The sequence below is a fragment of the Budorcas taxicolor genome, chromosome 5 (genome assembly GCF_023091745.1).
Source record: "Budorcas taxicolor isolate Tak-1 chromosome 5, Takin1.1, whole genome shotgun sequence".
NCBI classification, from domain to species: domain Eukaryota; kingdom Metazoa; phylum Chordata; class Mammalia; order Artiodactyla; family Bovidae; genus Budorcas; species Budorcas taxicolor.
This window is the reverse complement of record NC_068914.1, coordinates 90,034,820-90,106,908: the sequence shown is the minus strand read 5'-3', so window position 1 is coordinate 90,106,908 and position 72,089 is coordinate 90,034,820. Positions and strand designations below refer to the sequence as shown.

The 72,089-nt window shown below is 41.4% G+C and overlaps 2 protein-coding genes and 1 pseudogene across 2 annotated transcripts; 1 reads left to right on the top strand and 2 right to left on the bottom strand.

Moving 5' to 3' along the window:
• Positions 1 to 15,766: 15,766 nt before the first annotated feature.
• Positions 15,767 to 33,095, bottom strand: IL26 (interleukin 26). The gene is made up of 5 exons (XM_052641410.1): positions 32,925 to 33,095; positions 32,782 to 32,838; positions 32,474 to 32,608; positions 15,938 to 16,003; positions 15,767 to 15,853 (listed from the first exon to the last, which is right to left on the bottom strand). Exons 1-5 carry the CDS (start codon positions 33,093 to 33,095, stop codon positions 15,767 to 15,769), a joined length of 516 nt encoding a protein of 171 aa, XP_052497370.1.
• A 17,902-nt stretch (positions 33,096 to 50,997) lies between these two features.
• LOC128048708 (40S ribosomal protein S2-like) lies at positions 50,998 to 51,872 on the top strand (annotated as a pseudogene).
• Positions 51,873 to 53,690: 1,818 nt separating this feature from the next.
• On the bottom strand, positions 53,691 to 58,577 carry IL22 (interleukin 22). Its single transcript, XM_052641339.1, has 5 exons — positions 58,392 to 58,577; positions 57,360 to 57,425; positions 57,105 to 57,251; positions 56,120 to 56,185; positions 53,691 to 53,798 (listed from the first exon to the last, which is right to left on the bottom strand). The coding sequence occupies exons 1-5, from the start codon at positions 58,575 to 58,577 to the stop codon at positions 53,691 to 53,693; spliced, it is 573 nt and encodes a 190-aa protein (XP_052497299.1).
• Positions 58,578 to 72,089: the final 13,512 nt, after the last annotated feature.

Here is a 72,089-nt window from a genome sequence, read left to right as displayed (position 1 = left end):
TTTAGTCACATATTTGCTTTTTCCTTAGGAGTGAGTTACACCCCAGTTTATGTTTAATACTTTCTGTCAGGTCCAGAGGATCTGTATCATTATGGTGGCCATATATTCTTGATTTGATGTCAACTTCAATTACTTGGTTCATTGTTCCTCTAGGCACTTCAGAAATTTTTCAGAATTTCTTGCCCAATTTTTGATTCAGAAAATATGTTCACTACACATATTAAAAATTGTTTGGCCACTCGAGACAACATGGTTTTCCACAATTAAGAAATTGTGCTGTTTATTAAAAGTCATCTGATAGCTGGATGAGAGAAGGTAAGGCACAAGAGACAGCTCTGAGTGGTGTAAAGTTTTGTACGTCATGGTTTTAGTCTGTTTCATAATAACTATGTGGTATTACTGAAAATACTTAACTTCCCCAAACCCCAGTTTTTGTAGCCATAAAATAAGTAATACCTTTGCTCACCTGAAACTTCAGTTCAGTTCAGTTCAGTCTCTCAGTTGTGTCCGACTCTTTGCGACGCCATGAATTGCAGCACGCCAGGCCTCCCTGTCCATCACCAATTCCCAGAGTTCACTCAAACTCACGTCCATCAAGTCGGTGATGCCATCCAGCCATCTCATCCTCTGTCATCCCCTTCTCCTCCTGCCCCCAATCCCTCCCAGCATCAAAGTCTTTTCCAATGAGTCAACTCTTCACATGAGGTGGCCAAAGTACTGGAGTTTCAGCTTTAGCATCATTCCTTCCAAAGAACACTCAGGACTGATCTCCTTCAGAATGGACTGGTTGGATCTCCTTGCAGTCCAAGGGACTCTCAAGAGTCTTCTCCAACACCACAGTTCAAAAGCATCAATTCTTCAGCACTCAGCCTTCTTCACAGTCCAACTCTCAGATCCATACATGACCACAGGAAAAACCATAGCCTTGACTAGACGGACCTTTGTCGGCAAAGTAATGTCTCTGCTTTTGAATATGCTATCTAGCTTGGTCATAACTCTCCTTTCAAGTAAATCAATTATATTTCAATTAAAAAATTAAATTAAAAAATTGTTAAATAATAAACAACAAGAAATTGATGACAAAAATAATAATTTTGCTACCTCTCAGTCATTGTGAAGATTCTTCAGGTCTTGGCAATAACACTACCTCATAAGGGACCTTTTTCTTACCATACCCTTAAAAGATTGAACCATTTCCTGCTCACCCCCAACTCTGTTCCTGATCCCCTTCCCAGCTTTATTGCTCGTTTTTAACACTTGTCATAATCTGACATGCGCTATAGTTCTTTCTGGTCAGAATATTTAACATGAGATCCGCCCTCAATAAATTTCTAGTGCACAGTATAGTGCTGTTAACCTTAGGCATACAACTCTAGGCTGTTGTATGGTAGACCCCTAGAGTTAATTCACCTTGTGTAACTGAAATTTATGCCCATGGAACAGCAATTCCCTACCCCCGCCTCAGCCACTGGAAACCACCACTCTGCTCGTAAGAGTTTGGCTATTGTGGATAGCTCAGATAAGTGAAATCATGCACCATGTGTCCTTCTGTGACTGGCTTATTCCATTTAGCATAAAGTCCTCCAGATCATCCATGTGGTTGCATATGGTGGGATTTCCTTCTATCTCATGGATAAATAATGTTCCATTGTGTGAATATACCACATTTCCTTTACACATTCATCTATCAATGGACACGTTTACATTGTTCCTGTATCTTGGCTATGATGAGTAATGCTTCAAAAAACATCAGAGTGCCCCCTCTTTGCGATCCTGTTTTAAGTTCTTTTGGATATATTCCCAGAAATGGAATTACTGCATCATATGGTAGTTCTATTTTTAATTTTTTGAGGAATTTTCATGCTGGTTTTCAAAGTGGCTGTACCATTTTGCACTCCTATCAAATGGGACAAACCTTCCAATTTACCACATCCTAACCAGCACTTGTTATCTCTTCTTTGTTTTGTTTTGTTGACCATAGCCATCCTAGCAGGTATGAGATGATACTGATCTGCATTTTGATTTGTATTTCCTAATGGTTGGTAATGTTGAGCACCTTTCAGGTACCTATTGCCCATTTGTGTGTCTTCTTCAGAGAAATATCTAATCAAGTTATTTGCCTATTTTATAATCAAATCATTTGCTTTTTGTTTTTGTTTTTGCTATTGGGTTATATGAGTTCTTTACATATTTTGGAAATTAACCTCTTATCAGATATGTGCCTTGCAAATGTTTTCTCCTATTCCATAGATTGCCTTTATATTTACTTCTTTATTTGTTTATTTTTCATACACCCCCAACTAGAATGATATTTTCATCTATTTAACCTTCAAAACAGACTCTGACACATGAGTAAAACAAATCAATTTTTGTTGGCTTAATACAATTTTTAAGTGATCAAATTTATGGAAACATTTGGAAAGTGATATTGGACTAAACCAACAGAATTGGAAATAAAGTTGGCCCTTGAACAGCACAGGTTTGAACTGCCTGGGTCTGCTTAGATGTGGATTTTTTTCAACAGTACATACTGCTGTATTTACTGCAGTACAACAGAATCTCACAGCTGGTTGAATCTGCAGATATGAAACCTCATGTACTGAAGAACTGTGGTTAAGGAGATACTGCGAGGTTGGAGGGCCAACTATAATATAATAGGGGGATTTTCCACTTCACAGGAGGGTCAGTGCCCCTACATCCCCCTCCTCCCCCCACCTCTGTATTGTTCAAGGGTCAACTCCAGTATCAATGAAATTAGGTGCATATGAAAGCTTAATATATATTTACAGCTGATTGTTGATAATACTGGGAAATTAAGTGATAGGGAATAGTCATTATGGGCAACTGTAACCACAGAAAAATCTGTAGACCCAAAGGGAATATGAGGAAAATATAGAATTGGGTGGGAAATGGAAGAATGAAGAGGGCATTGCAGATGGACAAAACAACATATACAAGATCATGAAAGAAGAATAAGTTTGTCTTTTAAAAGTGGTTTCTTTAAAAAATGGACCAGTTTTCAAGGGAAGAATACATGTCAAAGACTAGTGGGAAATGCATCTGTAAACTCACTGAGTCACTCATTCAGCAGAGGCATGTTGTGTACCTGTGACATGCTAGACTTTGGGTGAAGACTAGTGATAGTTAATGATGGACTCTTTGGATATCAGGCAAAGAACTTGGAAGATGCTTGTGCTGTCCCATGGGGTTATTTTCAAGATTAACAAAATAGGGTGCTCATAGTGCTCTGTAAGCCATTATGTTCTATCATGATGTATACCTATATCATTACCCAGCTGGAGATTGATCTGGTGAAAACTCTGTGTTAAACCATGCATTTAACCAGGTAGTAACAGACAATATATTTCTGAAGATCACACAGTATATTAGAATTTAGGAAGGAAGGTTGTGGGGAAAGTAAAAAAGCTATAAAATAGATTAAGCACCATGAAGAAACAGACCTGTTTCACACTTTAAGAACAGAAGCTGCTAGATTAAATGATAAACTCAATCTTTCCCAAACTGGAGCCAGACCTTTAAAAAGCTAATCAGAAACTAATAAAACATTCTTCTGTTACCTCACTTAGAAGTTGTTAGGTGGAAAATTACAAGTGACTAGAGGAAACTGATTGCTGTCTGTAAGATCCAACATCTACTAGAAAATATAGAAAAAGCAAATCTATGTCACATGCCTCAGTACACTCTTCTGCCACAAATTAACCAGCTTAACGGCATGAATAATTTTTCTCAAATCATCCTTACTGCTTTTATCCTCAAAGAACTGATCATGCCTTTTTTAATTCTGACAAACTTGTCAAAACTTTGCTACCTGAAATGGAAAATTCCTCATGGATTCATCCCTATGATTTTTAAGCCTCTACTATGTTCCAGGCTTTCATTAAAGGTTGGCAATCAAAGATCAATGAGGCATAAGTCCTCCTCTTAATGAGTCTTAATTTGGTGAGAGAATAGACGTGGGAGTCAAAGGTTACAGTATGCGGTCATAAATGGCATATTGTAAATATTTTGCAGGTATTCTGGCAGCAAGAAGAATCCAGGGGAAATATCTGACAAGACCAGAGATGGGAGTAAGAATATAAAATAGACAGATAAGGTCACAAACTATTTGGACAAGACCTCTGTTCTCATGAAGATGGTCAGTCATGTCTTCTGGGAGAAAGGGACACTTGAGCTAAGATCCGACTGAGAGGAGTCAGTTTTGCAAAGAACTGGAGGAGAACCAGGTAAAGTCGCAAGTGCAAAATCCCCAGACAGTGAACTTGAATGTTTCAGAAACAGAAAGATCAGCAAAGAGATGAAGTCAGAGTGTTCACATAGAACCTTCTAGATAAGACAATGGGGTTTATTCTAGGTGCAAGGGAAGCCGCTAAATAGTATCAAAAGGGATACTTTGATACTGCTACTGCTACTGCTAAGTCACTTCAGTCCTGTCCAACTCTGTGCGACCCCATAGACGGCAGCCCACCAGGCTCCCCTGTCCCTGGGATTCTCCAGGCAAGAACACTGGAGTGGGTTGCCATTTCCTTCTCCAATGCATGAAAGTGGAAAGTCAAAGTGAAGTCGCTCAGTCGTGTCTGACCCTCAGCAACCCCATGGACTACAGCCTACCAGGCTCCTCCGTCCATGGGATTTTCCAGGCAGGAGTACTGGAGTGGGGTGCCATTGCCTTCTCCTACTTTGATACTAGGAAGGGATATACTTTGGCTTGCACTTTCTAAGTTCTCTCTGTAATATATGTTGAGGCTGGTTTCGGGGACAGGAGGTGAGTGGGTACAGTGGGACCCATAAGATATGAGGCTTTTATAGAGATGTCAGTGTATACCAATAGGGGAAGGAGATGTAGAAGGATTTGGGATGTATTTGGGAGACAGAACTGAAATGACAGGATGGTGAATTTGGTCTGGATATGGGGGAGAAGAAGAAGCCAAAGATAACCCTAGACTGTTGGCCTTAGCAGTTGAGTATGTGCTAATTTATCATATCATAATAATAACTCATGCTTTGTTATTTTTATTATGCACCACTCAGAGCTCTAACCACTGTATTACCTCATGTTATCCTCACAAAAAAAGCCACAAAATAGGTACTATTACCATCAATCCTATTGTACAGATAAAGGAAGGTAGGAATGGAGAGATTAAGCTTACTTGACTTTTAAATTTCAGCCTATGTTTGAATCTAGGCTCTACTCACTCCAGAGTTTGTGTGCTTAACCAAGGCCTTATTCTGTCTTATATTCCACAGTTGCTCAAGGCTAGAGGATGGGCTGATTTTAGGAGGTGATATATTATGTTTGAGATGCCTTATATGGAAATGTCAGATACACCGTTGGATAAGTATGGAAGTCAGGGGACAGGTCAGCCTGGAGACAACAGTGGAATCACGGCACACTGAAAGAATTTAAAGCTGTGAGGTTCAACTTGATATATCTAACAGAAATCTCTAATACAGCTTAGAAGATGCTCCAGACCAAGCCCTGGAGTCCTGCAATTTGCATTTCTCAGACAGAAACTCACTTGAGAAACTGAGAAGCAACATTCAAGTGAGGCAGAAAGAACCTCAGAGGAGCAAAGATTCCCAGAAACCGAGCAGTTACAGTACTGACTTGTTTTCAGCCAGGCTCTGTCCTCATAGTGGCAACAGGGATACAGCGGCTCAGCCTGTATCCTTTCAACCTTAAGGTTTATTGAAAAGATAGACTGCCCGGGGAGCAAATCTTGGGATTCTATCTGACTGGATCTTCTTAAATCATGGGCCCATTTCTGAATTCTGCACCAATCACTGCAACTAGGGAGCTCTAAGGTAGGGTCCCAACCATGATATACAGATGAAAAGTGGGAATGCCATCACCCACTGTAGCTTGCATTTTGTATGAAACTATCACCAGAATTTTGAAAATTACTATGGATGAAAAATATTAGAACAATCTGATTTCCGTGAAGACAATTCTTTCTCATCAGTTCCAAAGAATCTCAAAAGGTTGTCTTACCATCCAAAGCCTGCTGACACTCATGGTTGCCCATATCTTAACCCCCAAATATGACTTCTCATTCTAACCCATTCTAAGCCTGATCTCAAGTGGGCAGGACTCAACCATGAATGATATGGGTAAATGGAAAATAGAAAATCACCAGAGCCTCATTTCATATCAACTGCTTTGCAAATAGTTCTATTTAGAGGAAATGTAACCACATGGTTGGGAAGCCATTTCACCCACTCTCTTGCAAGAGTTTCTATCATAGAAGAGTTTCTGTCATAGAAAGTAAGGTTAAGAACCAGCCATGGTTAGAATTTTCAACATCCTTGGCAACAGGGGTTTTTTGGTTCCTTCTCTTTCTCTCTGAACACATCATCCACCCACTCATTTATTTATTCAACAACAGTTTTATTGAGCACTTATTTAGAGAAGGCACCATTTAAGTACTAGAGGTACAACAGTAAGTAAATCATGCAAAAATCCCTATCAAGAAATTTAAATTCTAGTAGCAGGAGACAGGTAACACTAAATAAAAATAATATGTAAGTAATTTATATAGTAGTTTACTATAGAAAGGGGGAAAAGGGATGTGCAGGGCCATGGTAGGAGTTGTACAATTTTAAAGAGGCTGTCTACCTCTCTTAGACACTTTTTTCTGTGTCAACTACCTTTATTTATGAAGAATTTTTTCCTAATCAGTTAAAAACATAAAATCAGTGATGCAGGAAGACACTTCACAGAGGGGAGAGGTGGGGCCTTAGAGGACTCCAGTTTACCAGCCCTGGTTTTCAAAGCCTTCTGGGAGTGCAGGGATCAGAGTTCATTCTTGGGAAAGTGGAACAATCATGATTTATTCCAAATCAGCTGGGAAGATCAGTGTTTCAGATGGTAATGAATCTGCCCGCAATGCAGAAGACCCGTGTTGGATCCCTGGGTGAGAAAGATCCTCTGCAGCCGGAGTGGCTTCCCACTCTAGTATGCTTTCCTGGAGAATTGCAGGACAGAGGAGCCTGGCGGGCTACAGTCCATGGGGTCGCAAAGAATCTGATATGACTGAGCAACTAACGCTTTCGTTTTCGCTTTCATTCCAAATCAGCTGGGATGATGGGTTGTCTTGTTTTAGGGGGTGGGGAGCAGAAGGAGTCGGTAAAACTTTGGACTGGAGCTAAAAAGGCAAGTTGCGGTGGGGTGGGGTGGGTGGTTCTTTACTCCCTTGAGGATTCTGAGGCCCCTATCTGTGCCTCCCGCAGCAGATGCATACACCTCCATTTACAGCTGAGCTTTTCTGTTTCCCTTGCACACCCAGAGCAACAGAGGGATGGGGTGATACACTCCGCACCTGGGGGACACAGGCAGAAACCATCCACATTGCTGTCGCTTGCTGACACTATGGACTTGGTCGGGGTACAGAGGAAGCACAATATACTGTCCAAGGCCTGTGGCTCTCTACTAAATTATTTGAAATGTTGAAACCAATTTAAATGTATTGTTTTTAGTTAGGTTTGGGGAAGTTTTCAAACTTATTTATTAAATAAATGGTCTGACATTTGGGGGTACGTACCTCAGAAAAAGAAAATGTAAATGGAGTATACATAGGAAAAGATGATCAATTTAACAAGTTGTCAGGGGCATGTAAACTGAAACAATGTGATGCCTTTTACTACCACCAGGCTGGCAAAAATGGGAAAATGTCAGTGATATCTGGTGCTAGCAAGAACTTGAAGAAATCAACAAAGGAAGAGTTGTGGGGGGAAATTGCCAGTATTTAGCATATCTTCTGACCCTCTAATATTACTTCTAGAAAGTATTCCTGTAAAATCAAAGCACAGATCAGGAGATACATACAAAGATGTTCATTACAGCCTGTTTCATGTGGACAGAAAAATGAAACAACAAGCAAATTGGAACGGTTAAACCAATTTTGCTATACTCGTTCCATGGAATATTTTGCAGTTAATTAAAATGAACATATATATATATACAGGAAAGATATCCCTGATGTGTTTTTATCTCTAAAAAAGGGAAAGATATGTATACATATATATTATTGTTGTCGATGAAACTAGAAACATTATGGGAAGAGCTCTAGCCAACAATCACCATTGGATCACTTGGGAAGTTGAAGACAGAGAAGTAGAGAGAGATTTTTTTTTTTCCTGTTTATGCCTTGATAGCATTTCAGACTTAAAACAAGCATATATTAGGCTTGGCTAATGAACCAAGATACCAGCCACCAGCAGCAACAGTGTTCACAGGACTGAATGTTCCCTAGTATGTCTGTCACCAGTGTCTGTGCCCCCAGAGTGAGCAGCAGCCACCCTCAAACCCAAACCCACACCCATTTTCTACCACCGTCCCCCCCAACTCTCCCAGAGACTCTCCAAGACTCACAGGAAGGTCTGGCCCAGGCACCTGTCAAATTACTGCTTTTGCCCTGGATCCTAGTGCGTGTGAGATTTTGTGTGCACCCTTTAAGAGCGAAGTCTCTCATTTCCCCCAGTCCTGTAGGTCTCCTGTGATTAAGCTCCACTGGTGTTCAAAGCTAAATGCCCGGGGGGCTTGTCTTCCTAGGTGCTGGACCCCCAGGCTGGGGAGCCTGATCTGTGGCTCAGAACTCTCACGCCTGTGGGAGAACCTCCGTGATATAATAATTCTCCAGTCGCCCACCCCAGGAGGTATGGGATTTGTTTACATAGTCAGTCCACTCCTCCTGCCCATCTCCTGGTTCTTTCCTTATGTCTTTAGTTGCAGAAGATCTTCCCTGGTCGGTTCCAGTCTTTCTCATCAATGGTTGTTCTGCAGATAGATGTGATTTTAGTGTGCTCATGACAGGTAAGCTCAGGCTCTTTCCACTCTGCCATCTTGGCCTCTCTCTACTCTTCATCTTGAGTTTAATTTTTCCTGCAAATTGATCTTATATATTGTTTCCAGGAAGTGAGATACTCCCATGTCTTGGTTGTGTGACTTTTTAAAATGAATGATCCAAGGCTTTCCTCTTCAGTAAAAATGAGGCTATTACCACTGTTTTTAAAAAATTCTCCAGGAATTTCTTCTGTGTGAAATTCATCTTAACATGAACTCAGACCAAGGTTTTTGTTTTATGAGATAAAATATCCAATATGTACTTAAAGCTGGTATATCTAAATCCAGGTCTCCTGCTGCAGCAATTTCTTTCAGCCCCTATTTTTATAATTTTTAAAAACACTAATAAAGTATAAAAGAGAAAAGCAAGGGGATGACCATGATAAAACATGGCCCCAAGAACCCAACAAGTATTCATTAAGAACAGTTTGGAATTTAATTGGAAGAGAATACGCTTTCGCTATTGAAAGCACACCAAACCATGCCGTTTGAGAACAGGTGGGAAATTTGAAGCTGCATATTAGAGAAGAGCTTAGTGGGGAGGGGATGATGAAGCTGAGATGGAAACAAAAGGACGTGGTGAATGCCTGCAAGTAGTTAATGTATGGCTGCATCACCCAACATCCATTCTCCCACCCCTCATGGCATGGGACCCTCAATTTTTAGCTGGATGCTTTCTACCCCAAATAAAGGCTGTATTTCCCACCTTCCTTGCAGCTAGGTATGACTCTGTAAGTTCCGGTCCTGGTCTGTGCACACAAAAGGTATGCTTCCAACTTGAAACTTTGAGCTTCTTCTCCCCCAACATACCTCTTAACTAACACACTTGTCCTGTGGAAGATGGGTCACAACTACTCTAAACCCCAAATTTTGAAACTGGGAAAAATAGATAAGTAGATAAAATTCAAGAGGATAGATTTTAGATCAATGTAAATGACTGTCTAATGCTAATAGGTGAGATTATTTAGAGAAAGAGAGGGATGTTCCAGGAGGCAGTCTTTCTTAATTGTAAGCAAATGCTACAGTGTTATAAAGAAGGTTCTAGTATAACATGCAAAGTTGAACAGCATGCCCTTATTGTTCCTTTCAAATTATGAGACTCTGTGCACCTCTGAGGGCTTCCCAGGTGGCTCAAGTGCTAAAGAATCCACCTGCCAATGCAGGAGACACAGGAGATACGGGTTCGATCCCTGGGCAGGGAAGATCCCCTGGAGGAGGAAATGGCAACCTGCTCCAGTATTCTTGCCTGGAAAATCACATGGAGAGAGGGACCTGGTGGCCTACAGTCCATGGGGTTGCAAAGAGTCAGATACAACTTAGCAACTAAGTACACACACTCACACACACACACAGACATGCTCCTAGGAAGTCCAGATTTCAACACATTTCTGTCTTGGTGAAAAGGAGATGCTAGAATCTCAGTACCATTTATTTTTCTGAATCCTTATTTACACTGCATGCCTGCTTGCAGTGCAATGCACCACTTCAGGGGTGTCTGACTCTTTGTGACCCCATGGACTGTAGCCCACCCGGCTCCTCTGTCCATGGGATTCTTCAGGCAAGAATACTGGAGAGGGTTGCCATTTCCTCCTCCAGGGCGTGTTTACCTTATCAGTAGAAAATGTAAAATCCTAGAATCATCCTAGGCTATTTCCTCAGCACTGATTCCCCGTAAACCAGTTGGTCACTGAGTTATATCAATTTTACCTCCTAAATACCTCCAAAATCCATTTCCCTTCTCCAGCCTCACTGGCGTTGTTGTTGTTGTTGTTGTTGTTGTTGTTTGCATTGTTCCATTCCCAAAATACTTCCTGAATGTCTGCTTTAGGACAATGCCATACTCAGCACTAAGGACACGATGTTGAATAAGACTCAGTCTTCAAGAAAGATATGTGAGCAAATAGAAAATTACAATATGATGTGGTAAAAGCTATGCTTTGCAAGAGACCTATAATCCAGCCTGAGAGTCTCCTGAGAGGAGAGAACATAGAAGGCTTCCTGGAAGAGGCAACACCTGAGGTGAGTCTTTAAGGCTTAATTATCGAAACCTTCATCCGTTAGTGCCGTGTGTCCTGACCTCCACTCCACTGTACCTTCTCCACGGCTCCATTATTGCTTATATTTCACCATATGATTGTTTATCTATCTCCATTCCTAAGTCCCAAATTGCTAAAAAGCAATTATGAGTTTCATTGATAATTATGACCCCACTCATGACCATGAGGCCAGCAGACACTAAGCATTTGATGAATATTTACAGAATTGATTGGTTTTCATTTTAGTGAGCAACTCTCAGCCCTAACGAAGGATACGATTCTCCTGACTTCTTAGGATGGGTAGTAACTCATAGCACAGTTCTGCAAGTACTTTTTAGAGTTTCTGCAGCTCCTTCTACTCAGCCTGACAGAGCTTTCACTTTTTGTTCCTGGCACTGTGTGCACATCTGACCTCTCCAGAACCTCCCTAACAGGGAGTCCCATAGCTTCCCTCTCTGGGAAGCCGTGTGGACCACGGCTACCTGGACAGAGACTGTTCTTCCTGAGGGTTGACAGGGGCAGGACCAGGGCTGTACCACCTTCTAGCATCCCTCGTGGCGAGCCACAGTCATCAGCCCAGTGGAATGACTGACTGGGTGAGTGTGCTTTCGTACCTCCGTCTCTGGAAACAATGACAGGAGCTCTGAAACCAGCTTGAAACCTGAACATCGCGGCTTGACTTTTTCTAAACTGGTCTCTGTGGGTAGGTTAAAATGATCATGTTCGAATTTCCAACTATTTTTCTAAGTTGGACCAGAATGAGGCAGTGGAAATTCATTAAAATGCAGTGTTTCCCAGTGTCTGAGACACGCTCCGCCTGGGGTTAGGAAGATGATTCTACAAGGTACACAAGGGAGCATGTTTTAGTTGAGACTATCTTTGTTTAAGTTTAATGACCTGTGTTAAAAGTCATATATTTATTTACAGCCACCTCTGAGTTGGGGCAAGTAAAAGAGTATGTTGATTTCAGTTCCTTGTTGATGTAAATAATGACACAGATGCACTTAGAGGACATGGGTAGAGAAGCATTGTTCTATCACAAGCTTCAAATTTCACACCAACCAGTGATGATCCTGGCAGCTGATATGCCAGAGCTGAAAGAAACCTTGGAAGTTATCTGCTCCAATTTACTACTTTATTCACTTATTCACTCAACAAATATATATCCAGCACTTACCGTTTAAAAGGATCTGGGTAGAACTGCAGTGAATCAGAGAGGGACAGTCTAGTGGGAGAAACAAATACTAAATCTCAAAGGAAAATTATAAAGACAGGTTCTGTGAAGAAGTAAAAAGTGTATGAAACCATTAATGGCAGGATGATATCTGAATGAAACCTTAAAGGATTAGGAGAAATGAAGCAGGCAGGGTAGGGCTTGAGGGTGGTATTGGGGACAGGTGGGGGAAGAGAACAGAGTGTGTGAGGTCCTTTGAGGGCGTGTATCTGGCGTAAAGGAAGACCTCAGGACCTCAGTCCCTCACTGGGCGGATATCTGTACTGATCACCCATGGTAGCTAATTTCAGTCAGGATTCTTCCAGAAACACAGGCCCAGGAAGTGAATTGACCTGACATTACACCTCCTGAGAGAAGCAGGGCGCAGGCCTCGGTCCACTCTCTCAAGAGTTCACGCATTCACCTTGTGCTGATGTCGTGCCCTGCATTTAGACCCCCTTCTGGGTGCTGGAGACCCTCCAGGGAACAGAACAGATAAAGGTCCTGCCCCCACAGAGCCTATATCCTGACAAGGTGGAGAGTCAGTAAGTAAACAAGTCAAGCCAAGCACATTAGTGAGAGAGAAGTGGTTTAGAGAAAAGTGAGGAAGGACGTGGCTGATGTTTTGGATGGATGGCCCTCTGAGGATGCACGCAGAGACTTGAAGGCAGTTGGCACAAATCAGGTCTCTTGGTCTCACCGAGGCCTTGATTTTACCACTCCAGTCTATGTGGTAGTACTCAGGCTCTTTCTGCTCTCCCCGTGCTAAGAGCAGAGTCAAACCCTTAGCTCTGATTATATGCTGCCAGACAAAACATTTTAATAGGAAATGTAGTCTCCTAGGTGTGATCCAGGAGGGATCTGCCAGAAGGAATCTTCTCCTAGGAATGCTAAATTGCTTGGGGATTCTAGAGCATCCGGTGGGCATTTGGGGTATGCAGCTACTTCCCAGTATGCAACCATCACTGGTTCTGGTAAAGTCTAGAGTGGGACCTGTAATCAGAGGTAAACTCTTACCCTGAGCCCACAGTGACGCACCCGATATAGTTTCCTCCCTGTGCACCAGGACACCAGCTCCTCTCTTAACTGCCTTTTCAAAATACTAGTCTTTACTCAAACACACTAAAAACCATGCTTTTTCCTTTGGTATTCGAAAAAAAGTTTGTGATTAGACACCAGCACAAAGATATTGCTTTCTTGTTCAGTGATGATGTTTAAAATCCTACAGTGCTTCTGAGTTTAGCAGCTTTTTAACTGTTCTAGGCAAGCTAAAGAATTTAAGAAACAAAAACATCTAATTCATGAACAGGGAAGGGACATACGTCTACTTGTGGCTGATTCACGTAGTTGTACAGCAGAAACTGATACGACATTGTAAAGCAATTATCCTCCAATTAAAAATAATTTAAAAACAACTTTGAATTCAATTACTCCAAAGTGTTAGAACAGAGGTGAAATTTTATCCCGAAGGACCTAAAGTTGTCTGATTGGTACATGTGAATATTTCACATCCCCTCTAATACCTGGAGTTCCAAAGTAATGAAACAGCCTAAGAATGGTAACCAAGATGGGAGACTCTCAGCTCTGTGGAAAGGGAAAGTGAAAGTGAAATTGAAGTCGCTCAGTCTTGTCCGACTCTTTGTGACCCCCTGGACTGTAGCCCATCAGGATCCTCTGTCCATGGGATTCTCCAGGCAAGTATACTGGAGTGGGTTGCTATTTCCTTCTCCAGGGGATCTTCCCGACCCAGGGATCGAACCCAGGTCTCCCGCATTGCAGGCAGACACTTTAACCTCTGAGCCACCAGGGAAGCTGGGTTCTGTGGAAGCACAGCACAAATTCAGCTGTGAGGGTGCCTGTTCCTGGAAAACACTGAGGGCCCTGAAAGTGAGGCAATGAGAGGCCATGGATGGTTCACCACTTCCTCTTGGGTCTGAGGGAAAGCTGGGGGGCTGATTCCTGACCCCCAAGATGCCAGCTATTCCAAATATTTCTCAACAGGGAAGGCTGCCCATTACTGATGGCTTCAAAGCCTGCCCTGGGAAGCCCTAAGTCAACAGCATGAAATGAAAGCAGAGTCCTCCAGGCTCCCTACCCCCAAACCCCTCCACTCACCACACCTTTCCCTGCCTGTGGACCTGTCTGATAATGAGGTCCCCAGTGGGATTCAATTGAATTCAATTACTCCAAAGTATGAGAACAGAGGTGAAATTTTATCCCGAAGGACCTAAAGTTGTCTGATTGGTACATGTGAATATTTCACATCCCCTCTAATACCTGGAGTTCCAAAGTAATAAAACAGCTTAAGAATGGTAACCAAGATGGGAGACTTGTGCACCCAAGGGGCACAGGGTGTTGATGGGGAAGGCAGGAAGGAGAAGGGACAAGGAACCAAAGGGATAATTTTGGAATATGAAAGAGAAGGTAGTCCCCAGTGCATAGATACATGACTGCTGCTGCTGCTGCTGCTGCTGCTAAGTCGCTTCAGTCGTGTCTGACTCTGTGCGACCCCATAGATGGCAGCCCACCAGGCTCCCCCGTCACTGGGATTCTCCAGGCAAGAACACTGGAGTGGGTTGCCATTGCCTTCTTGTGACTGAAAAGACTGGATGGTGGGAAAACAAGAGAAGAGATGCCAAGGATGAAAACCACAAAGGCCTTCAGGACACCCTGTCTATTCCTATCACAAAACACCAAGTCCCGGAGTCATCTGTGTGCAGCAGAGGCAGAATGGATGCTTTGTGGAAATGGATTTGCCATCGCACAAACTGCTCTCTGAAACTGCCCGTGATTACTATGCTGAAGCAGGGCCTGTTTGGTGTAAAACAATACTCGGGCTGTATGACTCATTCAGCTGAAGGGCTGGCTGTATGGGTAAGGTTTTCAGATAGTGTGGCAAGTTTCCTGTGGTAGAATCTGAACTGCATTCAGACTTCTATTTGGCCTCTTATAACATTCTAAACTGCATGGCACCTGGAAGGAACATAATCAAGCTTTAGCATCATTTCCACTTAGTTCCTTGTAGTCTATGTAGCTTGAGTTATCTGTCAAAAGTGTGTCTAGTAAACCATTCCAAGCAGTTAGTTTACATGTGCAACCATTTGATCTGATCTGATACTTACCCATTGTACTGAATGAAATTCTAGCATACTGTCTTGGAAAGGACATCCAGGACAAAGAAACACAACTTCTTTCGTTAAAATCAAAGTCTGCTAGGGGCTAAGATCACACTGGGCATAATTAATCATCATCAAGCCCTACGCTATGCTACGCTTACTCCTTAAGTAGACAATAATTATATACATGGCATCTATGTAAGTCTCACTATATTGTATCCCAGAAATCTGTCATTTTCTTTGAGCAAATACTACATGATTTAATTATGGTTATACACTTTTAGATTAAACTCATACAAATGCACTTGGGAATGACAAAACATGTTCAAGATGAAAGCATTCTTTGAAAATACAGAAAATGTGCCTATTAATGACAACTTATCTCCAAAATGTTATTGCATTAAATTCCTCTAGTCATCTAACTTGCTGTTAGTACTATGCACAAAATATTTAAAAGGAAATACACTGCTGTAAATTGATTTCTGGCTGTGCTCATTATATTTCAAAATAATAATCAAATCAATCCACTTGGCTCCTTGAATTACTTAATACTTTCCAAGAATTGTTTAATCCAGGAAAGAAGAATATCCAGTTCACTGATGGCTTTGTAGATTCCTTTCTTTCCCATCTGCAGATAAAGTAGAAATATTAGAAGCAGAAATAGTTCATATCTTAGAAAAAGTACTCAAAGACAAGAATTTGGTATACTAACCTCATAAAATGTTCTTTTCATCCGGGTAATGGGTTTCATCTCTCTAGCTGATGAAACACAGGAAATCTAAGAAATTAGCAGTAAATACAGAGATGTTGCTGAAGAAGGACCAGTATTCACTCTTCCATCCACTCAACCAGCAATTTTTGAGCCTGTTGTGGGCATGAAATATGCTGGCAAATAGATAATACCTGGCCTCTGTCCTAACAGAGTTTATAGTTTCATGAGAGAGAATAATGATAAATTTTAAAAAAACAAATGCAAAATTAAAATTTACAAACTGAAACTAAAGCTGTGTTTGTAATGCACGACTCTATGATAGGGATCTACAGAAATGACCCTCTTTCAACTGGATGGTCAGAGAAGGTTCTTTTGAGGAATGACACTTAAATTAAGGTCTGAAAAGGGGGTGTGTGGCAGGTATATGAGGAAGTGAAGAAAGAAAAGAGGGATTTGGAAAGGATACCCAGGTGGAATAATTAAGGGAACCTGAGCGAAAGGTGTGCAAATGTCCTGAGGCAAGAAAGACTACGCCTTCCAGAAACTTAAAGAAACCATGGCTGGAGCAAGAGAGATGCTAGAAAACACAAGAGATGTGGGAGTGATGAGGAAAAAATTTTACTTTTTGAAAAATTGCCCTAGCTATTTTAAATATTGATGTTGATTCCCAGGAGAAAGCACCAGGAAATGAATACTAGTTTCTAAATTAGGAAGAAGAGTAAGCTAGTGTCTTGAGAAGACAGCTTGTAGCCTGACTTGGGGTGGAGAGATTGGGAAATGCTGGTCTCCTTTGAGGAGGTGAGTTTTCAAATATGAGCACGAGAATCACTTAGGAGTCATGGAGGAAGAAATTCTCCATCCTCCTTTCCTCATCTTTTTTCTCCCACAGATTCCCATAGGGAACACCTTGCATAGGAAGGTAGAAATTCTTCCTGTGAAAGAGGCTTTTGTGATGAGGCATGGAAGAGCTGCACACAGAATGTGAAGGTTCCGTCTGCAGGACTCACAAGCACAAGGGCTGAACCTCCCTGTGATAAGAGCAATCAATTTAGATTAGATCCTGTGAGGCCAAAACAATGTGGAACCGATCCAGGACAGTGGGAGCCAGAATCAGAGCATACAGTCAGAAAGAATTCATTCCTTTTTTAAACAAGCATTCATGAAGTGCCTACTAAGTGTCAGATCATGTGCCAGGCACTAAAGACATAATAATGAGCAAAACAGCTAGCAAATAGATAGTGGTAGACGGGAAAATCAACAAAATACAAGATCAATAATAGAAGATAAAAATCCAGCAGTTCTTTATCCCAATTTCCCTCCATGTGAAGATTGTCAGATAAAAATAATAGTAGTCAATGTGCATTTTGTTAGCATTCTGTGTCAGGCACTAATATGAAGGCTTTGGTTATATTAACTCATTCAGTCCTCAAAACAACCTTATGAGGTAGGTACTATTATCACCCTCATTTTACAGGTTAGAAAACCCAAGCATTGAAGTTAATATTCTGTCAATGTTCACATAGTATTAATAAGTGGAAGAGCTGAGATCCAAACCCAGGTATTTTGACTCCAGAGTATGTATTTAAAAGCCACTATATTACCCTATTTATACACCATTATACTGTTTTTTTATATTAAAAATCCTGTATAACTTGGAAAAGATATTCCAGCCAAGCCATTCTCCTGTTGAAAATTTTAAATATCCAGTTCCAAAGAAAGATTAGTTCAAAGATCTCTACTCTGTATTATCCCAGGGGAAATACTGGGAATGCCTCTAAAAGCCTAAGCTAATTGACAGAGAAAGACACACAGAGACAGAGACTTCAATCTGAAAATGCACAGTGTGATAATAAACAAAAGACAAAAACCTCTGTGTGTGTGTGTGTGTTTGCTCCCTTTGTTCATTTGTTTTCCAGATTGGAACTGCAAAAGTAAATTCTAGAAATACCGAGTCTAGTTCCAGCCAGGAGAGTAGTTCTGGAAATAATTATTATAGAGAAGACTGCCTATCACTTTTTAAATGGAGAATTTGGCTAGATGCTAAATCTGTCCAGTCATAAATTATCTAGTATAAATGTAGTTGGCCCAAACATTGCAACTGGAAGAGAGGACTTCATGAGGATAATCAATACTTGCCGATTCCAATATATCCAAAGTTCTTAGATGCAAAGAGCAGTCACAAGGAACTGAATAAGCAAGTCATAGGGCACAACACCAAATATGGGCTGTGTCAGGATTTAAATTTTTAACACTAGAATCCACCTGCCAATGCAGGAAACAGGGGTTTGACCTCTCATCCAGGAAGATCAGCAACTAAGCCCATGAGCCGTAACTACTGAGCCCTGCGCTCTGAAGCCCAGGAACTGCAACCACCGGAGCTTGCGCACCCTGCAGCCCTTGCTCTGCAACAACAGAAGCCACTGCAATGAAAACCCTGTGCTCTGCAGCTAGAGAGTAGCCCCCACTTGCCACAACTAGAGAAAAGCCCGTGCAGTAACGAAGACTCAGCATAGCCAAAAAGAAATAAATATTAAAAAAAAAAAGATTTAACACTGAAAATGTGAAACCAAAGAAGCCAACCAAATTCTGGACATTACAGAAATTAAATGTCATTAAGGCATTCCTTAATGACGAGGCCCTCTCCCCAGACAGCTTGGGCCTACAGGGCCTCCCATAAATAGGGTAGGAATTACAAGAAAGATTTCTGACTTCACTCCATCTAAGGCACACGCTACCCTAAGAAGAACAAAGAGAGTAGAAGAGGAGAAAAACAAGGTTTGGCAAAAAAATAAGAACCCATCACTTAATAGCGGCAGTGTTTCCTCTAGAGCTCTGTAGGTTTATGGGATCCTTTCTGGTGCCTGAGATCGTTTATTATAAATGACCCCTAGTAAATGCAAGAGGTTTTCATTTTCCTCACTGTTATAAACATGTCTATAGACCCAGTAGGATAGCCTGATTTTACTGCTAATTCACATTTCTTTGCTTGGAAGGAGGAATTTACAAAACAGTGATTCCCTTTACCTTATATTTCAAGGTATAGTTCCATTTGCAGAAAACAGCATGGAAAACCAAAGGGCAGCAGTTTTGTTCTAAGAATGGCTGCAGGATTTGACAGACACAGGCAAAGCAGTTATGATCTGGACAAGAGGCAATGTATTAGTAGGGCTGGAATAACCACGGCCTGGCTCAAAAACAAAAAAATAATGTGTGTGTGATAGCCACAGAATAGCAAACACAAGGCAACAGCCTAATCATTCACCATTAAGTCAATGGATATTTATTGCATACTTACTATACGCTAGGCATGTAATCGTGTCTCTGACCACATAGCATTGATTTTACTTAATTTATAAAAGTGCCCTAAATGCTGAAAACTGCCTTGGGGCACAAGCAATGGCTCATAACTGTCAGAGACAGTGAAGGAAAATCACAATACTACGTGATGAATACTGTGATTTAAAAAAACAAAAACCCGTTCTGGGGACACAGCAGAGGGCATCCAACTGTGAGATCCCAGAAGGCTTCCAGAAGGAAAAAGCAAGAGAGTTGCATCTTGAAGCATGACTAAAATGGAGTGGAAGAAACAGAAAGAAGGGAAGAGTAGGCAGAGGAAGCCTGATGCTCGAAGGGTGGAGAGAACAGAGATTATTTATTATTTAATTTGTGATTATTGTTATCATCTGGGGGGGCCACACCTGGCAGCATGTGGGATCATAGTTCCCTAACCAGAGATCGAACCTGGGCTGCCCGCATTGGGACCGTGTAGTCTTAAGCACTGGACAACCAGGGAAGGCCAGCAATGATAATTCAAACACCCTTCTGGTCTCAGCTTCAGTTACCTGTGATGTGGCCCCCGACCTCCAGCCCTCAGCTTCCTCTGGTTTGCCCCCTTCATGGCACCTATCAAAATCCGAGAGTTGCTGAAACTGACTGAGAGCATTCTCAAAAGAGTTCTGTACAGAAAGAGATATTATCTATCAATTTTTGAGGAATTTCCAGCATCTGGAATAGTGTTCAGCAACACTAGATACTCAGTGCTTGTTTAATGACTGAATCAATGAATGAAATGCAAGCATCAGCTTAGAGCTTGGGGGTTCACAAAGCCCACTGGTTTAATATTAATAGTAGTCTGAAGTATATACTGGGCATTAGGGAGCTCTGTTTAAAACAGTTTGATGAAAAAATGAATGTAATCCTTAAATTTGAATGCCTAATACCCAAAACATGTTTGAAAAATCATGAAAATATGTATTGTGTACTATATGCCACTGCTAAGTCGTTTCAGTCCTGTCCAACTCTGTGCGACCTCATAGACGGCAGCCCACTAGGGTTACCCCCGTCTCTGGGATTCTCCAGGCAAGAACACTGGAGTGGGTTGCCATTTCCTTCCCCAGTGCATGAAAGTGAAGAGTGAAAGTGAAGTCGCTTAGTTGTGTCCGACTCTTAGCGACCCCATGGACTGCAGCCCACCAGGCTCCTCCATCCATGGGATTTTCCAGGCAAGAGTACTGGAGTGGGGTGCCATTGCCTTCTCCGAAAGCAAAAATGAATAATCCCTCTCCACTGATAATTCTGAGGAAATGAAGTAGCTTGGCCAGGGAGTGGACAGCTGTACATGTCATAGTCTCTCACCCTGTATTGTCACAAATAATGACCTCAAATTCTTCTTACAAAAAGACTTTTACTATACTATAGTCTTTTATGAGCATGTACTATAGTCTTTTATGAGGCTTCCCAGGTGGCACCAGTGTTAAAGAACCTGCCTGCCAACACAGGAGAACGTAAGAGATGCGGGTTCAATCCCTGGGTTGGGAAGATCCCCTGGAGGAGGGCATGACAACCTGCTCCAGTCTTCTTGCCTGGAGAATCCCATGGACAGAGGAGCCTGGCGGGCTACAGTCCGTAGGGTCGCACAGAGTCGGACACGACTTAATTGACTTAGTTCAGCACAGCACAACTAAGGAATAACTTCGACAGAAAAGAAATTCTATAATGTAATTAGAAAATATATTTACCAAAGTTAAAACTGATGACTTATAAATGATCTCTTTATCTTTCACTTAAAGTAGCAGCACTAATATTAGGCACTAAGTAAAACACTAACATTAGGCACCAAGTAAAACACTAACATTAGGCACTAAAAAGATATTTGACTGTTTAAGAGAATCTCTCCTTTGGAAATTGTTGAGAAAATGTAATTGGAAGAAAATTAGTGTTCTGAGTATGGTAAACAGTAAGGAAAGATACGAACAGTTTTACAGAATTACTACGTATTAGGCACTTTGACATAGTATCTTATTTAATTCTTCCAAAAACCACATGATGATATTACTAGTATTGTTAAACACAAGTTTAGGACTTCATAGTCAATGAAAGAATAAACCAGGATTAGTCTTACTTCCTGCTTCAGTTTTTTATCAGTTCAGCCAAATATGATTTTTAAAATATTCAAAATTGCAAACATAAATAATTGGCAATACTTCACAACTTGATAAGCTAGTTGCAACTGATGATACAAATTAGTTATCAAACATTCTACAAGAATTAGAGACACAAATATTCTATTTGACAAGACTTACCAAACTTAAAAATTAATCACATACAATTAATGTAAAGAAACAGAGCTCTCTAATTACCAATTACTATTTAGACTCTCAAAATATTAATTAAAGTAGATGATGAATCTTGAAAACTAATGTACTCTTTTTCCAGTTTCAATTTGGAGTACTAGCAATTAGGCGAATTATCCTATGAATTCAACTAAGCAACTATTAAATTCCCTTTCAAGTCTGAGAGTTTTTCTATAAGAATCTTTAAAACATCTTTTTACAAAGAGGCACTTTCTAAATATCATTTAGACAAATGCCATGGAATCACAAAGAGTCAGACACAACTGAGAGACTTCAACTTTCACTTTCACTTTTCAGGGCTAACAAAGATTAAAAATAAAAATATGTATGTTATCCATTGCTTTTTTTTCTTTAAACAATTATGCCACCTGAATTATCCAAATCAGACTTATTAAAATGTATAATATTTTACTAGGTGCTGCAGTACCTAGAATGTTCTCAGAAAAAATAAGATGACACTCAAATATAGTGGTGCTGGGATTCCTGACATTGGAGTCTATCGTGAAAATTGTTGTAGTGCCATGTCTTAAGAATGGCTCAAGAAGATGCCAGTTTCAGTGGATTTATAGAGAAACCCTAAACTTTAAAGACCATCCCCATGGAAAAGATATGCAAAAAAGCAAAATAGTTGTCTGGGGAGGCCTTACAAATAGCTGTGAAAAAAAGACAAGTGAAAAGCAAAGGAGAAAAGGAAAGATATAAGCATCTAAATGCAGAGTTCCAAAGAATAGCAAGAAGAGATAAGAGAGCCTTCCTTAGCGATCAATGCAAAGAAATAGAGGAAAACAAGAGAATGGGAAAGACTAGAGATCTCTTCAAGAAAATTAGAGATACCAAGGGAACATTTCATGCAAAGATGGGCACAATAAAGGACAGAAATGGTATGGACCTCACAGAAGCAGAAGATATTAAGACGAGGTGGCAAGAATACACAGAAGAACTGTACAAAAAAGATCTTCACAACCCAGACAATCACAATGGTGTGATCACTCACCTAGAGCCGGGCATCCTGGAATGTGAAGTCAAGTGGGCCTTAGAAAGCATCACTACGAACAAAGCTCATGGAGGTGATGGAATTCCAGTTGAGCTATTTCAAATCCTGAAAAATGATACTGTGAAAGTGCTGCACTCAATATGCCAGCAAATTTGGAAAACTCAGCATTGGCCACAGGACTGGAAGAGGTCAGTTTTCATTCCAATCCCAAAGAAAGGCAATGCCAAAGAATGCTCAAACTACCGCACAATTGCACTCATCTCACACACTAGTAAAGTAATGCTCAAAATTCTTTAAGCCAGGTGTCAGCAATAGGTGAACCGTGAAATTCCAGATGTTCAAGCTGGTTTTAGAAAAGGCAGAGGAACCAGAGATCAAATTCCCAACATCCGCTGGATCATTGAAAAAGCAAGAGAGTTCCAGAAAAATATCTCTTTCTGCTTTATTGACTATGCCAAAGCCTTTGGATCACAAAAAACTGTGAAAAATTCGGAAAGAGATGGGAATACCAGACCACCTGACCTGCCTCTTGAGAAACCTATATGCAGGTCAGGAAGCAACAGTTAGAACTGAACAGGGAACAACAGACTGGTTCCAAATAGGAAAAGGAGTACATCAGGGCTGTATATTGTCACTCTGCTTATTTAACTTACATGCAGAGTACATCATGAGAAATGCTGGACTGAAAGAAACACAAGCTGGAGTCAAGATTGCCGGGAGAAATATCAATAACCTCAGATATGCAGATGACACCACCCTTATGGCAGTAAGTGAAGAGGAACTAAAAAGCCTCTTGATGAAAGTGAAAGAGGAGAGTGAAAAGGTTGGCTTAAAGCTCAACATTCAGAAAACGAAGATCATGGCATCTGGTACCATCACTTCATGGGAAATAGATGGGGAAACAGTGGAAACAGTTTCAGACTTTATTTTTGGGGGGCCTCCAAAATCACCGCGGATGATGACTGCAGCCATGAAATTAAAAGACGCTTACTCCTTGGAAGAAAAGTTATGACCAACCTAGATAGCATATTGAAAAGCAGAGACATTACTTTGCCAAAAAGGTCCATCTAGTCAAGGCTATGGTTTTTCCTGTGGTCATGTATAAATGTGAGAGTTGGACTGTGAAGAAAGCTGAGCACTGAAGAATTGATGCTTTTGAATTGTGATGTTGGAGAAGACTTTTGAGAGTCCCCTGGACTGCAAGGAGATCCCACCAGTCCATTCTGAAGGAGATCAACCCTGGGATTTCTTTGGAAGGAATGATGCTGAAGCTGAAACTCCAGTACTTTGGCCACCTCATGCGAACAGTTGAGTCACTGGAAAAGACTTTGATGCTGGGAGGGATTAGGGGCAGGAGGAGAAGGGGACGACAGAGGATGAGATGGCTGGATGGCATCACTGACTCGATGGACGTGAGTTTGAGTGAATTCCGGGAGCTGGTGATGGACAGGGAGGCCTGGTGTGCTGCGATTCATGGGGTCACAAAGAGTTGGACACAACTGAGCAACTGAACTGAACTTAAACTTTAAAGAACCAGAAATACTTCTCAAAAATGAAAAAGAATTTATGTCCATTAGTTAATAATGAAGCTAAGAGAAAATAACAACTCATTGATCACCTTGAAAGAATATTAGAAAAATCAATCCTTATATTGAAAACTGATAAATAAAGAAAAAGAATTACGTTTCATGTTTTAACAGTACAGATGGAATTATTGGAACAAATAAAATGACAAGTTTTAATTAAAAATATAATGTCATCATTTGGTAACTTTTAAAAATATCTCATATATTTGCATAAACAGTTGACCAAAAATAAAATTGCACACTATCTAGAAAATCACAATATTTAAAAAAGGTAAGAACCAGAATTACATGTTTATTCTGACTTTCTTATATGATAAGATCCTCAGGACAGCCAATTAGTTAGGGGGAGATTCTCTTTACATAATTATCCCTCAATTCAGTTCAGTTCAGTTCAGTTCAGTCTCTCAGTCGTGTCCGACTCTTTGCGACCCCATGAATTGCAGCACGCCAGGCCTCCCTGTCCATCACCATCTCCCAGAGTTCACTCAGACTGACGACCATCGAGTCCAGGATGCCATCCAGCCATCTCATCCTGGGTCGTCCCCTTCTCCTCCTGCCCTCAATCCCTCCCAGCATCAGAGTCTTTTCCAATGACTCAACTCTTCGCATGAGGTGGCCAAAGTACTGGAGTTTCAGCTTTAGCATCCCAAAGAACACCCAGGACTGATCTCCTTTAGAATGGACTGGTGGGATCTCCTTGCAGTCCAAGGGACTCTCAAGAGTCTTCTCCAACACCACAGTTCAAACGCATCAATTCTTCGGCGCTCAGCCTGCTTCACAGTCCAACTCTCACATCCATACATGACCACAGGAAAAACCATAGCCTTGACTAGACAGACCTTAGTCGGCAAAGTAATGTCTCTGCTTTTGAATATACTATCTAGGTTGGTCATAACTTTTCTTCCAAGGAGTAAGCGTCTTTTAATTTCATGGCTGCAATCACCATCTGCAGTGATTTTGGAGCCCAAAAAAATAAAGTCTGACACTGTTTCTACTGTTTCCCCATCTATTTCCCATTAAGTGATGGGACCAGATGCCATGATCTTCGTTTTCTGAATGTTGAGCTTTAAGCCAACTTTTTCGCTCTCTTCTTTCACTTTCATCAAGAGGCTTTTTTAGCTCCTCTTCACTTTCTGCCATAAGGGTGGTGTCATCTGCGTATATGAGGTTATTGATATTTCTCCCGGCAATCTTGATTCCAGCTTGTGTTTCTTCCAGCCCAGCATTTCTCATGATGTACTCTGCATAAAAGTTAAATAAGCAGGGTGACAATATACAGCCTTGATGTACTCCTTTTCCTATTTGGAACCAGTCTGTTGTTCCATGTCCAGTTCTAACTGTTGCTTCCTGAACTGCATAAAGATTTCTCAAAAGAAATAGAATTTTAAAAGCATTATTTTGCAATGCTTTATGAATTAATAGATCTAAACAGTAATTATCAGAGACTGATAACAGAAATAGAGGTCATATAGTACATTCTAGAAGCTAAAGGATGGAGAAGGAAATGGCAACCCACTCCAGTACTCCTGCCTGGAGAAGCCCAGTGACGGGGGAGCCTGGTGGGCCTCCGTCTATGGGGTCGCGTAGAGTCGGATACAACTGAAGTGATTTAGAAGCAGCAGCAGGAGCTAAGTGAAAAGTGGATCATGTGAGGCAGGAAAAGGGAAAATATTAAAAAGAACAAATTCAGACTTCTAGTAACAAAGGCCATAATGTCTAAAACAAAAAATATACTGAATGAGACTAATGTAGGTTTGATATTACAGACTAAAAGATGTGTAAATTTTGTAAACTTGAAGATATAGCAATAGGAACTATCCACAATAAAACACAGAAGAACATTGCCATTGACCATAAAAACGAGAACAAGGATGCTGAACAGTTTTAACTCCATACACTACTGGTAGAAATGTAAGCTGATTCAGCCACTCTAGGAAACAGCTTGGCTATTTATTGCATAGTTAAACACACACCTAACCTATGATCCAGCCTAGGTGTTTACCACTGCTACCTCTCAAGTGTTTACTCAACAGAAGTGCGAATCTCTCTCCAAACAAAGACCTGCATGGCATTTCTCCAGGCAAGATTACTGGAATGAATTGCCATTTCCTTCTCCAGGGGATCTTTCCCACCCAGGGATTGAACCTCGGGTCTCCTACACTGCAGGCGGATTCTTTACTGACTGAGCCACTGGGGAAGTATATAAATATTAATAGCAGCTTTATTTGTGATAATGAAAAACTGGAAAAAATAAATAGCCATCAATAGATGAATAGATAAAGTGTGGTATATCATTACTGTGGAATGCTAATTGGCAATGAAAAAGGGAGAAGTAATCGATACACTCAATAAATGAATGAATCTCAAAATAATTATACTGGGTAGAAGTCAGACTTTAAAGAATATGACACATATATAGATTTTTCATCTTATATTTGTCTCAAGTCCTAATAAACCTATTGTTAGTTGAAAATATCTTAAGTCAAAAATGCATTTAAGGGACTCCCCTGGATGTGAGAGTTGGACTGTGAAGAAGGCTGACCGCCGAAGAATTGATGCATTTGAACTGTGATGTTGGAGAAGACTCTTGAGAGTCCCTTGGACTGCAAGGAGATCCCACCAGTCCATTCTGAAGATCAGCCCTGGGATTTCTTTGGAAGGAATGACGCTAAAGCTGAAACTCCAGTACTTTGGCCACCTCATGCGAAGCATTGACTCATTGGAAAAGACTCTGATGCTGGGAGGAATTGGGGGCAGGAGGAGAGGGGATGACAGAGGATGAGATGGCTGGATGGCATCGCCAACTCGATGGACATGAGTCTGAGTGAACTCCAGGAGTTGGTGATGGACAGGGAGGCCTGGCGTGCTGCGATTCATGGGGTCGCAAAGAGTCGGACAAGACTGAGCGGCCGAACTGAACTGAACTGGCAGTCCAGTGGTTAAGACCTCTTCTTTCAACGCAGGGAGTATGGATTCAATCTCTGGTCAGGGAGCTAATATCACACATGCCTCAAGGTCAAAAAACTGAGACATAAAACAGAAACAAGGTTGTAACAAATTCAATAAAGACTTAAAAATACGCATAGTATACCTAACTTTCCAAGCATCATAGCTTAGTCTAGCCTAGCTTAAACGTGTTCAGAACACTTACATTGGCCTACAATGGAGAAAAATCACTGAACACAAGCCTATTTCATGATGAAATGTTGAATATCTCATAGACTTTATTCAATACCGTAATGTAAGTGAAAAACAGCATCGTTGTCTGGGTACAGAGCAGCGGTGAGGGAGTTGGTTGTTTACCCTCATGACCTCATGGCTGACCAGGAGCTGGGGCTGCCTCTGCTGTCCAACATCAAGAGAGAGTACAGTGCCAGGAATCACTAGCCCAGGAAAACTGGAGACACATACCTTTTGTGCCTCTATAAAGTCAAAAATCACACCATTGTAAGTTAGGGATCATCTGTAAAACCATTTACATTAAATCCTAGGAAATGCAAATAAATCTACAGTGACAGAAAGCTGATCAGTGGTCCTCTGGAACCCATGTTGGGGAGGGAGAAGGAAGGAGATCACCAAGCTAAACAAAGAAACTTTGAGGGGTGATGGATGCGTTCATCATCTAAATTGTGGTGATTTCACAAATATACACATATGTCAAGACTACCAAATAACACACTCTAAATCCATACAGTTAACTGCATGCTAATTATATATCAATAAATCTGTTAACAAATACATCATAAATATAAACATACAACATAAATATAAACATCATAAATAGAAACAAAATTTTCACTCCTATGATTGTATTTATGCATGGGATTTGTCAAACTTTTAACAGACCTAAAGCAATTTATTAACCTTTCTCTAAGCTTTTTCCTTCTGATCTCATAGTGAATGACACCACCAACCAGCCAGCTTTCCAAGTAGAAACCTTGGGCTCATCTCAGTCTACTGCTGCTGCTGCTAAATCGCTTCAGTTGTTTCCGACTCTGTGCGACTGCATAGACAGCAGCCCACCAGGCTCTTCTGTCCCTGGGATTCTCCAGGCAAGAACACTGGAGGAGGTTGCCATTTCCTTCTCCAAAGCAGGAAAGTGAAAAGTGAAAGTGAAGTTGCTCAGTCGTGTCTGATTCTGTGCGACCCCATGGAGTGTAGCCCACCAGGCTCCATGGGATTTTCCAGGCAACAGTACTGGAGTGGGGTGCCGTTGTCTTCTCGGCATCCCAGTCTGGGCTTCCCTAATGGCTCAGATGATAAAGAGTCTGCCTGCAATGCAGGAGACCTGGGTCTGATCCCTGCAGAAGGGAATGGCTACCTACTCCAATATTTTGCCTGGAGAATTCCGTGGACAGAGATGCTTGGTGGACTACAGTCCATGGGGTCAAAGAGCCAGACACTTCCACTTTCATCCCAGTCTGCTCTCTTCCTCAGACTCCGCTTGTCCTTCCTTATGGCACTAGTGTGCACACTTTAGTCCAAGCACATTATTTCAGTGCTCTTTTCATTGTTTCTTTTGCCTGGAGTCTCACCCCTGCAGACATACAGATGGCCAACAGGCGCGTGCAAAGATGCTCAGTATCACTAACCATTAGTGACATGCCAATCAAAACTATAATGAGGTATCACCTCACACTGGTCAGATGGCCATCATCGAAAAGTCCATGAATAATAAATGCTGGAGAGGATGTGGGGAAAAAGGAATCCTTCTACAATGTTGGTGAGAAGGTAAATTGCTGCAGCCTTTTTGGTTTTCCATTTTAAATATAGCAGTGTGTACATGTCGACCCCAAACTCCCTAACTATCCCTCCCTTCCCTCGACTCTTTCCCCCTCTGTTAGTCTGTTTCTGTTTTGTAAAATAAGCTCATTTGTATAATTTCTTTTTAGATTCCTATAAGGGATATTATACAGATATTTCCGGGGATTCATTCTTCAGTCAGAATCACCACACCTAGGAAAGTCTGCATCCAATAAAAAAAGAATGACTGGAGTGGATAATAGATGCTATTTCTGGTTTTCTTTTTCTAACTCCAGATTCTATAGACCAAGACATGGATTTAGTCTCAGAATCAATTCCTCGAAAGTATGCCCAAGATTCAGTAAGAGAGTGAGGAGAGCTTTAAAGCAACCAGCAGAGCCACATGGAAGGGGGAGAAGAGTTTCTGCAACTTGCAAAGCTTTGATTCATTGGCATATTGGAGAATTAATGATAGCCTGAGGTCCCTGGGTGGAAGGGGGAAAAAAGAAACAAAGTGACAGTCACACATCAGGTGGAGGGCGCAGCTGCTCGGCCTAGGAAAGCGGCCCCCACGCCTATCTCCCCAAATTAAAGCAAATGTTCAAAAAAGAAGAAAGGGAAATATCACATGTAAATAAATGTCACCTACTTCGCATTTTATAACTTCTCGCTCCTAACCTCTGCCCCATCCACTGATTCAGAATTCCCCGTAGAGCGGCAAATGCCGAGTTAATTTATATTACACATGCTTGCTTCTGTAGCCAAGAAGAAAAAATGGTGATTGCCAGAGAAACTAAATGCAAGCCTGTTATTAAAATCAAGCCTGATATTGATAAAATTAAACTGATAAAATTAAACTCAGATATTGCTTTAGGGAACTAAAACAATATCCGAGGCGACTTTCTAAAGCTCAGCTTAATCCTTCGACTTTCTTTTTCACAGCTTCACGGAGGCGGTTTGTTTACTCCAGCACATAAACTCCTTAGCTTGTGAGCCAAATTAACCAATGCTAATAAGGGTTGTATTGGGAAGGGAGATTAGAAGGAAAGACCAGAATTAGGTGGCCCTCAGGATGGTTGTTGGCTAGGCGATGTGCTCATATTTGGCCACAAGGGGGAGCCAGACGCCTAGGAAAGCATCCACAATCAGCCTGAGAGGTTGTACCACCCTACTTTGTACCACCCTACTCCCATCCTGCAGTAGCCAAAGTCTCTCAAGAAAAGCTCTTGACAAATTAAGGTCCCTTTAGGAAATGACTTCTTCCACAACAAGTCAAGGAAAAGCAGAGTTCCTAGATAGCACTATGGTTTCTAAGTTTTTCGTCTGAAATATTTCTCAGTTTAGGTTATAACTATTATGTGGTCTTTAGCTATATGAGCTGAAGAAATAAAATCAATGATCAAAGCAAACGTGGCTTTTGGGAGTTCCAGGTGTCCAGATATACTGTACTGTATCAGACAAGGATTTCTAGTACCTCAGCATCATTAACAAACTTCATTTACAATAATATATTAAATTGGATGGCTCTGTACCTTATTATTTTAATGGAATATGAGAGTTTTGGGGAAACTATGCAGCTTATTTAACTTATATGAAGAGTACATTATACGAAATGCCAGGTTGGATGAAGTACAAGCTGAAATCAAGATTGCTAGGAGAAATATCAATAACCTCAGATATGCAGATGACACCACCCTTATGGCAGAAAGTGAAGAACCTCTGATTTAAGGAGCCTCTTGATGAAAGTGAAAGAGGAGAGTGAAAAAGTTGGCTTAAAACTCATCATTCAGAAAACTAAGATCATGGTATCTGGTCCCATCATTTCATGCCAAATAGATGGGGAAACAATGGAAACAGTAGCTGACTTTATTTTGGGGGGGCTTCAAAATCACTGCAGATGGTGACTGCAGCCATGAAGTTAAAAGATGCTTGCTCCTTGGAAGAAAAGCCATTACCAAACTAGACAGCATATTATAAAGCAGAAACATTACTTTGCCAACAAAGGTCTGTCTAGTCAAAGCTATGGTTTTTCCAGTAGTCAAGTATGGATATGAGAGTTGGACTATAAAGAAAGCTGAGTGCCAAAGAATTGATGCTTTTGGACTGTGGTGTTGGAGAAGACTCTTGAGAGTCCCTTGGACTGCAAGGAGATCCAACCAGTCCATCCTAAAGGAATCAGTCCTGAATATTCATTGAAAGGACTGATGCTGAAGCTGAAACTCCAATATTTCAGCCACCTGATGTGAAGAACCGACTCACTGGAAAAGACCCTGATGCTGGGAAAGATTGAAGGCGGGAGGAGAAGGAGATGACAGAGGATGAGATGGTTGGATGGCATCAGCAACATGATGGACATGGGTTTGAGTAGGCTCCAGGAGTGGGTGATGGACAGGGAAGCCTGGCGTGCTGCAGTCCATGCGGTCACAGTCGGACACAACTGAGCGACTGAACTGAACTGAATGCAACCCAAGACCCAAAGGAGGATATAACTTAAACACAAACTAACGAAAAGGAACATAAATCTGATGTATTTTTTACGCTACTGACCAGCTCACCCTTATAAAAATTCTCTGCACTGTAGGCTGGAATTTGGATTACTGTGTACTTTCATGGACCACCAGAAAAAAGATGTCCTGATATTTTAAAACTGAAAATCTGCTACCAACAGCCCAGAGTTAAAGTTTCATGACCCTGATGCCCAAGGATAGAAAGCTCATTACCTTCTGGCGACCGAAGGACTGTAGTAACCTTCTCTACCCCATACTTTGTACCACCTACCAGTACAACCACAGGAGACTGGAGACGGCATACGTAGAACAAAATCCATGCCACAGAAAAGACTCAACACTTCTCACAGAGGCAAGCCGACCGATATTGCACAGATCCTGGCTTGGTTGCTTTGCTTTGTTTTGTTTTCTATACTGATCTTTAATATCATGGGTGTTAGAAATATGGTCACTTCTACCTTCTTAATTAGTACCCCATTGCTCAGGGTGATGGTGGCCATACCACAGCAGCAAATAATTTAGGTGCCAAAGAAGAACACACTTCTTTTATCATTTTCTTTTGATTGAGACTTTGCCTTGTAAAGGATACAATTCTATACTTATGCAAATAAATAAGAAAAAGTCAATCTAAAAGCACTTATCAATATGGGAAAGAAAAAGAAAGAGAGAGAAAGGAAAAAAGAAAAGAAAGGAAAGAAGAGAAACAATGACATTCTAGAAAAATGTTTGGCACATCATTGGTGCTTCAGAAATATTTGTTAAATGAATGAATTAGTTGGGATTTGCACAAAGAAAGACTGATCTGAAAAACTAAATATTGACCTGAGGCGCATCTCATGTTCATTTAGCTCTCTTCAACTTATTTTACATGTCATTCCTTAAGAAATAGTACGTAGTGGCATGACAAGTTACACAGGATTATCTGATATCGTTTCCCTGGTGATGGATTCTCCATTTGGACTACAAGCCAACAATTAGAAAACCCCTTTACTCACCCTTTGGGGTGAAGACAAAATATGCTATCTTCTAGCTGGATGTGTAGGATCAAAATCGTATTTGCTGTGCATACTTACACAGCGGCTCAATTTCTGCCTAAGGCTATGAAAGTCTTCCACAAAGTGCATTTCCTTGCAAACTTGTAATTGGAGTTGACCAAAAACATCTTCCATGAAGAAGGACAGAAGTTGTTCCTGGAATCTGCAGTTTTTCTATAAATAAGATGGGAAAAAATTGCATAAGGTAAACCATGAGCAGCTTTTGTAAAATGAACCAAAATATCCCCCTGATTATTACTTCATGACCATCTGGAAAAATTAAAAATGCAAGGAGAAAAGCATGCGACAAGTAGAAATGTGAGAGAGAAAAGCACCCCCTGGCTTACCATAAATAGCTTTTTTGTTTTCTTTTTTAATAACCGTATATTTTTTATGCGATCTTCCTACAATAAAACAAAGAGAAATAAGATTTATCCAGCATTTCAAATGTCCCTTAGGTCTTTGTTTCTAAGCAGAGCCTAATACTTACTGGAATCGTTGCTCTGAGGCTTGCTGCCTTGACATAGAGAGTATCAACAGCTTGGGACAGGGTTCCCACTGGGTAACAACTTTCAGCAAAGGATGATTGCTTGTGCTTAGCAATGGCAAGAGACAGAGTGACAAACAGCAACCCAGATCTCAAACTGCAACTCACCCACATTTCCCTCCACCCCACTCAGCTCGTGTCACTACAGTAACCAGACAGTTACTTGTGCTGGCTAGACGGGAGGGTAACCTACTTACTTTAGCCCTCAAGGTCGCCTCTCCAATGAGATGCTGTGAAAGATAACTTACAGTTTAGAAAGAGGAAGATCACTTTAGTTCTAATTTTTTAGAGCTTGCTTCATAATCAAAAAACATTGACCACACCATACTGTGACGTTAAGTAAAAGCTCAAATTTACTGGCAAGGTTGGGGCCCTGTTTCCAAAAAGAATTCAGAACCTCAGATGTGTCTCACAACAGATATCATTATTTTAAAAGCCAAGCAATGCCAGTAAAAGAATCCTGATCTCCTGGAGGCTGTGTGACTGTTTTTAAATATGAAAAAAAAAAAATCTGCTTTTGTAACTAGTATCCCAGAAAAAGTGTAGAATGAGCAGCCCTGGGAAGCCTGCTCATGGCCTCATATGGATTTGACATTTGTCCTTTGCCAGATCCTTCACCTGCCCGCCTGTACCCCACCAGAAGCCACCATTCTGCAGCCCACCATCAAGACTCAAGAGAAAAATTTTCCAACTGTTTTCAAGAATTTTTCCACCTCATACATTGTAACTCCCTCAACATATTCAAGACTTTTTTGAACCAGGACCTGGAATTAAGACCTACTTAATTAACCTACCTAATTAACCTATTAATTTAATAGGTTCTCTATCATCTGTCCATGGGATTCCCTGGTGGCTCAGATGGTAAAGAGTCTGCCTGCAGTGCCAGAGATCCGGGTTCTATCCCTGGGTTGGGAAGATCCGCTGGAGAAGAAAATGGCAACCCACTCCAGTATCCTTGCCTGGAAAATTCCATGGAAGAAGGAATCTGGCAGGCTTCAGAGTCGGACACGACTGAGTGACTGCGCTTTCTTTCCTTCTTTCTTTATCATCTGTCCAAGCTAACCACCCAGACTTTTCCTTTAACTCTAAATTTCCAATAGAGTGAAAATTCCTTACCTTTCCATCTCTGAATTCTCAGTACCTACTGTGATGCCTCAGGTAAAGAAGCAGCATGTTCAGTATTAGCTGAATAGTACTTCCCTTTTCACATTATGAGATGCTGCTGTAACTGCTTTATTTTTTCGTTTATTCCATTAACAAATTTTTACCAAGCATCTATCTGTACAAAGAACAGTGTGGAACCATGGGCCCACATGCTAAAGTAGACGCTCCATGGACTTCTGTCCTCTCCTCTGTCCCAGTTCTTCCCATGGCGATAAGTATGGTTCCTTTTGCATAGCATCCCCAGGATAAGACGTGAACACAGCTCAGAATCATATGCTGAGAAGCAGCGCTAGGTCACCAAAGCCCAGACGAATGGCACCAACCTCAATCTGGGCAAGTTAACACTAAAACTCTGGTAGTGAATAAGAGATTCATCAAAACTAGGAAGAATCAGTAAACAGGCACCAGAACACAAATGTGAGTCCAGGGCATCAAAGGAGGAAAGAGAAAGTATAAAGTAAAAATCCCAAACACAGAGAGCATTTTCCACTGTTTCAAAAAGTAGGTGGATCAGGACTTCCTTGGTGGTGTAGTCGCTAAGACTCTGGGCTTCCCAAGCAGGGAGCAAGGGTTCGATCCCTGGTGAACTAAGATTCCCACATGCTGTGTGGTATGGTCACAATAAAGTATAAATTAAAAAACAAGTATGATTCTAATTTATGAACAAGGTCAACTTTTTAAAAAGTGACTTAAAAGAAATAAAACAAGAGTCGATTAAAAAAAAATAAATAAATGGATCTCTTTGGAGAGTCCAAATGTCATTTCCACAGAAGCACCTCTGCTCATTAAGGACACTCCCTGTGAAATGAGATACGAACTCTTCCCAAAGACCTACCAGAAGACTGTCGATCAGGAGTGCAAAGTGGATTGACTGAAGTTTTATAAGAGTTCAGGAAAAGGAAGAACGGGTTTTTTTCTTTTTTAACTAATTAATTATTTTAATTGGAGGCTAGTTACTTTACAATATTGTAGTGGTTTTTGCCATACATTGACATGAATCAGCCATGGGTGAACATGTGTCCCCCATCTTGAACCCCCTCCCAACACCCTCCCCATCCCATCCCTCAGGGTCGTCCCACTGCACCAGCTTTGAGTTTTTAACTGGAAGTAGCTTAAAGGATGTTGGAACTGGATGTGGAATATCTTAAGGGTTTCTTGGTTTGGTCTTGATTTTTCAAGCAGAGTGATGCCTACTGTTCAAAGATCTTTTAGACAAAAGAGTGCGAACATTAGGAATCAAAACCCCAGATGCTTTCAGCAGGTGTGGGATTAACACACTGAGTGGGTAGACATAAGACATCAGGGACTTATACATGGCCACCAAACGTAAAGTCTACCCAGTCGTATAGCCTGTAGCAATAGAAACACTGTACAGAATACTGCCAGGAGCCATCCACTGCCTTGAGCAGCTAAAATCTGGGGGCCCCGATATGTACCAACAGAACATACATGCAACTCCAATCGCTAATATTGACAGTCAGCGGGGTTGCTGTTTTTTTGACCTCTGATAGTTGCACTTCCATAAATATTTTGTCTCTCAAATCCTCATGATCCAAGAAAGATCATATATGTCCCAAGAGTGCTTCTGCTTTAGCTTTCAGCCAATTTAAGAAAACCAGTGTTTTCATGACTGAAAACTGTGTCACCCCAATGATCACAGTCATCCTACACCTTAGTCAGCAGACCTGCCTCGTTAGAGTGCATTAAAGGCTCAAATCTGACCTCACAGGATGCCTAGTGAACAGGGTACTCAAAGCACAGATCCTGAAGACAGTTCCCAAGGTGTGTTCCAAAAGTCCTAAACTGTAGAAGAACCATTAGAAGGAGTACACAGTGTCCTTTGGGTGCCAATTTAAAAGAGAAGTTTCTGCTCCTTTGGATTTATTTTTATTATATCCCTTCCACAATTTTCTTCTACAGACTTGTATAAAAATTGCTGTTAATTACAAGGAGATTTGGTTTTGAAACTCAGATCCACTTCTCATTAGTTATTATGGCATTGGGAAAGTTACTAATCCTCTCTAAGCTTCAGTTTGTGTCATCGTTAAAACAGGACAATAATTACACCTACTGCAAAGGGTTATCATGAGCAAGAAGTACAACAGTATGAATAGAATGGTTAGCACAATGCCAGCGATAGCAGCTCTCTGAAAGTGGTAGCTACTGCATTATTATTTTTCAAATAATAAATATGTCTTAGTCCGTTCAGGTGTTCTAACAAAATACCACCCTGGGTAGGTTTCAAAGAACAGAAATTTATTCCTCACAGCTCTTCAGGCTGGAAGTCCAGGATCCACAGGCCAGCATGGTCACTTTCTAAGAAGGGTTCTGTCCTGGGTTGCAGTCCGCTAACCTTTCACAGTGTCCTCACGTGCTGGAAGGAGTGAGGAGCTCTCTGGAACCTCTTCTTTAAAGGCAGGAATCCCATTCACCATGGCTCTGCCTTCATGACCAAATTACCTCTCCAAAACACCATCACCTTGGTGTCTAGGTTTCAACAGACAAACTGGAGGTAGGGGCAGGGGGTAAAAACCCAAATATGCAGACCATGGCAAAATGCACGTGTAACGCTCTGAATAACGTTTAAGTTCATTACAAGCCTTGAGAAGCCCTGAGACACGGGTGAAGAAAGTGAGAGAAGCGAAGGATGAACACCGATCTGACAGCATTTCAGAATGTGTGCGCTTGAAGCGTTCCATTTATCCCACCCACACCCAGAGGGCAGACTAGGACCAATGAAGTGAGTACTTTAAGGCTGCCACTCCTACATAATATACAAGAGACCATTCAAACACTTTATCTGCCCCAATGCACAGTGAATGCCCCAGTTCCTAAAGGCTGACATGACAGCCATTTCCCTTGAAATTTAAGTCCCTTCCCTCCCAGAAGAATGCTAGCAGCTAGCAGCTTGATTTTCAAACATGTCCAATAAGCAAAATGAGCTCACCAGCTCCTGCAGAGAGTCACAGCTCACTCTGAGTGCTCAATGGTGCATCTGCTCCTCTGTAGGAGGAAAAAAAAAATGGGGATTTTTAATTTGCTAAATCATTTTGTTGACTCTCAGATGCTTTGTTTTCACATGTTAATATCTCTGAAATCCTAGCTTGTTTTCTAATCCATGGAGTCTTACAATTACATCACTGAATCAGAGTCTGTACAGTCGTCTCTTTCTAATGGCATCATCACTTCAGTTGAACTGTGTGTGTGGCTGTTACTGTGGGTATTGAACTTAAGTGCTGTTCAAATGCCTTTGGAGAGGTTATCCTAAGATTTGGCCTTGACACTAAAGTTAATGTGTTTATAGAAAGGCGCAGAGCAACAGTGGACTACAAATCTGATATTAGAGAAGTAAATATTTGTCTTTGGAAGAATGACCAAAATACATATTTTCTTGCAAAGCAACAGCCACATGCTAAAAGTTAAGAAAGCATTGTATTGTAGTTTATTCAGCCACATGTTTTTTTCCTTTCTCTCCATGGTGAATGAAAGAATACTGCAACTTTCAATATATTTCATCTTAAATTTGTTGATATTTGATGTTTAATGACCACAAAGATTGGTATGATCCTCAGGATCATAAACCCTAAAATCAACACAGACGTGAATAAGAAGCAGATAGATCTATTTAAACCAGTCATTCAAAGAAAAACAAAAACAAAAGACACTGAAATCCAATGTTTTTCCCAGGATAGAGTCAGAAGATATAGACATGAAATAGTTATTGAGAGATAGTTTGTTCAGTACAATGATAGCTTGATTTTTGTCCCCTCAGAAATGGTAGGTCCTGCTTTACTGAATCATCTAAGAAACCTGTTTATCTTATATTTACATCCTTATAGGGATGGATGAGAACAGGTTACAGGGAGGAAGAAGAGTGCCGTCAATGGTCTGCGTGGAAGAAAGGGGGCTATTGAGGTTGGATACATGAGCAGCATAAGGTAGAATCAGCCTGGAAATTCACTGAGGGTCTCCCCCTATGTTCCAGGCCTTGTGCTAGGCAGCTGGTATTCTATGTATTCACTCTTCATCATTAATTCATTCATTCACCAGATTCTTAAACTGAATGCTTGTCATCCCCCAGGCTTATTGGAGGTTGTTGGGAGAAGAACGGTTTTGTATCCTAATGTTCAGGGTATAACTAAATACTTCCCATTATACTTGAGAATGTAGTTAGTCTTAGAGCATCTGGTCTTGCTCCATTTTACAGAGAAAAAAATCTGAGGTCCAGGGAAGTTGAATAACATGCCTGGTGACAGTTCAAAAAGGCAGAGAATTCCACCCATGTTTGTGAGACTCCAAAGCTCATGTGTTTTCCACTCCGTGTGTGGGCTCCCTCCACACCAGAGAGCGGGACACAAGGAGTGTTGGAGGCTGTGGTGGACACCACAGGAAACGGGAGGTGGGAAAACAGTGACCTAAGGAGAAAAGAACAAAAGACAAAAGTAAGGAATAATAAAACAAACCTTTGTGACATTGTATAACCCTTGCATATTCACTATAGGAATATCTAATCTTATATCTAACCATAAATATTTTCCTTTACTTAATCTTCCCAGTACTTCTAAAAAAGGTAAAGGAGCTCTTGTTTTTTTCTTGGTTTACAGGTAAGAGAGCTGAGACTGATAGAAGTTAAATGACTAGTCTGAAGGTGCAAACACAGGAAGCAGCAACCTGGGCTTTGACCCAAGTCTTTGAACAGCAAATCCAATGGTGTTTCCACTGTACCATTTTGACTCCAGATTAATAAATAAACATTATGTATGATTGAGTTCAAGATCTTTTGATGGACAGTGAGAAAAAAACAACACACCAATACCAAAAAAAAAAAAAAAAAGTATTATCCATCCCAGTAGCTATCAGGCAGTATCCCATAGCTTTGAAGGGCTTCCCTGGTGGCTCAGTGGTAAAGAATCCACCTGCCAATGCAGGAAATACAGAAATGTGGGTTCAAGTTTAGGTTCGATCCCTGGGTGAGAATGATCCCCTGGAGAAGGAAATGATAACCCACTCCAGTATTCTTGCCTGGTAAATCCCATGGACAGAGGGGCCTGGCAGGATACTCCCATGGGGTCATTAAAGAGTCAGACACAGCATAGTGACTAAACAACAGCAATAGCTGAGTTCAGTTCAGTTCAGTCGCTCAGTCATGTCTGACTCCTTGCAACCCCATGAATCACAGCATGTCAGGCCTCCCTGTCCATCACCAACTCCCGGAGTTCACTCAGACTCACGTCCATCGAGTCGGTGATGCCATCCAACCATCTCATCCTCTGTCCTCCCCTTTTCCTCCTGCCCCCAATCCCTCCCAGCATCAGAGTCTTTTCCAATGAGTCAACTCTTCACATGAGGTGGCCAGAGTACTGGAGTTTCAGCTTCAGCATCATTCCTTCCAAAGAATGCCCAGGGCTGATCTCCTTTAGAATGGACTGGTTGGATCTCCTTGCAGTCCAAGGGACTCTCAGGAGTCCCAACACCACAGTTCAAAAGCATCAGTTCTTCGGCGCTCAGCTTTCTTCACAGTCCAACTCTCACATCCATACATGACTACTGGAAAAACCATAGCCTTGACTAGACGGACCTTTTTTGGCAAAGTAATGTCTCTGCTTTTCAATATGCTATCTAAGTTGGTCATAACTTTCCTTCCAAGGAGTAAGCATCTTTTAATTTCATGGCTGCAGTCACAATCTGCAGTGATTTTGGAGCCCCCAAAAATAAAGTCTGACAGTGTTTCCACTGTTTCCCTATCTATCTGCCATTAAGTGATGGGACCAGATGCCATGATCTTCGTTTTCTGAATGTTGAGCTTTAAGCCAACCTTTTCACTCTCCTCTTTCACTTTCATCAAGAGACTCTTTAGTTCTTCTTCACTTTCTGCCATAAGGGTGGTATCATCTGCCTATCTGAGGTTATTGATATTTCTCCTGGCAATCTTTATTCCAGCTTGTGCTTCTTCCAGCCCAGCATTTCTCATGATATACTCTGCATGTAAGTTAGATAAGCAGGGTGACAGTATATAGCCTTGATGTACTCCTTTTCCTATTTGGAATCAGTCTGTTGTTCCATGTCCAGTTCTAACTGTTGCCCCTTGACCTGCATATAGGTTTCTCAAGAGGCAGGTCAGGTTGTCTGGTATTCCCATCTCTTTTAGAATTTTCCATAGTTTATTGTGATCCACACAGTCAAAGGCTTTGGCATAGTCAATACAGCAGAAAGAGATGTTTTTCTGGAACTCTCTTGCTTTTTCCATGATCCAGCGGATGTTGGCAATTTGATCTCTGGTTCCTCTGCCTTTTCTAAAACCAGCTTGAATAGCTGTGTAGGTGTTGGTTATCTTAGCATTTTCAGTTTTGACATGTTGGTAGGGTACATATTGGTTATTTGTTCTCTGGCAATGAAAGGCATGACATCCGTAAAACCTGCAAAGAATATAGTACCCTAGCCATGATTTCAAAATAGAAGAGAAGTCATAAGCAGATTTCTTATAATAACCCACCACAACTGGGATGAGAGAAATACACCTCTGCCACTGTCCGCCTCACCCTTAGCCCAGAAGAAGAAAAAAGAGAGAAAGGACACACCACGGTGCACCAATCCGAGCCTCCTCCAAAGTTTTATCAAAGCACGTGGCTTAAAAAAACAGCCTTTCTGACTCATTTTCTAAGTGCATCAGAAAGAAAGTTGACAGTGAAAACTCCAAGAATTGAGACAGAATTTAGAAACTGCAACAGTGAGAGTCCTAGAAATTGATGTATCCTTTCCATCCAAAAAGGTTCATCGCTAGTCCTTCTCCTCAGCACTGAGGTTCTGGGGCAGGCAGCATAAGTGCCTGATAGATTGATTCTACTCAGACTAAGCAGTGCACTTGAGTTTCAACTTGCAGGCCACTAGAAGCCTGATTTTTCCCTTACAGACTTCTTCTCACATTCAGCATAAAAGTGAAATCCTTTCAATGGCCTAAGGGCCTGATTTGCTATTCTTTTTTTCCTCTCAGCTTTCCTTCTATTTCCCCCATCTCCCCATCACCTCGCACACCTCTTTAGCCACGAAACCTCCATTCCAACTCGCCAAAATGCCTGCATCTCAGAGCCTTTGCACTGGCTCTTCCCTCTGCCTGAAATGCTTCCCCTACTAGATATCTATATGGCCAGCTCTTCTAAGTCTTTCAAGTCTTTGTTTAAATGCCACCTTCCCAGCTGGTCTTTCCTAGGATCCATTAAGGGCTAAACTTTGTCCCTCCAAAATTCATATGTTGAAGTCCTAACCCCCAGCACCCCAGAATATGGCTGTATTTGGAGGTATGGCCTTTAAAGAGGTAATGCTATGTGGCAACCTGGATGGGAGGGGAGTTTGGGGGAGAATGGATACATGTATATGTATTGCTGAGTCCCTTCTTTGTTCACCAGAAACTATCACAACTCACAACATTGTTGCTTAATTGGCTATAACCCAATACAAAATAAAAAAGGTTTTTAAAGAGAGGTAGTCAAGTTAATTACCTGTCTGGGCAGGTTCTAATTCAATGCAACTCATTCCCTCATGAAAAGAGATTAGGACACAGACATACATAGAGGATTCTTCCCTGGTGGCTCAGATGGTAAAGAATCTCCCTGCAATGCAGGAGACCCAGGTTTGATCCCTAGATCAGAAAGATCCCCTGGAGAAGGGAATGGCTATCCACTCCAGTATCCTTGCCTGGAGAATGCCATGGACAGAGGAGCCTGGCAGGCTACAGTCCATGGAATTACAAAGAGTAGGACATGCTGCTGCTCCTGCTGCTAAGTTGCTTCAGTCGTGTCCGACTCTGTGAGACCCCATAGACGGCAGCCCACCAGGCTCCCCCGTCCCTGGGATTCTCCAGGCAAGAACACTGGAGTGGGTTGCCATTTCTTTCTCCAATGCAGGAAAGTGAAAAGTGAAAAGTTAAATTGAAGTCGCTCAGTCGTATCTGACTCTTAGAGACCCCATGAACTGCAGCCCACCAGGCTCCTCCATCCATGGGATTATCCAGGCAAGAGTACTGGAGTTGCGGTGCCATTGCCTTCTCCGAGTAGGACATGACTGAGAGACTAACACGACGATACATGGACGAGGGCTTCCCAGGTGGCGCTGGTGAGACAGAGGAGCCTAACAGGCTGTAGTTCATAGGGTCACACAGAGTCAGACACGACTGAAGCGACTTAGCATGCGCACACACACACAGAGGAAAGACCATGTAGGGACACAGAGAGAAGGTGGCCGTCTGTAAGGCAAGGAGGGAAGCCTCAGGAGAAACCAATCCTGCTGACATCTTGAGGTCAGACTTCGTCTCCAGAACTGCCACTCAGCCTGTGTGCTACTTTGTCATGGCAGCCCTTGCAGGCTAATACAGTACCCTAATGAGGATTAACCCTATCCTCAGCTCCTCTGTCTCCGTTTTTTTTTATTTTTTCCAAATCTCTCGTCATTATCTAACATACCTTTCGGTTATATGTTTTGTCTACTGTCTATCTCCTTTTGCTAAAATCTAAGTTCTATCAGGGCAGGGAATTTTTTTCTGCTTGGTCATTGCAGTTACTTTAATGCTATTAATAAATATCAACTAGCATATAGTATATGCTCAATAAATACTGTTGGATTACTGATCACACTCCCATCATCACCGTGGAACACTCAGTGGGGTGAGAAAAGACCAAAAGACAGTCAGGGCTCTAAGGAGGAAGGAGAAAGAAAGTGGGTGCTGACCTAAAGATAATAAACTCTGCCTCGGCAGCTCGACCCACTTCTAAGCTATGTCGGGCAGCCACAAGCAGCTCTTTATCTTCCCCTTTTACCTATAAGATCTGCAGAGGCCACAGTGGGCTCCCCTTCCGCCTTCGATATTGTTTCCTGTCTCTCCTCTGCATTTCACACCAAACCAGATGTGTAGGAGGATCCGATCAGCTGAGCATCTCGACTTGAGGCGAACCTCTCATGCAGTCTGCGTTGGGGGATGCTAGCTACTGCTTTTTGTTCTGTGTCTTTCTCTCCTACACACCAGCTGTTCACTTTTCTGCAGTTAAATGCATCTGTGTTTTGGTATTACCAGCCTGAGTGTTCTCATTAGCAGGAACCAGCTAATGAAAGATCTCTTATTCCCACAAATTTGTTTTTGATGCTAGTGTCTTCCAGGGATTCTGTCTGAATCAATGTATTTGTTAATTCCTTCAAAATGCCATATATATATATATGTACTATATATATGTATATATCTATATGTATAGTATATATATGTATATATATACACTATATATGTATTATATATGTATACATATATATGTACACATTTAGAATATATATACTATTCTACTGTTCATAGCAGATCTTATCCATGAGATAGGCAGTATTAATTTATATATATATTAGCTCCCCAGGTGGCTCAGTGGTAAAGAATTTGTCTGCCAATATAGGAGATGCAGGTTCAATCCCTGAGTTGGGACGATCCCCTGGAGAAGGATGGCAACCCACTGAAGTATTTTTGCCTGGGAAATCCCATGGATGGAGGAGCCTGGCAGGCTACAATCTATGGGGTTGCAAAGAGTCGGACATGACTTAGGGACTAAACAACAACAGGTGATATTCCAGATGCTAAGCAAAACAAACCAAAATGCTAACCCTCACAGAGTTTAGATTCTAGTAAGGAATTGGCTCAGCCCAGGTACCTCATGCATCTGCCCTGACAATCTGTTTTCCAGCCACACTGGGGACCTGTGATCTTCCTCTGAGCACTCTGTCTCCTTTCACGTCTGTTTGTTTTGCTCACCCTCTGAAATAGTGCCTGGAACATTGCTATAGTTTAGTCCCTAAATCATGTCTGACTATATGCTTCCCAGGTGGTGCTAGTGGTAAAGAACACGCCTGCCAGTGTGGGTTCGATCCCTGGGTTGGGAAGATCCCTTGGAGGAAGGCATGGCAACCCAATGATGTATTCTTGCCTGGAGAATCTCATGGACAGAGGAGCCTGACAGGCTACAGCCCATAGGATCACACAGAGTCAGACATGATGGAAGCAACTTAGCATGAATGTGTGTGTGTGTACATATATGTCATTTTGAAGGAATGAATCAGAAAATGAGCCAGACATTTAAACCCCATAGAAATAAGGGAGGCACTGTGACTCAGACAGACATTCTTGCTGAACATCATTAACAGCTGTAACAAGAAAAGAGTTGAAGGAAGGGTCACACAAAAAAGAAGCAACCAATACACAAAGCTGAGAGGAGTCAGCATGACTTGGGTGTAAACAGCTCTCCCATCCTCTAGTGGGCACAATAGCCTGACTTGCACGGGGTTCTCATGTGCCAGGTGTGGAAGCAGCAGGGAGAAGGGGGAGGCTCAGAAGGAAGGAGTAGGAGTACTCCTGGGCCAAAAGGGAGAAGAAAGCCTTTTAGGTACTTCAGGTAATGCTGCATGGTGACCTAAATGCCCCTCTTTCCCGTGGAGAAGTCTATTGTGGAAATAGGAATTTTTAAAATTAAAAAGTATGTTTATTTTAGAAACCACTGCTTTCTATTTTGCTTCATTGCAGGGTCATACATTTCTGCAACTTAGATATGCCAGAAACTGGCTTTATTTATTGTCCATGAAAGTGAAAGTGAAAGTCTCTCAGTCCTATCTGATTCTTTGTGACCCCATTAACTATACAGTCCATGGAATTCTCCAGGCCAGAATACTGGAGTGGGTAGCCTTTCCCTTCTCCAAGGGATCTTCCCAACCCAGGGATCGAACCCAGGTCTCCCACATTGCAGGTGGATTCTTTACCAGCTGAGTCACCAAGGAAGCCCTTTATTGTTAAAAAAAAAAAAAAAAAAAAAAAAAAAAAACAGATATCTAAACTAGTAGACTCCATCCTGCTACTGGGCAGGAGTTGGGAGGAGAACAGAAGAGAGAACAGAGACATACAGGTCAGAATCCCAGTGGAAAACATACTCAAGCTGGGTAATTGAAAAGAGTTATTCTTTTAATTGATGTATAGGTGATTTACAATATTGTGTTAGTTTCAAGTATACAGCAAAGTAATTCAGTTGATAGATAGATAGAGATATAGAGACATAGATAGATATGGGCTTCCTAGGTGATGTAGTGGTAAAGAATTTGCCTGCCAATGCAGAAGACACAAGAGATGCAGGTTCGATCCCTGGGCTGGGAAGATCTCCTGGAGCAGGAAATGGCAACCCATTCTTGCCTGAAGAATTCCATGGACAGGGGAGCATGGCGGGCTACAGTCCATGGGGGTCACAAAGAGTTGGACATGACTGAGTACACACACACACACACGATAGATATAGATATTTCATATTATTTTCCATTATAGGTTATTACAAGCTATTGGATATAGTTCCCTGTGTTATACAGTAAATCCTTGTTACTCGTCTATTCTATATATTGTAGTGTGTATCATTAATCCCATACTTCATTTGTTCCTCTTCTCCTTCCCTTTCCCCATGGTAACCATAAGTTTTGTTTTCTATAAGTTTCTGTTTGGATTCATTTGTATTGGTTCTTTAGATTTCACATGTAAGTGATACCAGGTATTTGCCCTTCCTCTTCCTGACTTCTGTCATTTAGTATGAGAATCTCTAGGTCCATTCATGTTGCTGCAAATGGCAATGTTTCCCTCTTTTATGGCTGAGTAATATTCCCTTGCATATATGTATATACTGCAGCTTCTTAAACAAATCATCTGTTGATGGGAACTTGGGTTGTTTCCATGTCTTGGCTATTGTAAACAGTGTTGCTACCAACATTAGGGTGCATGTATCTTTTCAAATTAGAGTTTTCATCTCTTCCAGGTAAATGTCCAGAAGTAGGATTGCTGGATCATGTGGTAATTTTAAGTTTTTTAAGAAACTTCCATATGTTTTCCATAGTGGTTGAACTAATTTATGTTTAAAAAAATGTTTGTTGATGTACCGTTGATTTACAATATTGTGTTTGAAAAAGAGCTTAATAAGGGATTGACTTTTTTAAGGTGTGGAGAGAGTTTAAGGAACCCTGTAAAGAAGTAGTGTGATGCCCCAAAGCTAACAATAGCTGGAAGCCCGTTAGGGACCAGGATTGAGAGCAATTTCCAGATCTAGGAAGGAGAATTATATGGACGAGAGCTGTCTGCATGAGCTGAGGTTTTGGATAGAAGTAGACAACCAACCTGCAAGGCAACTTGGATGGAGGGTTACAGAGGAATATGTATTTTACCTGTATTGTCTTCTTTCAGTCTCCTAACTTATTTCACTTGCCAAATGAAATCAAAATCCAGAAAGTCAGCACATATAGGGAGCAATTCATGTATGTCAATTTCTCTGGAGACAAAGCAGAGTGGGAAAGAATAGATGTTGGATCTGGAGGGCCAAAGTAGCACAACCCATTCCTCTTCTCTTCAACTCCCACTCTTGTCTTCGTTCAGGTGAGAAATGCTTGTCTCCAACACAGGAAATACTCAGAATCTCATCAACAACACCATATGGAGGATGTCAATGTGGTCATAGTCCCACCTGAAAACTGAAATTTCAGCCCTGCTTAGTACTCTTCATATAAGAAAGGAGGGAGGAGGAAAAAAGAGGACAAATAATGAATTAACAGAAAACATATCTACTATAATTCCTGCTTTTGTAGCTGTTCACAGGACTTTAATAATCATGAATTCCTTCTTCCACCACCTATCCCTTTACCATCTGCCTGACCCTTCATTCCATGCGGTCTTTCATCTGATAAAGGGACGAAACTTCATTCCTTCAGAAATGGAGGTCTTGAGGATCCTCTCTCTTTGGGGTTGATGCAGTTTTTCATTGACCAGACTGTTGGGCAAGTTGGCAAGACAATCAAGTGAACCTCTTTGGTCCAGTTACAGTCTACCTAGCCCCCAGGGTATAGCAGTAATACAGTTTCCTCTTGGCAGTTGAGGCCTCTCTTGCAGCTCAGATGGTAAAGCATCTGCCTACAATGCGGGAGACCCAGATTTGATCCCTGGGTTGGGAAGATCCTCTGGAGAAGGAAATGGCAACCCATTCCAGTTCTCTTGGCTGGAAAATCCCATGGATGGAGGAGCCTGGTAGGCTACAGTCCATGGGGTCGCAAAGAGTCAGACATGACTTAGCATGAAGCACAACAACAACAGTCCAGACTTGTCTAGCTGTTTTGTCGACAACAATAAGCATTCCTTGAAGTAGATTTTAAAGATAAAGTCACTATGGTGGGGGTTGCCTTGGGGACAATAGGACCCTGGCTTTCAACCTTGGTATCACTGCATTCTCCTTATTTGATTTAAGTGTCTGCACTCAAATCTTGAAATCTTAACCTCCTTTCAGTACAAAAATCACTGTCTTTATCATCATTCCTATATGAAGCACTGCATGCTACTGAATATTATGGTGTAAATGAAGGGACAGGAGAAAAACTAAAGGCTCACTTTTCCTGTTAGTGAATCTGATCTATACACAGCTCTTAAGTCTCAGGCCACCAAGTCGCTGAGTCACACTCACACACAGTCACACTGGCTCTAACCTCTTCTATTTCAGTTCAATCACCACTTTCCTTTAAAAAAAAATTTTATTTATTTTAATTGGAGAACAACTACTTTACAATATTGTGATGGTTTTTGCCATACATCAGCATGCATTGGCCACAGGTGTACATGTGTACCTCCCATCCTGAACCGCCCTCTGAACTCCCTCTCCACCCTAACCCTCTGTGTTGTCCCATCGCACCAGCTTTGGGTGCCCCTCCAATGACTGCACTGGCCTTGATTCCATTCTTACCCTCCTAGGACTATTTTGCACCCAACAGTCATGAGTCATATCAAGTCTTCCCACATTTGAAACCCTCAAGGGGCATCTCCTCAATCCTAAACGCTGGTTAGCGTCTCAGGGGGCTTGTGTCTCGTACAAGCTCACAGATTGGTCTTCTTAAATACCTGAATGTTGCCATCTGCTGCTGGAGAAGTAGACACCCAAGGCTTCTGCCAGTGCCAAGAACAAGCCATGCCAATAGCACCAGCCAAATGCTAGTCACTGCCACTGATGCCAAAAAAATAAGAGTTGCTACAGCAACTGCCAGTGATTATGTCAAGATTCCCCGTGAGGAGTTTGGACTGTCTCACGCCACTGTCACATTTCTGGCACTGCTGTCGAGACTTGGACGGGAGCCTGGCACCTTACTCCTTATATCCACTGGCATTCAGAATTTTTAAATCTCTTCATTTCAGACTCCCTGCCATAGGATGGAAGCATCTGTGAATTCAGTCTTGAAGGTATTCTTCCACTGATGGCTCGATTTCTAGAAGATTGGTCAAAAACGAGTGCAGTACCAAATTTTTCTCAAGTCATTACCCTGAAACTTAGTTGGAAGAAGAGAGAAAAGAGTCCTAAAACTCAGCTTAACCCATAAATAATTCTCATCCCATCATCCTAGAAGCTTAGCTTCAGTACCTTTCAGCATTTGGAGCCAACACCAAAAGTATTAACTCTGCTTTATCCACAAGTGAACATGCAATTTACATACGTGTTCACAATCACCATTAGTCTTTTTTTTTAAGTGAAGTACAGTTGCTGTAGTTGCTTATTGCCAAATTCAGACTGAAATTGAAGAAAGTGGAGAAAACCACTAGGCCATTCAGGAATTACCTAAATCAAATCCCTTATGACTATACAGTGGAAGTGAGAAATAGATTTAAGAGACTAAATCTGATAGAGTGCCTGACAAACTATGGATGGAATCATGACATTGTACAAGAGACAGAAATCAAGACCATCTCCAAGAAAAAGAAATGCAAAAAAGCAAAATGGCTGTCTGAGGAGGTCTTACAAATAGCTGTGAAAAGAAGGGAAGTGAAAAGCAAAGGAGAAAAGGAAAGATATACACATTTGAATGCAGAGTTCTGAAGAATAGCAAGGAGAGATAAGAAAGCCTTCCTCAGCGATCAATGCAAAGAAAAAGAGGAAAACCACAGAATGGGAAAGACTAGAGATCTCTTCAAGGAAATTAGAGATACCAAGGGAACATTTCATGCAAAGATGGGCACAATAAAGCACAGAAATGGTAGGGACCTAACAGAAGCAGAAGATATTAAGAAGAGGTGGTAAGAATACACAGAAGAACTGTACAAAAAAGATCTTCATGACCCAGATAATCACAATGGTGTGATCACTCACCTAGAGCCAGACATCCTGGAATGTGAAGTCAAGTGGGCCTTAGGAAGCATCACTACAAACAAAGCTAGTGAAGGTGATGAAATTCCAGTTGAGCTATTTCAAATCCTAAAAGATGACACTGTGAAAGTGTGCAGCAATATGCTGCACTCAATACGCCAGCAAATTTGGAAAACTCAGCAGTGGCCACAGGACTGGAAAAGGTCAGTTTCCATTCCAATCCCAAACAGGCCAAATAATGCTCAAACTACCACACAACTGCACTCATCTCACACGTAATGCTTAAAATTCTCCAAGCCAAGCTTCAGCAATACGTGAACCATGAACTTCTAGATGTTCAAGCTGGTTTTAGAAAAGGCAGAGGAACCAGAGATCAAATTGCCAACATCCGCTGGATCATTGAAAAAGCAAGAGAGTTCCAGCAAAACAACTATTTCTGCTTTCTTGACTATGCCAAAGCCTTTGACTGTGTGGATCACAATAAACTGTGGAAAATTCTGAAAGAGATGGGAATACCAGACCACCTGACCTGCCTCTTGAGAAACCTATATGCAGGTCAGAAAGCAACAATTAGAACTGAACATGGAACAACAGACTGGTTCCAAATAGGAAAAGGAGTACGGCAAGGCTGTCTATTGTCACCCTGCTTATTTAACTTATATGCAGAGTACATCATGAGAAACCCTGGACTGGAAGAAACACAAGCTGGAATCAAGATTGCCAGGAGAAATATCAATCACCTCAGATATGCAGATGACACCACCCTTATGGCAGAAAGTGAAGAAGAACTAAAAAGCCTCTTGATGAAAGTGAAAGATGAGAGTGAAAAAGTTGGCTTAAAGCTCAACATTCAGAAAACGAAGATCATGGCATCTGGTCCCATCACTTCATGGTAAATAGATGGGGAAACAGTGGAAACAGTGGTTGACTTTATTTTGGGGGGCTCCAAAATCACTGCAGATGGTGATTGCAGCCATGAAATTAAAAGACACTCGTTGGAAGGAAAGTTATGACCAACCTGCTGCTGCTGTTGCTGCTAAGTCACTTCAGGCACGTCCGACACTGTGCAACCCCATAGGCAGCACACCACCAGGCTCCCCATCCCTAGACAGCATATTAAAAACAGAGACGTTACTTTGCCAACAAAGGTCCATCTAGTCAAGGCTATGGTTTTCCCAGTGGTCATATATGAATGTGAGAGTTGGACCATAAAGAAAGCTGAGCACAGAAGAATTGATGCTTTTGAACTGCGGTGTTGGAGAAGACTCTTGAGAGTCCCTTGGACTGCAAGGAGATCCAACCAGTCCATCCTAAAGGAGATCAGTCCTGGGTGTTCATTGGAAGGACTGATGTTGAAGCTGAAACTCCAATAGTTTGGCCACCTGATGCAAAGAGTTGACTCATTTGGAAAGACCCTGATGCTGGGAAAGATTGAGAGCAGGAGGATAAGGGGACGAAAGAGGATGAGTTGGTTGGATGGCATCACCGACTCCATGGACATGAGTTTGGGTGATTCCAGGAGTTGGTGATGGACAGGGTGCTGCGGTTCATGGGGTCGCAAGGAGTCGGACACGACTGAGCGACTGAACTGAACTGATAGTTGCTGTACAACATTATATAAGTTACAGGTGTATGATACAGTGATTCATGATTTTTAAAGGTTATACTTCGCTTCTTCTTCATTAAAACACCAAATGGTGGATGACGCCAGTCCTGCGGGAGGGCCCGGAGGCCCCGGGGCCCCTGGAATGGGAGGCCGCATTGGCTTCCGCGGAGGCTTCGGCAGTGCGTCCAGGACAGGGGTCCCGGCCGGGGTCGGGGCCGGGACAGAGGCTGCGGAGTTCGTGGAGGCAAGGCCGAGGACAAGGAGTGGCTCCCAGTTACCAAGCTGGGCCTCCTCATCAAGGACGTGAAGATCAAGTCCCTGGAGATCTACCTTTTCTCTCTGCCTATCAAGGAGTCTGAGATTATTGACTTTTTCCTGGGAACATCCCTCAAGAATGAGGTTTTGAAGATGATGCCCATGCAAAGCAGACCTGTGCTGGCCAGCGGACCAGGTTCAAGGCGTTTGTTGCCATCCAGGATTATTACGGACATGTCGGTCTGGGTATTCTAAGGAAGTAGCCCCTTCCATCCGTGGGGCCATCATCCTGGCCAAGCTGTCCACTGTCCCCCTGCGAAGAGGCTACTGGGGGAACAAGATCCGCAAGCCCCACACGATTCCTTGCAAGGTGACTGGCCACTGTGGTTCCATGCTGTTGCGCCTCATCCCTGCCCCCAGAGGCACTGGCATCGTCTCCACCCCTGTGCCCAAGAAGCTGCTGATGACGGCCGCCATCGACGACTGCTACCCTTCTGCCAGGGGCTGCACCGCCACCCTGGGCAACTTAGCCAAGGCCACTTTTGATGCCATTCCCAAGACCTACAGTTGTCTCACCCCTGACTTCTGGAAAGAGTCGGTGTTCACCAAGTCTCCATATCAGGAATTCACTGACCATCTTGTGAAGATCCACACCAGAGTGTCTGTGCAGAGAACCCAGGCCCCAGCTGTAGCCACCACATAATTTTATAAAGAGAATAATAACATGAATGAAACCAGAAAAAAAAAATAAAGGTTATACTTCATTTATCGGAGAAGGCAATGGCTACCCACTCCAGTACTCTTGCCTGGAGAATCCCATGGATGGAGGAGCCTGGTTGGCTATAATCCATGGGGTCGAGAAGAGTTGGACACAACTGAGCAACTTCACTTTCACTTTTCACTTTCATGCATTGGAGAAAGAAATGGCAACCCACTCCAGTATTCTTGCCTGGAAAATCCCAGGGACAGAGGAGCCTGGTGGGCTGCCGTCTGTGGGGTCGCACAGAGTCGGACATGACTGACGTGACTTAGCAGCAGCAGCATACTTCATTTATAGTTATAAAATATTCACTGTGTTTCCCAGGCTGTACAAAATATCCTTGTAGCTTATTTTATACCTAATAGTTTGTAAATCTTATTCCCCTGAACATTGCCCTTCTCCCCACAGGTAACCACTTCTTTGTGCTCTATATATTAATCATCATCGGTCTTGACCTCATCCTTCAGGAGCTTGGCAAACTATTGGTGGGTGCCCTTAAAATAATTCCTGGTTTTTTAAAGAAGAAAGCATTTTAGACTGCTGACCACCAACTTTCACCTTCTATGGAAAGACCTATACAAGCTTCAGTGCTGGTGTTGTTTGTCCATTCTTCTAGACAAACCTAGTCCAACTTTTATCTCTATTCTCTTCTCTGTACTGCTACACAAATCTTGACAACGTCCAGCTTTTGCCCTCATGTGTGTTTCATCTTCCACTCACATGACTTCTCTGTCAGGGCTAAACTCCACTAGCAGATGAGACTCCCCAAACTCAATCAGCTTCCCCTTTCCTTCCTGACTCACAGGCAAACTGGAGGATGCCCTGCCTAACAAGCTCAACCTAGAAATAAAAGCAATTCATCTATATCAACAGAGGCAATATGTATTTCCCCTCCAGCATCATTCTTTTCTTTTATCCACAAACTGCTAATGATGCAGATGAATTCTTTTAAATTTCTTACCTTTTTACTTTCAGAATCACATGCTGAATCAACGCAATAAATCTATATAGGTAACACAGAAGATCCCCTAGAAATCAGATAGACCTAGCTTAAAAAGATTCAACTACTCATAGTGACACAATATTTTAAACATGTTTCTGATTCAGTTTTCTCACCAGTAAAAGGGGATAATACTAATAGCACCTCATTTGCTTAGAGTCAGGAATAAAATCATTTATAAAAAGCTTTTGGACCCATTTAGCAAATAGGAATGATTACATGATGATGATGGTGATGATGGTAGTGAAAACATTAAAGGGGAAAAAAGTCACAAAGCGACCAGATTTAGGATATCAATGTGTTTATTGAGACTAAATAATAGCTCCATAATTATTATCATAAATATTACTATTCACCTTATAATTAAGTAGAAATATTTTATAATGCTTCCATAAATAAACTCATATTAGTAAAGTGACATAAATAATAAGACATATACTTGTAACAATAAATTAATTCATAAATATAAAGTATTGATTATGGAAATGAAGTTATTTAGGGGCTTTTTCTAAAGAGATAGAAAGTAATCTTTTTGTGGGGAAATAGTTAAATTTCTGTGTATAAAACACTGACTACAATAAAAAATTATTAATATGCTTGGAAGGTCTAGCTTCTGATCTTATGGATACAAGTGACATTGTTCTCATTTTAAAGCTAAGCCAGGGTTTTTTTTAGAATTTACACAGGACTGTGGAGTTTGGCTTCCCCTTTTCCTTTTGATAAAAGAAAACCTCAGGGGATCTTATTGTTTAGCAGGTGAGAAAGGTTAGTAATCCATATTCCAGCCTTGCTCTACTTGAGCACATTCACGTTTCAGGGTTATAAACAGCAAGTTCAGTTCTCCAATGACTTTGATCTCTCCACTCTCTCCAAGCTGTGAAAATAAGAACACACAAGTATTTCAGCATTTATACCATGTTTTCTAAAGAGAAACAAATTAGAGAGAGATGAGATGGTTAGGTTGTTGGAACAGAAACCAAATTTTAGCCTTTTATAAAAGATTAGTAATAATACCCTTTTTCAAAAGTATATGACCTGATCTGAGAGGGCACCTATGAGCATCAGTCTCAGCTGGTTGATGTGTTAAATCACTGCTGAACCAGAGCAAGCAGGTAGAGGCTCTGCTGGGATCCAGGGGACCCAAGCACCACTCATCCCTCCTTGCCCTGCCTCTGAGCCCCACGACTGTGACCAATAGTCTTGAATCAAAACTACCACATTTACCAAAACATGTGGACTTTTTCTGTTTCCATTTTCTTGACCAAGGTGAGGGAAAACAAGTTTTCACTTTTGTGGGGGAAATATCAAATGCCTCCTATCTAGTTGCTTTAACAGTGAAAGACCAGATACAGAGTCTAACACACTTTCTTTTCTCCTCCTTCCAAGTAGTAGGCAAAAGAGTCTTTTAAAGCCCATGGGAGAGGGAACACAAGTCTAAATCCCCTCCTCTGCAACTTGTCTAATCTATTAAATGTGTTCAAGATTATTTCAAAGGAAACAGCAGCCCTAAGTCACCATCCTCCTCTAGACTTGGGCCCTTCTCTTCCTGCTTTCTTCCATCTTTCCACCTTCCGATACTTCCTTTGACATAATGACAGCTATTTTTTAATATCTCAAAGGCTCCCAAGATGGTAAAGAATTCTACTGTCTGTTCTCTGTTCTGCTACAGCCTGCTTTCTGCTCTTCTTCAGTGACAGGGGATTACTATCCCCTCAAGATGCCCTCCCATTTCACAGTGCTGACCAGTGTTTATGCATGCTGAGATTTCTCTGAATAATATTCCTCTCTCACTAGGCTTTCTGGAACTACAGGGTAAAAAAAAAAGTATAATGACTCATTCACATGGCAACTGATTGCTAATGTGAAAGTCAATTCCCTTAAAATGGATTAAGAGCTTTAAAATCTGTTTTCCCACACAAATCCCCATCAGCTTTTTCTCTCCCACACTCCACTAAAGACAACAAAGTAAGCTCATAGGAGGAATTTTTCACACCAGAAATGCAAAGTACTTCTTGGCCATGGCATGCTAATATTCAGCCCTCTGTGTCTAGCTAATCGTTCTGTGACAAGAGAATTCATCTTCACAATGAAAAACAACAAATCCTTCAGTTATCAAAGGAAGACATTGACAATGTTCATTAAATCACATTCGGGAAGAGATACTTTTTATTAAAAAAATCAAGATGGAAAAAAGAGGGAACTGAGGTTACGCTTGTTACTGAAAATTCCATCAACCAGAGCCTTCTTGTTTCTGAGGTTTAATTGTACCTGCTTGCCAAATCATCACTTTTGCTGCTGCTTATGGTAGCTCTGGTTTTTGAATGAGTCACAGCAGCTGAGCTGAACCTTCCCCTGTTGTTCTTTTCCCCCAAATAGGCCACCTGACCATATCATTCTCTCTCAAAATATACACTAACCTATATCAGATAGATGCTCACTAGCATATTGTCGAGAGAAGGAAGAGACCAGGAAAGAAGGAAAAGGAAAGAGGAAGAAAGAGGGCTTCCAGTGTGGACATTCATTCCCCTACAATGAATCCATTACTAATAGTAATACTTCTATTCTATTTGAAACTGCGTAAAAGAAACTGGGGGGTCATTCACTCTCACTTTTAAATTAAAACCAATAGCTGCTGGGTATTTTAATAGTTAAATATAAGTATCAGACCATTCCAGAAATTCATCCTGTGTGCAAGTCCAGCTCTTTTATTATGGCTGTTCTAGGTATATTTCTCCAAGTTTTACATCATCCTGTGAATGACTTCAAAATTATTTCAAATGAGTTTTACCCAGTTTTCTGGTTTTGAACAAATGCTTCTTCAGACTAAATGAATCAGTAGGTATCTTAAATTTCCCTAAGAACTAACCAGACTAACTATAATATCCAGCACTTCTGGCCTGGATGGGATTCAGAGGTCCTGCAGTCTAATCTGACTCTGACACTGGCCATCCCTAGCACATGGGTGACAATATTAGATGACTTAAGTTCCCAGCCAGTTCTAGAATTTGCAAAATTTGGAAACCGACTTATAAACATGTAGACACATCTATATGTATGTGCACCTAAATAATCAACCCAGTGGCAGGAGAGGCAAGTAAAAAATCATGACATGGGAGAAAAAGGGAAAGAAAAGGAAGAAAAACAATATTTGTCTCTTCTATCAAATGATTTAGCGCTAAGAGTTGTTAGTAGTACCTTTTTCACTGTGTTCTTCAGATTCTGTACGTTTCTCTGGATGTGCTGGTTGTCATTCTCAATATGCTGCAAAATGGAAGTGAGAGTAACAAGTTTAACATTGTTGTGCTGAAGCTTTTTGAGACTCAGCCTTCCTAACTGAAGCATGTTACAATTCATCTGGAATTAAAGTTCTTAGCAATTTTACCCACAACGACCTAGATATCAATAGTGACCTAGATTCTCTGACCTCTTCAATCCCTGGGACACCAAAATCCAGTCATTTCCCTTACACGGAAACTCACTTCACCTTTGGGAAACCCTACTGAGGTTGAAGTTTGTGGAAAGAGCGGAGTGGTTTATGCAAATCCTGTCAAGAATAAAACCATAACGGCACCTCATCAAAAACACGGGCTCAGAACAAGAAACCTACATAAAATATCTCATGTGAACAGGGCCCTCCTCAATAAATACTAGGCCCCCTTTGCTCAGCCTACTCCACCAAAATATTTTTCTTAGTTTTCAATATTCAGAGGCATCAAGCTCATGCACCTCTGGTTTTTGTCACTTCCAGTATCAAAAGGCAGTCTTCATCCACCCACCCACTGCCAAATATCAAATCTTCTTGTTTCTCCCTTTCTCTCTTTCCCATCCCCTCCCTCCATCGACTTATATTCAGTGAATCCATTTGCACCATTTGTATTTTTCCTTAAAGCTCCCAACACCTTTCTCATCTCACATAGTCTGAATTGCTTTTTCCCAGGGACAAATGAGTCTCCTATGGTCTTTCAGACCCTGCCCATCACAATCAACTCAAAATGTGACTCAATTAAAGCAAAAGCAAACAGATTGTGATGCCAAATGACTTCTGTAATGGTGTGACAGAGGCACCTCTTACTACCAGCATGGAAGGGGCACTGGGGTGGGAAGGAAGAGGGTTCCACACAGAAGAAAGATGAAAGGCAGGCACCTGGGAGGATCGGACTTAGGCTGGAGAAGAACTTACACACTGGCTCAGCTTCTTGCTGAGCTTGGAGAAGAAGGGCACCACCTTCTTCATATGGGGGTGGAATTCATCAGATCGGGGGAACAGCACCTCTTCAAGAATAAAGGTCAGCACCTGCTTCAGCACATAGCAGCGCTTCGTCACCTGCTGGTGAAAGTGAAAGAGCAGGGCTCAAGTTAGGCGACATCCACAAGACCCGGCCCATCCTCACCACCGCTCCAAGTCACCACAAGTGGCATCATGCCTCTGGCTTACATTGATTCCCTGGAACAATTTGTTCCCAATGAGACGAACATCTGTGATGTTATCTGCCAAACTAGCCTGCAAGAGAAGAAAAGACTAAGTGCCTGGACATCATAAAGCTAGAAGAAATGTCTGTAAGGAGAGCTGTACTCTGTCCCCTCTTCCCAGAGCAGCACTGTGAGGACTAAAGAAAGGGCTCTTTAGTTCATGGGTTTAAAATGATGCTCAGGGGTTGAGGGGAGGGATAAATTAGAAGTTTGGGGTTAACATATATACACCACAATGTATAAAATAGATAATTAACAAGAAGTTACCATATAGTACAAGGAACCATACTCAATATTTTATAATAACCCATAAGGGGAACGAATATCTAAAAGAATATACATATTTTATATATACACATATATATGTATACTTATACATATATATAGACTCGAATCAGTATGCTGTACACTGGAAACTAACATGACCCTGTAAACCAACTATACTTCAAAATAAATTAAAAAAATAAGATAGAAAAGTATAATGTACAGCATAGGTAATATAGCCAATATGTTATAATAACTATAAATGGAGAATAATCTCTAAATATTGTGGATCACTATGCTGTATACCTGGAACTTAAATAATACTGTCAATGAACTATACTTCAGTAAAAAAATAAAAAGAAAAAGAATGGATTTAAAGCTCCTAGAATAGAGCTCATAACATAGTAAGGGCTCGAAAATGTGAATTTCTTGCTCTTCAAAAAATAAAAGAATGCTTAGAGGAGGAAAGGGAACCATAAACAGTCAGATGGGTTACTACATGGCTCCTTTGGGGGTAAAACTGAATGTGCATATCCTAAAGGGAAAAATGGCAGGTCTTGAGGTAAAGCTTGAGCTCCAAAAAGCCTTAAAAGAGACATAAAAGTGATGACAGGTATACCAGTAGAGACTAATGTTCGTCTGTTAAAGATCTTAGATGTCCTCTGGAGAAATTTTAAGAACTATTCAGGTTCCAAGTAGATAAGATGCAAAAGAGAAAGACTGAGATGAGTACCTCCTGAGCCAGAGTGAAGGTGTGGTTGAAGATGTAGGGCTCCTGGAAGTCGGACTTGTTGAGCCTACAGTGCGACGTGATGGGTGCAGCCGCTCCTCCCTGGGCGCACAGCACCATGACAAGGAGGCAGCCAGCGGCCAGAGCGGCCCCGAGGGGAGAGCTCACATACTTCTGCAGGGCAGCCATCGTGGACAAAGCAAACCTGAGCAGTGGGTGACTAGCGAAGAAGAACCTAGTATCAAGAGAACGAGAAACAAAATCAACATTAAGGGGGAAAATTAAGTATCCAGAAGTAATAGACCCAGCAAGCCAATCCTACCAAGTTCGTTGGAGGACTTACCTGTTTCGAGGCTTCTGCTTGTGATAGGAAAGTAGAAGCTGCTGCTTTTATAGCCCCCGGGACACCAAATTGTGTGTGTGAAAAATATGACATCAGCAATTATCTAATTTCCAGTGCTGTCTTCTGAGAACTACCTAACCACCATAAGGGGACCACAGAGCACCACCTCCAAGCCTTCCCACCTTGATACGCCAGCATTTCCCTAAAACGTCACTATTAGGCCCGGGGCGTGCTTTTACAGACAAATCCCAGAAAGTTTCTAAACCCTACATATTTTTCAAAGAAAATGACTGCTTTGTCTTTGTAGATTCCAGGTTTAGTTTAAAATTTTCTGATCTCTTGTAGTGAGTAAACATTTTGGTCACGGACTCATTTTCCTAGCAGCTTCATAGATTCTTATCTCTTTAGAGGTGATCAAAAAAAAAGGACCTATATCCTTTACTTTAAAATAAGCAGTAATGGCAGCTTGGAGACAATTCTATTTTTTAAAATTTTATGTCCTTTTTAAAAAAATATGATGAATGCTGAAGAAGACTTAAATTTTAAAATAGCAGTATTGGCTAACATAACTTTCCTCCCATTCTATGGCATTTTTTAAGTGACCAAACAATTACAATAGATGCAAATATATCTTAAATTTTTCATTAAATCATAATCAATATCAATTTAAACTTGAAAATATTAATGCTGAACAATCTGATCGGTATTTTTCTTAACATGCAAGTATTTTGAGAATACAGTCAAGTAGTTCATTTTACCTGCACTCATTCTAAACAACACACAAGTCCCCCCCAAAACATTTCCAAAAACCTTATAACACTTTTTATTAGATACATGAAAGTCTAAAGAAGAGAATCTGGCAATTTAATGATTACAGGTGGTTTTTATTAAAATACATTGAACTCTAAATAATACCTAAACCTGAAACCTTCCCAAGGAGGTGGGATCAGGGAACAAGGGCACTGATCTATTGCTGAGGGAAGGAATGTAAATTCATGCAGATTAGTTTGATCAGATTTTTCTTTTTGCAACAAGCTTGGATCAGGCACATCAAAGAAGGTATGTGAATAATTGTAGAAATCTGAGCATTTTGTGAGATTGCACAGGCCTTCGGCAAGGGGCCACAGTGAAGAGTTAAGACAGCATGAGGACACCAAGCATTTGGGAAGGTAATTAAAAGGGAAGGTTAGGGAGAGTACACAAAAACCATACCCGCTGCACAAGTTTGTTCGAGCTGATTCATGAGTGCCAGATGAGAAAACTCCTCTTTTCCAATTTCCTACTATATATGATATAACCATTTTTGTCCAAAATGCTATATAATTATATCAGCATTTGAGTTAAGAGTTAAGCTCTTAACTCTATGCATAGTTAAGCTCTCTATATAGAGTTAAACTATATAATGGATTAAATCAGGCTTCTGTTGGTTTGCCTGGGAACCTTACAAACATACATAATTTTGTTCCCAGCAGAAAATAAATTCTGACATTATTAAATTATATGCTCTTGAGGGAAAAGTCTATCTCTCTCTTTCATCTTTGTATCTCCAGCACTTAGAACAGGGCTATACACATAGGAAGGACTTGATAAGAGCATATTGAATGAATAGATAAATAGATTAAATAATTTACTAAGTGTCTTTGGGAACCTGCATGGAGGTAATTTGGGAATTGCCTTCTTATGTTGGGGTTTGACCCAGTACTACTCGCCAGCTTCATTAGTGTTCCTGTATAAGGAATAAATAGCTGTGAAACAAAAATAGAATGCAAAAAAAATTGCAAACCAGTCTTTCGTAGCAGCAATACATCTATTGTTCATTAGGTGGCCCTGATGAACAACCATCTTATTAGTAAGATAGTGTTAATAGAGCCAAGATCTTCGATTTTTTAGTGAGCTTGACAAGGCCTACGAAGGGGAAAGTCTGCTCTAGGGCTGTATGTGGATTTCCAAACCATCATACAAGGAGTCTCACAGGTATGTGCTGTTAGGAGAGATAGTAGATACATCATAAAACTGCTTCTGTGAAAACAACTATTCATAGAGACATATGTGTGCTAAATAATTCCAGATTAGTAATGTGTCTTCTCTAAAGTTATTTCTTTGTGAATTTTCAAGTCTCTTCCAGAAGCCACACTGGATAAAGGGCAACCGGAGCATCATGCTCCCTGGCCCCAGACAGATAGACTGTACCCGTGGTTGATCTTAGCTACATGGAAAAATCTGCCTGGCCTAATGCAGACTGGCCAAGGGTAACCAGAGTGTGAGTGAAAGATTAAGAAAGAGAACCATTTCTAGTCTCCAGCCCGAGGCAGGCTTTGTGTCTCATTCAAACACCATCCCAGCACCTAGAACAGTGCCAGACACATGGCAGGTGATGAATGATGACTATCGCTGGCTGCATGATTACACTCCTTCCTGACTCATTGGCCGATGCTTGGAAATCCAGTCCATTCCTTTAAAGTACATTTCTTGCTAGAAGCAGGACTTTAGGTAGCTCAGGTAAGATGTTTTGTATTCATCATACTCCTCAGTACAACTTACACGAGCGTTGTTCCCTATGAGGTTCCTTCTGTGTGTGTATATTTGTGTGTGTGTGTGTGTGTGTGTGTGTGTGTGTGTGTGAGCTCCTACCCTCATTGTTCTCCTTCCCTCTGCACCCACCACCCACCACCACCCCTAAGCCTGCTATAAACAACTGCTTTCATGTATTTGGCATACATTTGTAAATATATATTCATCCTTGTAAACTGCTGTTTAGTGGGGGTACAATTTTTATTTTATAGAAATGGTTCTCTTTCTTAACCTTTCACTCACACTGTGTTCTTGCAATCTATTTGTGTTGCTGTGTGTAGGTCCTGTCCCTAACATGACATTCTATCCTGTGTCTCCACATTTTATTATTGGTTCCCACGTCTTATGACTTATTACTTGTAAACCACCTCTGCTTCACTGCTCTACAGACATCACAGCACTGCTGCTGCTGCTGAGTCGCTTCAGTCGTGTCCAACTCTGTGCGACCCCATAGACGGCAGCCCACCAGGCTCCGCCGTCCCTGGGATTCTCCAGGCAAGAACACTGGAGTGGGTTGCCATTTCCTTCTCCAATGCATGAAAGTGAAAAGTGAAAGTGAAGTCACTCAGTTGCGACCCCATGGACTGCAGCCCAGCAGGCTCCTCCGTCCATGGGATTTTCCAGGCAAGAGTACTGGAGTGGGGTGCCATTGCCTTCTCCCATCACAGCACTAAGCAACCTCATTTCATCCAAGTCATTTTAATGGTAATTTTGGGGAGTATTTTTGAAATAGTTACCCAGGAATAGGTCTACTGGGCCATAGACATAACTTCATTTACTAGACACAGCAGAGTCAGTATTGATTTATTCTCTCATATCAGTGAAGTAATATTTCTGTTTTCTAAGATACACACACACACTTGACATCATTCAGGTTTTTTTAGAGGTTTAAAATGGCATCTCATTGTTAAAATTAGCATTTTTCATATGTTTGCAGCCACTACAGTCCTTTTTTATAAATCGATTGTTTATATCAATTGCCCATTTTTTAATGGGCTTTGGTCTTTCATTGTTATTGTTAGTGATAATTTGTGAGTGTACCCTATATATTTTATGTATTATTTTCTTTTGGGTTGTACACGTAACAAACTCTTCTCCCAGTTTGTGTCTGGCCTATTAACTTTGTCTACTTCTCCTCTGTTGAACAGAAAATGTGATTTGGATGTCATCTTAAATTTCTTTTTTTCATTGTATGATTTGTACTTGCCAAGGTTTTGTGGAAAAAGTCTCCCTTCATCCTTAGGTCACAAAGGACCTTAGACACATTTCTCTGTCTTTTCTTGTATTTACCGTATAATTTTACCTTTCACAATCAGGTTTTTAATGCCTTTTGTATATGATGGAAAGTAGGGAATCGGTTTTATTTTTTCCACTTAATGAGACAGTTTTCCCAACACAGTTACTAAAACAGTGAGTCCTTTATCATATGTGAATTTCTCATTAATAAACAGTTATCTTTGAGCTCTCTGCTTTTTTCCCATTGATGTATTTGGTTTTCTCTTTTTGTTCTTGAGCCAGTTCGGTATTTTATTACTGAGTCTTTATATCTAGACATCTACCCTCTTTTCTTTACTTTTTCAAGGCTGGCTTAGCTATTTATGAACTTTTGGCATACATTTTACATAAATTTTATAACAGATTTGTCAAGTTCCTGGAAAAAAGCTGCGGAAACTTTAGAGTATCGTTTAAGTTAAAGACTAATTCAGAGAGAATTAGCATCTTTACAATATGAATTCATTCCATTCCAGAGCATTTACCATCTCTCGGCTACATAAATAAGATCTTCTTTTATACCCTTTGATAGTGTTTCCAAATTGTCTCCCTGAGGTCTGGTTATATTTTTAATTCCTAGCTACATCACAGTAGAAGATGTTAAGCTGTTATTAATCACTTTCCCTTGGTTGTGAATGAATACCAACTTGGCTTGGAGAAAGAGATTATGGGATGCTCATTTCCTAAAAACAAAACAAGTATGTGGTTTTCTTCAAGGTCGCTAGAGAGGAGAGCTAAAAGTACGCAGCAAAGAACAAGCTGGAGACTAGCTGCTGCTGCTGCTAAGTCACTTTAGTCGTGTCTGACTCTGTGCAACCCCATAGACGGCAGCCCACTAGGCTCCGCCATCCCTGGGAGACTAGCTAGCGTTCCTAAACATGGACTTTCTCTGCTTTTCAGTTCTGCTCGAAAATAACCCTGTCAGCACCCAGGACAACTTCCTACCATGTCCACCCTCCTTCTTAACACTTTGCCCACAAAGACACTTGTTAACCATAGGCACCTTTCTCTCCTTCCTGAGGACTAAACCTTGTAAATCTGTACTTTACTTCATCTTAAAGGGAACACTATACCCACGGGTATATGTCATAATATAAATGAGTACAGGTTCCTCTCTAGTAATACCCAGTACTCAAACTGACTTAAATGATAAAAGAAAATAATGTTTACGCAATTTCTCACTACTCTAGGGCATAAACACAGAATTTGTTACGTCTGTCCTTAACGTCTATCCTTTACTAGCATAGATTTTTTAAATCTGTAGATCCATCCCAGTCTCTCTTTTCATTGCTTATTTGAACTAGGAAAGGGAAGTCAAATCACTATTAAAAATCCTAATTCACATTTGCTTATGCCACCAGATATTTGAAGTCATTGCTAATTGCCTATTATCAGTGAATCTTTTATCCCAACTCTCCAATCAGTTTTAGGATTATCAGTTTTTCTCACAATCTTTTGCCCAGGTTAAATTGTATTTTTAAATGTTGCTTCAAAAATTCATATTGAAAATTCTGTGTATCTTAGTGCAGTTTTACCAAACTTTCTGTCTCTGATGGGAAAATTGTGGCCCAAGTAAACTAGACCTTTCCTAGGTTTTCTTGACCCTGTTGAACTTGTTAAAACACAACTGATAAAATACAGTTCCAATTCTGGGGTGATTTGGTTTTAAAATATCACAAATGTCAGTCCTGAGAAAATGCCCCCTTTCCCTTTGTCACTGTCCTAATTCAAATGCTGTTTGTGCTATAAATAGGGTGAAGCGTCACCAATTCAGGTCAGTTGGACAAGATTTCCCTCTAAATCAGCAGCAAGTCTGAAATGCAGTATGTTTTAAGAAGAAGTGCTATTTTGTTATTACTTCCAAATTCTTGACAACCAGGCGAACTAAGCTAATCTATTTCAGTTTCTTTAACAAATATCTGTTTTGTTTCTATTAGAATATAGTACCAAGTCAGGATTCTTGAACCCATGCTTACCACTTTTAAAAAATACAATAATAGTTAACGTAGTAATTTGGTATAGTGGCCTTAGGATTCATCTGAAGTGGGAGGAAGTACTTTTGAGAGGAAACAGAAGAAGTAACTGAATACTGACTGGAGAACTAGAATTGAAATTGACCTCATGTTAGTCCATGAATGCAGATTTAGAAAAATTAGAAGTACTTACAGGCCCTTCAATGAGTAGGGAGGGAATTATATACAAGAACCAGATGGAAATAGTATTGTAATACTTAAAATGCTAGAAGAGAGGGGAGTTAACAATAAGTGACAAACAAGTGGAAACATACAGTTGAATGGGTCAAAGAGGAAATATCTGAATGAGGCTTACCAGGAAGTAGAGCAGCGGCAGCACCGTGTGCTGGATGAGAAAAGGGGGAATCTGTATTATTTATTCACTTATTCATTTGCCCATTGTAACATTAGCTCCATAAGAGCACAGGCTGTCTGTGGCACTGTGCTTAGAACATAATTTTCTATGTGTATGTTACAGTAATGAAAGTTTTAACATCACTATTCCTCAGAATCAGTGACACATTTTCAGCAGTGACCCTGTCCACATTTTTCTCTAATTCGGACAATAATTTCCAGGGCTGTTTCTGCTCAGTTCTATACTTCTCCAGAAGGGTTGATCTTCACTCTCTATTCAGGTTCCTCTTCTTAGGTTATGGACAAAGCCAAGGCCATACTTGTTGATTTCTAGAGCTCATCCTACACATCCTACATTTAGTCTCTCCAAGTATGATAATTCCTACTTCTTTATCTTGAGAACTCAATGCAATAATGAGAGCTGAATATCTGCCATGTGCCTAGTACTGTCTTGGGCTTTGGGGGATGCAAAATGAATAAGACATGGCCCTGACCTCAAGATGCTTATTAATACAATTGATTTGATAACATTTTTAATTCAAGTGCTATGTCCCAGGCACGGGACGGACACTAGGGGTGCACAAATGAATAAGGGGAATTTCTTGCTTTCAGAGCACTCAGAGTATAACGGAGATGGTGATTACTCAAAGAGAAAAATAATATTCTATGTAGTGTTAATCTACAAGTTAACATTAAAGGAATAAAACATGTTATAATGGAATTATAACCATTCCAGTAGAGGTATCTGATTAGAAACTGATACTGGAAACTCATTCAAGACTGCAAGATGTTGAATCTGAGTAAAACTGTTCATATTATTAATTTTGTGATCAGTTTAAAGAATGGAAGAGGGTTTCCTAAGAAGAGGAAACGGGAGGGAAAACAAACCCTGGAGATGGAGCTTATAGAACTGAAATGACTAGTTAGATTAGAATGGAATGGTGTTGAGAAATGGTGGCAAAGGTGAGGTGGGGGTAGGTAGGGTAACAGCAGCTTTGAATACCAGCCAGAACAGTCTGGACTTGAGACAGTGGGCAATAGAGAGCCACTACCGATCCCTGGGTGGGGAAGATCTCCTAAAGGAAGGCACAGCAACCCACGCCAGTACTCTCACCTGGAGAATCCCATGACTGAGGAGCCTGACAGGCTACAGTCCATGGCGTCTCAAAGAGTTGTACACGACTGAAGTGACTTAGCATGCACAGACAGTTGTGCATGGAAGGGACTTGTATAAAGCAATAACCTAAAAAGATAGCCTGAGAGTTATTGGAGCATGAATCCAAGAGGCAGAAACTGGCAGCAAGGAGACGAGCTAGGAGACTGTGACAGCAACAGCTGGGGTGCTGGTGCCATAAGAAACAAGGAAGACAGGCCAGGGGTTAGAACTCCAAGCTTCCACTGCAGGAGGCGTGGGTTCTACCCCTGGTCAGGGAACTAAGATCCCACATATCCTGTGGCATGGCCAAAAAGTATATAAATTGTTAAATGTTAAATAAATAAAATTTAAAAATGTTTCAAAAACACGAAACAAACAAACAATGAAGAGAATGGTCAGAATCCAAATATACTTGAGCCACCAATGGGTAAGATTTAGAGTTAATGCTAGTTTGAGTTTGTGACAAAAAAGATATTTAATATTTTCAGACAATTCAGCATAAAGAAAAAAAATGTCAGCTACTTAAAATGTTTTAGGAATGAGTGATCTGTGAGTCATAGTCCCATAGAGTGCTGGTGATCAGCCTGAATGGTCTGCCTAACAGTCGGCATATCTAGAGTGTAGAGGTGCCATATGTGGGGGGAGGGGGGCCCTGAGAAGCTGCAGCCACTTAGGAGAAAGAGATCAATGAAATAGGAAACGGTGACTCTGAGGGAAACTGAGGCCAAATTTAGAAGCTTTGGAAGGACTCACTAGACTGCTGCCATTGATTATATCTCAGTAGCCAAAAGGCTTCTAACCAACTTTCTCCTTTTAGTCATTTCATGAGCCCAGCAGGTTCCATTCTGTTCTCAGGGATTACTCCTCCTCCTCTGCTCCAGCTGAAATGACTGGGCGGGGGGGTGGGGTGGGGGGGCAGAAGTGGATGGGGTGATGGGGTGGGTAACTAATTGGAATAGAGATGACACATGGCTTCCCCTGTGGTGCAGTGCGGGGAAGGGATAAGAATGGCATGCTGGGGGCACAGAGCCTATATGTTTTGGAGAGAGGGGTAAAAGGGAATTGTTGGCTCCTGGATTTTGTCCTCATAGAATTGACCTTCTCACCTAAGACAGAGATCTGCTAAGTGAAAACTGCTAGAAAACAAACATTCTAGTTGCTTTGACAGCTTCTCAACAGAGCCTGAGAAGGAGCATGAACTGAGTAAGACCAAAACCCTTCTACTCAGACACTCAGACATCTGGAGGCAACTGAGTAATGAAAACGGACATCCTCAGCTTCAGTGTAGACTGTCCTCATCTCCACATGTTCTCAACAGAGGAAAGCACGGATGAGAATTGTTTATGCTGAATTTGACCCCAACGCAGGACTTTATCCAAAAGCATCAAGGATGGGACAAGAGACATTCTTGCTTGAGGAAGATCTTTGGCACGACCTTTTAAACTCTCTTGCATACAAACACTCCTTGCAGTTCACTGTTGGGCTCTTCTCCCCATTCCCAATCCTGCAGCCCCACCCAGAAGCTCTGTTTTCGGGCTCCCTAAGAATTGAATTAAAATTCTTTAACCTGGATTCCTTTTGGTCTCTGAATCTTATTTTTTCTGCTAACCACTTAAACATTTTCAGGCTGTTAGCCAACCATGAAAATATGCCCCTGTTGGGCTTTCAGAAACTCTACCAGATCCTGCTGCTGCTGCTGCTAAGTCGCTTCAGTCGTGGCCAACTCTGTGCGACCCCATAGACAGCAGATCCTGAGACTGAGAAAAAAAGAAAGGACATTTGATGCTGTCAGTATAGTTTCTGTTGGAAAGAAAAGAGGCAGTTTATCCATGGACAGCATGACTGACTGAGTCACACATTCTAATCTTTCTTTCCTTTTCCTCATTAATAATAATGGGGTCAATTGTTTGCATTTCTCAAAAACTATTATCTTCAGTTAGAATTGATTTGAAGCAAAACTGTGGAATAAAACAAGGGTGCTTTGGGACCTTCATCTCTTCCCTTCCACATCATTTCATTCACCATCATCTCTCTAGCTCCAACCTCTTCCTCAGACTCTTTTATAAAGAGTCATAAAGCATAAAATTGGTATCATCCATAATTTTCAGCTGCTGCCTATGTTTTATCTCATTTCTCTTCATAATAACCTCTCAAATTATGTTATTCCAAATTCTGCAGAGAAGAAATACGAGGATCAGAAAGCAAAATAACTTTCTCCAAGTCACACAGCTACACAATGACAACTTTGGGGCTCATGAAGGGTTTTTTCCCTCCCCATGCTATCTCAGAGTGAGGTGTCATGCTAAATGCATCTCTAATGATAGGATTTCTGATATTAGTGATCCAGGCAAAGCAAAGATTTGGTTAGCAAAGAAAGTTTCCTGGAATCCATGAATCTATACCACTTTCTCTCCCACTAAGTCACACAGTACCTTGTGCTCATTCCTACCATGGCACATGTGAATTTGAATGTGAACTGCCTGACTATTTCCCTATCTCCCCAACTACATGGTCGATTCCACCAGAGCAGGGAGCATGGACAGGTAAGCTTTTATTTGCTTCCCCCTGTAATTCCATTAAATATTGTGGTCTGTCTGAGTCTGTCTGTCTGTCTCTCCCTCTCACACACACACATATTCTCCAACACTTTATAGGGATGGCCTGGAGTAAAATGAAAAGAGCAAGAAGTGAGGTGATGGCTATTCTACATAACATCCAACAAATGACATGATTACTCAAACTGAACCAAGAGAGTGTTTTTAATAGGAAGTCTCCCTCTCCATTAGGAGCAGAGATTGAGAGAGAATGACAAGGAAATAGAAGAGTGCCATGGATATCAAAAAGACATAAGGAACAAACCATCCCCTTCTTTATTTTGTGAAGGATAAAGTCTGCACCTATGTGGTCCCAGCCTTGCTGTGGTTCATTCTCTGAGCTAAGAACAGACCTGGAATTTCACTCAAAGAAGTCTTCTCAAAAAGGATGCAGTCTTCATGTATCACAAAAGTTATCCAGTTCTTACCACCACGTGCAGACACACATGCCCCCAGAGTGACCCAGCTCCAAAGACTACCCAGCTTCACAGCTTTCCCACTCTCTGCACAGTTACCAGGTCATCCTGAGGGCACTCTAGATGAAAAACTGAAGCTGTGGGTAATAGTTCATCAAATCCATTTCACCTGCCTTCACTATTCAAGCTCATTTTAAGACTTGCATGTCCTCCAAGTGTCTTGTAACCTAAACAATATTTGCCCAAACGGTTTTCCAGGAACGTGGAATCAGCTGTGTCTAGTTGGAACTGAACTGGTTGAGACTAGTTAGGACCACGGACTCTCCAACTGGATATGCGTGAGGATCCACTCATGATCATTTGACCTCAGAGAGGCCAAAAACTCCACGCTCAGATGGTGCTAAGCACCTCTACATTTGAACGTGCAGAGGCCTGGAGCTTAATTACACCTGCCCAGAACCACAACCACTGCACCTTTTTTCAATCACCTTTCCCCAGGCTTCCCATGCCTCAAACCACTCTGCAGCCTCATTCCTCATCCCATAAATACCCTGAGCCCCTCGCTTTCAGGGAGCGTGGTCTGATACCTGTTCTCCCATCTCCTCTCCTGACTGCCTTGGGAATAAACCCTGCCTTTGCTCCAAACCCTGGCACCTCAGGATTTTGTCTTACTGCGCTCAGGCAAACAAACCTGGCTAACAAACCCACAACGGCAGCCACAACTCACCTTCTTTACTAGACCCGTTCTCTTCCACCTTATGTTGAGCCCAGACTGCTCAGGGTGTCCAGCGTTTCCCCCATGGAGGCACAGCCTCAGCAGAAACATGCCATACCCTGGACCTTACCGCTTGTCCCAAACCTTATTAAAGATTGTTCTGACCTTTGTTTCCACTACCCATTGTGGCAGCAGGTAATTATTTGAAACACTTTGTTGTTATTGTTGTTGTTTTTTCAGTCCCTAAGTTGTGTCTGACTCTTCTTGACTCTGGACTGTAGCCCACCGGGTTCCTCTGTCCAGGGGCTCTCCCAAGCAAGAATATTGGAGTGGATTGCCATTTCTCTCACCAGAGAATCTTCCCAAACCAGAGATCGAACCTGCCTCTCCTGCATGGACAGGCGAATTCTTTACTACTGAGCCACAAGGGAAGCAACTGAGACAATCATGGCTAACCAAGCACTAATAGCTAAGAAATTCTAACTGCCAATAGGCATTTTTGCATAAGTCTTTAACATTTTAGCTCAAAGGAATGACTAGTGGGAAGCTGATACAAAAAGACAGGCTTGTAGAGGAAAGATTTTGGATACGTGCCTCTAGGCAACTTTCTTTGCCTCTTATGAATGTGTTGGTCTAGGCCCTATCCTGACCCTCTGACTTTCTTATAACATTAAAATTTTTGTGACTTCTTTGGAAATATTTGTGGTTGGCTACACTCACTGTAGTTGAGATAGAGTAGAGAATTTTTCTTATATTCTCACACAAGATCCCAGAATGAATGACTGAATTATTTGGCACCAGGTTGACTTGGGGGACCTTATCACATGCATACCACTAGGCTTCCCTGGTGGCCCAGATGGTAAAGAATCTCCCTGCAAGGTGGGAGACCTGGGTTTGATCCCTGGATTGGAAAGACCCCCTGGGGAAGGAAACGGCTGCCTGCTCTAGTATTCTGGCCCAGAGAATTCCATGGACTGTATAGTCCACAGGGTCGCAGAGTCAGACACAACTGAGCGACTTTCAGACACTACTGGGTAGCCAGGATGTCCAGAAAATCTCTTCCAGAGACCTTTCTGAGAACATGTTCTACTATCATGTTTGCCTATGGGATTCCCCTGCATCACCCTGGTGGTTTAGTATTCTCGACAATGACATACACAATGAAGGGGATTGAGGGAAAGAGCTGGAAGCCAGCATCACTTAACCTCAAGAGCCACAAATGCTTCCTTCTTTCATTTTTTCACACCCACAAACAGAACCAAAACTCTACCTTGATCTTTTGAGATAATCCACTTTCCTAGATGTCTCTATTTGTCACACGATGTTACTAGGTGCTGGCAAAAGCATCATTCATCATAATGATTTAAATTAATTGAATTAATTTCAAATAAATTAAAAGTTCTGACATTCTGATAGAGGTTCTGTCCTGAAATCCTGATATGGGCACCTACAACCTTTCCATAAATTTACTAAAAGTCACTTCTTCCCATGAGTCAGTCTCTCACAAGAGCGACTTCTGTGTGCCTGACGCTGGTCTAGTCCTCATTAGCCAGGAGGAAAGAAAGATAAGGAAAAACTCCCCATCTTATATTTGAGTCAATGAGACAAACACAAAGAAGTAGGAAATTGGAAACATTAAAATAACAGATGGTGCTGACATTAAATATGATAGAAATTTAGAGCAGGGTGATTGTTGGGCTGTACCCTGTAGGTCTACAAGCCCTGTGCCTGACCAGCCTCAAGACCGAAGAAAGAGCCCTGTCATCGACAAAGATGTAGATGGTTGAATGGATGGGAATCTTACTTATCTGAAGCAAAGTCCTGGAGCAACACCCCACCATGTTATGAAGTCTTTGCTATGGGGAGCAAGCCAGTTATAGGGGTAGGTTGCCAGTTATAGATTGATGTCAGGTTGACACATTGGTTACCAGCGAAACCAGGAGAAAAGCAGACTCTTCACTGCCCCTTTGATAAGCTATCATAGTGGAACCTTTCTGATCTAAAGTTTAGAACAACCATAAACTGGTGCTGGGGGAAAGTTTGTAGGCATTTACTGATTCAGCTCTGTAATTAAGACAGAAATTTAGTCAGGTAAGTAGGGTGTAAGTGAAATGGCACTGGTTGAGCAGGGGGTGTGCAGAGAGTGACAGAACAACCATCTTAAATGGCAGGATCATAGTGAGAAATGTACAAATTTCTTGTTAAAAATCTCTCTTTTTATAAATCTTGCTATCTTCCTTTTTTTATTTCTATTAGAGAAGAAAAAGG

Excerpts from the sequence above, each read along its gene's own strand:
- IL22 (XM_052641339.1), bottom strand. The coding sequence starts at position 58,577 with ATGGCTGCCCTGCAGAAGTATGTGAGCTCTCCCCTCGGGGCCGCTCTG. Across the intron at positions 56,186-57,104 it reads GCAAGAAGCTGAGCCAGTGT|CATATTGAGAATGACAACCA; the intron begins GTAAGTTCTTCT and ends TCCATTTTGCAG. Across the intron at positions 53,799-56,119 it reads TGAAGAACACAGTGAAAAAG|CTTGGAGAGAGTGGAGAGAT; the intron begins GTACTACTAACA and ends TTATTTTCACAG.
- IL26 (XM_052641410.1), bottom strand. The coding sequence starts at position 33,095 with ATGTGGGTGAGTTGCAGTTTGAGATCTGGGTTGCTGTTTGTCACTCTG. Across the intron at positions 32,609-32,781 it reads AAACAAAAAAGCTATTTATG|AAAAACTGCAGATTCCAGGA; the intron begins GTAAGCCAGGGG and ends TCTTATTTATAG. Across the intron at positions 15,854-15,937 it reads TGAAAAGAACATTTTATGAG|ATGGGAAAGAAAGGAATCTA; the intron begins GTTAGTATACCA and ends CTTTATCTGCAG.